The sequence below is a fragment of the Mytilus californianus genome, unplaced genomic scaffold (assembly GCF_021869535.1).
Source record: "Mytilus californianus isolate M0D057914Y unplaced genomic scaffold, xbMytCali1.0.p SCAF_8, whole genome shotgun sequence".
In the NCBI taxonomy this organism is placed as follows: domain Eukaryota; kingdom Metazoa; phylum Mollusca; class Bivalvia; order Mytilida; family Mytilidae; genus Mytilus; species Mytilus californianus.
In genome coordinates, this window is record NW_026262734.1 from 110,685,248 (window position 1) to 110,757,336 (window position 72,089).

A 72,089-nucleotide genomic window follows, 5' to 3' on the forward strand; every position below is an offset into this window, starting at 1 on the left:
TTGACTACCCTCTCCATTACTTTTCCTACACAGCTAATTACGTATATCAATCGAGAACTAGATGATAGGGATTCATCTGCTTTCTTAAATATGGCAATTTTCCATGAAGAAGGGTATCTACCTTGGGGCAGGGATTTATTAAATATAATTTTAAGGGGTTTTGCATTTTTTTTTTTATATTTTAAGCATCATGTGATTGATTCTGTTTGGTCAAGATGCCATTTAGGATCAAGAGTAAGGAGTATATCGACTATTTCACTCTCTGTTATTTTAATATCACTAATTGTACTTTCCGTTCTGTTCTCAAATTGGGGTAGCTCAACATTTTGTGTTAAAGTAGCATTCGGGAAAGTCATAAAAGACGAAAGTATGAATGTGTTCTTAACAAATGGCAGTATAAACATATCTGTTTCTTCTGTGACACAAATTGTCCATTACCTCTGCCGAGTTCTGTGCTTATGGTCATAAAACTTTTGAGTACGATTATTGTACTCAGACTCAGAAATCAACCAATCAAAATACTTGATCTGGTGTTTCGAGCACAAAGTTTGTACTCCCAGTACTGAGTAAAGTTTTTCGACCGAAAGGCCAGATGTCGTCCGTAAGGTATTTATAGAGGTAACCTCATCATCTTGGTTCAGTTGATTCGCTGTTGTCAACAACTCTCTGTCAATGAAATCCTGACATGAAACACAACATCTGGGATTTCCTATTTGCTGGAAAAGAGAGAGTCGAAAGATACCAAAGGGACATTCGAACTCATAAGTCGAAAATAAACAGACAACGCCACGGCTAAAAAGGAAAAAGACTGGTCAACAGACAAACAACAGTACACAAAAACCAACATGGAAAACTAAAGACTAAGCAACACGAACCCTACCAAAAACTGGGTGTGATCTCATGTGCTCCGGAAGGGTAGGCAGATATCCCTCGTAGTTACCGAGCCACAAGAGAATTAGAAAATCAACTCATCATAGATACAAGGATTGAAATTTTGTACACCAGACGCGAGTTTCGTCTACGAAAGACTTATTAGTGACGTTCGATGGCCAAATAAATCACGAGGTTTTAGTGCATTAAATATAAATTTTATACCATGCCGTCACAACCATAGGGTGTTGCAGTTTCAATTTCTAGAATCCATTTGCCTTTGCTTTGTAAACAGGTGGGTATTTTGCAGTGAGAGTTGCTGGTATACTTGTCGATGAAATGAACTCAATTGAAAAAAAAGATACCAGAATGATGAATATGATGATAAACAATAGCATTTTCAAGATTTGTGACAGAACGTGTCCTTGGAATTTCAAATGCAGTATCGAGTTTTAAAAAGTATCTTAAAATACATGTATGTTCATGTTAAATGTAAAGCATTCAAATGTATCCGAAAAGAAGCAATACATATTGGAGAAATTATCAAAATATAGTCAAAGAAATTCAATATAAACACATTGTTTAGTAAAACAATTGATTAAGACAATTTTGATACAATATTTCTTGAAACAACTCAGATTTTACAAGATCAGTTTTGATCCATACTCTCATTATGACAACTATAAATTTGAAATTATGTTCAGCAGTTTTAACAGATTGTTATCTTTACTTCCTGAGCATGCATTAGATTTCAGATTTCTTCGTACACATCCCATGTACCATGATCGTTTAATATTCAAACCGACAAATTTAAATTCAGAGAAAAGTAAAAGGAAAAGTTAATAAAATTTACGCTTGAATAAAAGGAGATGTAGAGTATACTCGCAATTCAGCAGTAACCTAACAAGACAAAAAACAAACAAGACAAAAGACATATGGAGAACGATAAACATTACAAAATTAAGGTTACCAATGAGACAATTATCCACCAAAGTTCAAATGAAGTGGATGTAAGCAATTATAGGCAACCGTTCGGCCTTCAAAAATGAGTAAGATCCATACCGTATAATCGGTTATAAAAGACATGAAAAATATGAAACAATACAATTGAAAAAACTAACGGCCTAATATATTACAAAACAATTTACGAAAAACATATGAAAGACATGAACCATCATCAACCCCTGAACTACAGGCTCCTGACTTATGACAGGCACATATAGGAAATGGCGGGGATAACATGTTTGTAAGCGCCCAACCCTTTCCCTTACGCGGGACAATGGTGTTACAGCACAAAATAAGAACAAACTAAAACATCAATTGAAAAGTGCTTAACTCATCAACTCGATACAAAGCAGAAAAATATCTAACAAAAACATTACCGTAAAAATTGGAATGTGCTATTCCGTTTGAAATAAGTTTTCTACAGATACAGACAAACTAGCAAACTAGCAAACGTCACTACAGACACGGGCATAGCGAACCAGATGGAATATATATAAACACCGTAAAACAATGCCAAAGGAACATCACCGTCCAAAAAAGGAAAATTAACAATAGGGAAAGAAAAATAAAACTGAAATACCTAAATCTAGGAGAGGGCAGTTATTGTTGTTAATACTTGATGTACTTAAAGTAAGTTCCTTTGGGTAAATTTAGGCAGGTTATTCGAGATGTCTTGATTATCTAACAAAAAAGTACCATCAAGATAACGGTAAGTGTTGTTGAATTAAGGCGGGTCTTTACTGAGTGTGGCCATAAACTGTGATTCATAACGGTATAGGAACGATATAAAAGTAAGGAGATGTGGTATGATTGCCAATGAGACAACTATCCACCAAAGCTAAAATGAAGTGGATGTATATATATAAGCAATTATAAGTAGCCGTACGGCCTTCAACAATGAGAAACACCCATGTCGTTTAGTCGGCTATAAAAGGCCCCGACATGAAAAATATGAAACAATTCAATTGAGAAAACCAAAGGTCTAATTTATAATAAAACTATTTACGAAAAAACAAATATGACAGACATGAATCAACGGCAACCACTGAACTACAGGCTCATGACTTGGGACAGGCACATAAAGAATGTGGCGGGGTTAAACATGTTTGTGAGCGCTCAACCCTCCCCTAACCTGGGACAGTGGTGTAATAGTACAACATAAGAACAAACTATCAAAATCAGTTGAAAAAGGCTTAACTCTTCTGATGGATACAAATAGAAATATATCTAACAAAAACACAGAGTGGACATGGACGGGTACTTATACATCTCAAAAACAAAAAAGACACTAAGTACTCGCAATAACTGACCGCTATTTCAAAGCCAATAATAATTTATAAAAAATATCATGTATCTAAGACTAAAATATCAATTAGTTCACATCCAACATCCAATGGATTTAGTGTAAAGACGTCATTAACAGTCAGAGAAAAACATGACCTTGTGTAATGCCAAACTATAGGTATCGACAGATTGTAGTACCGTGAAAGTACATAATTTATGTGTAATATTTAGTATGGTTTTAATTACTGATAACAAAATCAATATTCATACCAATAAAAACAATATTCAAAGATTTGATTACAGTGTTGAATAGGTAACCTATCTAAAGGATCGATAAGTTTACCCGGATCGTATCTAAATTTCCTGGCTCGGTTCACAACATCCCCTTAAAATTTCGGATGTGCTATTCTGTTTGAAATCAGTTTTCTACAGGTACAGTCAAACTTGCAGACCAAATCTTTGTATCTATGAAAGAATTTAGTAAAGGTTTTAAGTAATTTGTGGTAACGAAATCCCTGACTTAATAATTTACTAGTAATACATAGATTACGCTCATTGAAATCCAAAACGTCACTTCAGACACGTGCATAGCGAACGAGTTGGGATATATAAACAATGTAAGATGGTGCCAAAGGAACATCACTGTCCAAAAAGGGAAAATTAACAATAGGGAAAGAAAAATCATCCCTTTTGTCGTACATTTTTGTGTAGAGTTTCTGGTGTAATATTAAAATATCTTAATCTAGGAAAGGATAGTTATTGCTGTTAATATTTGATATATTTAAAGTAAGTTCCCTTGGGTAAATTTCAGCAGTATAGTTATAAAATTCTTGATTATTTAACGAAAAAATATCATCAAGATAACGGGAAGTGTTGTTGAATTTATCAATTAAATGGAATTAAGACGGTTCTTTACTGAGTTTGACCATAAATTGATTCATAACAGTAAAGGAACAAGTCTGCTATTAAAGGGGCACAATTAGTGCCCATAAAAAAATACCTACAACCTGTCGATAAACTTTATTGCAGAAACGTACATAAATGTTGCCAAAGAGAAAATTTAGTGCTTTAATCATCTCATCACATCTCCAGTAAGTATATCTAGCATATTTACCTTTCTCATTAGAGAATCAAAGTACTGAAGAACTGAACATCGGATGACCGCAAGTTCTGGTAGATGGTCTCAGAAAAAAAATCATGTCTCTATACCTGAAAGTTAGGTTAAGGTACATAGATATATTTTTTTCTGAGACAAGTTCCTGTGTGGATGATGAAAAAATGACAAGGAATTTAACTTCATCGTAATATTTATTATATTGTAGACTGAGATATAATCATTTGTTATCAGTATAATCTGGTTTGTTGTTATATATTATATTAATATCTGTATAACAGTTATATATATAGCAGATCATCTCTCGAGATATTAACACAAATTTTCGGTATTCATGATTTGTTACTGATATATATATTTCTCACGACAAAACATTTTCATATCATTTATCTTTGTTCTTAACAAATAAGTTCATGTGTATTCATTGGAGAAATGAATTTATAACAAGCGACAAGGAATGTTATTTTGCACTCGATAATGTCCGCGTATTTATACGAAATAAGTTCGGTTATAACTCAAAAACGCAAGGAAATGTCTGCGGCAACATAAAACCGGTATGACCTCTCAAGGTCACATCCGATGTAAAAATGATACATATGAGTTGCAGCAAATAAATTTGCAACCAGATTTATCAAACGACCATTTAATTAGATAGGAAAACTTTTGTTTGATAAGATTGTGTGGTAATGTAGTATAAAGAGTGGAAAAGTCAAAACTGTCAACCGAATTAAAAGGACCATCAAAAGTACGTAATTTATCTAAAACATCCAAAGATTTTTGTACACTCCAAAAATGGTTAAATCCACTGTTTTCATAAGTTTTATTACAAAACGATTAGTTCTTGGATAGTAGTTAAGGAACTCGTTAAAAGCACTGAAACACTTACTAGAGGCCGAAATGAAACGATATGTTACGGGTTTTTTGTGTAGTATAGGTAACCAATGCATAGTGGGGACCTTCAAATGTTCAGAGGAGGCCTTAAGCTGAGCTGTGGTAGTGACATGATTATTTACTATATGACTCTCTGTGGAGCGTAAGGCCTTGAATGTAGTACCACCAAGTCTGCTATTAAAGGGGGCACAATTAGTTCCAATAAGAATACCTGCAGCCTTCCGATACGGACTTCAACTATATACAGGCGTTAATTCCATTCTGTAAATCTCCAAATTTTCGCTAGCTACATGTATTTATTTTCGCGACATTCTCTAACAGAAAAATAAACAGAACGTATAAAGTTGCGAATGTCTCAATCCTGATGAGTCGCCTCTTTAATAAATACAACAAAATAAGAAAATTGCGAAAATAAATCGTAAATATTCTGTAAATCTCCAAATTTTCGCTAGCTACATGTATTTATTTTCGCGACATTCTCTAACAGAAAAATAAACAGAACGTATAAAGTTGCGAATGTCTCAATCCTGATGAGTCGCCTCTTTAATAAATACAACAAAATAAGAAAATTGCGAAAATAAATCGTTGCAATATGACTAGAAATGTCTAAACCTGAAACAGAATCCGCGAAAATAAGTTTGTTTACAGTATGTAAAGCTCAAACATGTCTAAATATCCAGTGATGTCTTATAGACTATCCTAAAATGTTATAAATATCAAATTACCTCAGATGATAAACAAATCCGTTAATGTGATAAAACACATCAATTTATTGATGAACGTTCCTGGCTTAGGACGTGCACATGGACATTTATATGGACATTTATTGGGACAATCCAATTAAAAAAAGATCTATGATTTCGCAATACTTATAACAGTGTAATCGAGTCACCATACATCTATATTTTGATCAAACTGTTGTCCGGAACCTCATGAACGCAAATTCTAAAACTGAAAAAAAGATTTAGGAGCAGATATGGATACATTGTAAACGTGTGTAATAGTGTACATGCTAAACTTATATATTTTGTGTTCTATCAATTACTAACGTTGTTTATCACATTTCTGTTGTACACTGAAAAACGAGGGACGCTATTATTTCACAATGGACTAAAATATATCAAGGCATGACTTATACCTTCACAGTCTTTTATGAATTAAAAAAATGCGTGATTATTTACCATTAACCACCTTCTCATTTACAGATAGGTGTTTATAATCGAATGTCTGTCACCCGCTCATTTACTAAAAACACGTATGTCTGTGTCACGTGGTATGTATATAATCTGAATGAAATACTATAGGTAATTAATAAAAGAAATAATTCCAAATAAAATAAAATGTGGGTGTAAACATAGATGAGACAATAACCTTAACACAGTCATGTCTAGGCGTTTTGTACAAACATGATTTGCTTTGATGAGAATTGGTGGCTAGTCTCGATCCTAACGCTTCCATCAATGTCATGCTAATTGAAAATGACTAGTCAGTGTGCTTTTCTTAGCAACCATTTGTATCATAATGAACCTGTTTTTCCCGGTATGCTTAAAATATATCACAAAGAACTTTCAACAGTCCAGATATCTTACCTACCTACGCTCGTGTGTTACAAAGCAATATTATCATGCTGCTGACCAAATGTGAAGTTATTCTGATCAGTAGCACTTGAAAATTGTGTGATGATTTTTTTGATGATTTTTTTTATTCATTCAACGTATTAAAAAATTCAAAGTATCGGCAAACAGAAAGTAGGTGTCCGACAGATCCAAAAAATGTGACAAATATTTGTTGGACGAACGGAAAGATGAATTAGATATATCTCCACCCATCCACTTTACACCGAATTTGTAAACTTACAATGAGCAAAACGACTCGTGCCACATGTGCAGCAGGATCTACTTACCCTCCAGGAGCACTCCCGGTTTTTCGGTGGGGTTTATGTTGCTTCATTTGTAAGTCGTTAGTTTTTAATGTTATGTCTCGTAGACAATTGTTGGTCGTTTATTTGCCATAATTTTGTCTTTCTCATCTTATGAGTTTAGAGTCTCCTTTTGGTATCTTCCGCCTCTTGTTAACACGTGACTCGATGGAAAATATGTCAGCCAATCACAGACATTATCAACTCGTTCAATCTTTTCATGGGAAAAGAACAATAAAGTTGTGGACAACTGTAAACAGAACCATGTGCACTGTATGTATGTAAAGTACTTTATACAGTATTTTACAATGTCGTGATCAGCTGTGTGGTGCGATTGAATCTATGTATAACGTTTAAACCTCAATTGTATGCTTCTGTTGTGTGTTATTAGTATACAGAAGGTCTACCGAGTTAATAATCAATAGATATACGGACTGTTGAAACTTCTTAATGCTGAAAATGTTGTTTTTTTCGAACGATAAGATTTTGTTGTAAAAGGTACACCTTTGTTCAAAAAGATTTTCAATCATGTATTTATACTTTTTGTATTTGTTTAAGTTTATAATAATTTTCAAAGATAGTAGTTTTCCTCAATGCTCTTCAACTTCATTACTTTGCCTTTTAAACTGTTTAGATTCGATTGTCACTGATGAGTCTTTTGTATACTAAACGCGTGTCTGGTGTACTAAATTATAAGCCTGGTATACATGTTGAGTTTATTTTGAAGTTATCTGAGAGATAAAAGAAATCATTATGTTGTGTCGGCAACTTGATAAACTCGTACTAATTAAAATGCATGAAGACTATCCATGCCACATCATTAACCAAAACGTCCACCTTATATAGACGTTCAGACAAAAACCGCTTGTTTAAACTTTGGTAATTTAAAACGCATAAATTCTAAAAATTCTCACTTTGAATAATTCTTTTTCCATACCTTATTCAAACTATTCTAAAATTAGTCAGTATTTGTTTTTAGTATAAATCTTGCATTCACCTCAGTTTGAGGGAGAGAAAAACATTCACGACAAAAAAAAAAAATATCTTTGAAAATCCTATCTTTGCTTACCGTATTTTATTTTTAATGCCAGAATATGTATGTCTAACCCTTACACCCAACATGGTCTTTAGGCTCTCTACTTCAAAGACTGGTTGTTGTATAGACATATGGTTAGCTAAAACTCTCAAATACGACTGTAAAACTTGTGCCAAAGTGTGGCGTTCGTTAATTTAATTAAGCATGATGTATAAATACGTTTCTAGTAGGCAAGGTATGTATATATATATACTGGATTTTCTCGCTGTGTTGAAGACTCATTGGTGGCCTTGGGCTGTTTTTCTGCTCTTTGGTTCGGGTTGTTGTCTCTTTGACACATTCCCTGTTTCCATTCTCAATTTTATTAAATCTTCCCGTTTCCTTCAGATCTCATATTTCTGTCTTTCCTTTATAACAAAAACAATTCGGAATTTATTGGTTCGCTTCCTCTTTCCTCTTCAATATTCAGAAATCTAAAATAACACTAAAGATAGATATTGTGTTTTCAGATTTCAAGTGAATTCTGCAAAATGCTAGATTCTTATTTATCATCATGATGATATTTTGTATCGAAAATTCCTTTTACTGATCAGGCCCACATGAAAGTTGCAATTTGTATAAAAACATACATTGGAAATTGAAGTGTTAACATTCTCATGAATCATAAATTACAATTAATTGCTTAACGTTCAGTAACAAATATTTCATGCCTTTCAGGACGAGAGAACTAATATACGATAAATCTAGATGATAGGTTATACGAAGAATGGAGACTACCACGGGAAAGAGGAAATATATGTTGCATAGGAGCGGAAGTTTTGTTTTTTGCAAAAAGTCAGATGTATGAATTCTTCAAGGATATACCCAACGGTGTTTACATTTTCCGCCTGAGAGTGCTTGGGACGTTTCCTAGATGAGGCATCGGATTAAACTTCCTAATTCCAACTGAACGTGTCTGCGTAAAAAAAAAATCCATGCAGCAATGCCAGATTTTTACGTCTGAAATAAGCATAAACATAGCATATTTGGTAATCATTTCGTTGTATAAAAAGCGTTGAAACACAATATAAACCTCATGTTACATCGCGATAGATAGACACTATATCTTTAGAGGAGAATATCTTGTTTCCTTCAATGTCATATAGAATTACTATCAAATATTCATTTAGCTATTTAGCTATTTATATTCACATACAATTAATTAATACAAATTAAACCATATATATCAAAGATCTGTTAATATAGATACTGTCAATCGTTTTCTTACACTCATATATCGCCGACTGTACCGTGGGTTGATTTTCAACATGGACATCATCAACAGTTAAGAAAAATTTGGTCTTAATTGCACAAGGCCAAACATTTTTTTGAAGTTTCACTTTAGATAGAAAGAAAACAAACGTTTGAACTGTTTATAAGTTAACTGATAGAATTTCCAACACATACGAGAAACAGTTATTAAACACAAAAATGATATAACATCATGAATATGACATACTTGAACAAAAAACAAAGGTTTGAAAAAATATTTGTTTATCTTTCGTATGAATAGTAGTCGTCATACAAAGCTGGATGTGAGTTGTTGCATTAAGTTTCCGTTCATACTTTTCAATAAATACCTTTAAATAATGAATTAAGGTATTCACCATTCTCTATTTCGTTCTAATGAAATGTTCGGTACACACAAGTGTCAATCAATGTTTGAAATGTCTGAAATGTCATTGTCCGGATTATAGATCTACATCAATGTGAAATTGAATGATCGCTTTGTCTTCCAGCTTTCGTTGAGCTGATTGAAGTGTATAATTCATATTGACATTTCTTTACGTTGTTCCGGCTATAATAACAGCTTCCATACATTTATTATTGTAATGTTATAGTGCATAATTAATCTCGTATGATGATAAAATTCAATGTATATCGATAAAATATCTTATTGTAGTGTTGATTTATGTTATTATGTTCTTCAACCCAATTGTTATTGTAATTTTATTGTACAAGTTAAATCTCTTAATCCTAAACCCTAGAGACATGATAGTGTGCGTCCTGTGTGATTGAAAATATGTCTGTATTATTTCGCAGTGGTAAAACTGATACTATTTCGTGTTTTTGTTTTCTCAGCTGAGCCGATTTCTTTCATCAGTTTTGAACGTGAAGGCGTTTTATCCATTCTATCTGAATCCTTCGTGTTTTCTTGATAAATGACAGACTGTTGTAAAGAATGATACATTTCTATTTGTTGTTCCTGCTGCTATTATAGTGTCATTTTCTTGTAATCATTAACGTCTCCTAGGAGACGTTCGATGGACAGTCTGCGGGCTGAATGCTTTTTACTATCTGATTGGAAGATATTGCTGACTCTATCCAGGAACATATATACTGTTCCCAGCTCTATATCATAGCTAACTTGTGTTGATTGGTTGGGACAATTCGAAACCTAGTAAATGTCTTTTGATCCCGTAAAATGTCGGAATTGAACTCTCTATTTTAGCAATTAGATTTTGCCTGGTTACCAATCATGCAAATCGGTACACAGGTAATTAACACTTATCTATAAATAGCCGAAACTCCTGAAATATTGTAAACACAGCGTTCTATCCAGTCGCTCACTGTTACGTACATCTTGTACACGAAAGCATACTTCGTGCTTTTTTCTTAGCCTAGATTATAAATATTTATACTTAGTAAGATAATACAAAAGCAATAATCAAAAATTGACTAAAAGGGAGATATGTTCGATTAAATATTACACAAATGTAATTTAAACGGGAATTTTTATCTCGGAAAAGGGGGGGGGGGGGGGTGCGACCTTTGGTAAAAACACATAAATGTCTCAGTCTGGTGAAAGGAAAATACCCTAGAGATCAAATATTTTTTTACAATTAGGGTGTCTACACATAGCTATGATGCATGGTTACGCTATTTCATCATAGGGGATACATTGCTTGACAAATATATAAAGCATTTACGACAGTGATTTTAATTGCATTTGGAAAAAATTATCGACATCTGATTAGTTTCAGATTCAATCTTCAACCTTGACTTGGCTTAAATATCACCTAAATTTCTCTACCTCATCAAATATCATGAAGCTTAAAATAGGCCTATTCTAGTGGCTCATCCCTACCTCTCACTACAAATGATAAGTATGATAAGTGAAGAGGGTCAAGATCAAACTTCTAGTAGTCTTTATAGGTATTTATTTTCATGTGTATTTAATACTTCTGTCTGTCAAGATCGTATATTTTTGTAATCTATACTTAGTATATCATATTAATTAGACATGTACCTACATGTATATGTTGTAAAACATTTGGTTAATAAAGAATTGAATAGTTGTTTTGAGGTTTATTGGCCATTTATACTAAATATATATATATGCTATATGAGAGAAAGAGAAATAAAAGAAAATTATAAATTTCAAATACGAAAATACTGTTGGCATTTTAAAAGAACGGTCTCTCACAAAAGATTATGTCAATCCAGTATGTTAAGCTTTGATGGATTAGTACGATAAGGACCTTATTTGACAATAACATTGAACGGTATACTGCTTCATAACGTGTTTGGTAAAATTTGCTGATTTATATTCAACTCTTTCTATGTTGTGATGTTACACTATAATTGTTTCAGATAAGGGTGAAGGTTTGGTACCATTAAAACATTTAAACCCGCTGCAATTGTTTGCACCTGTCCTAAGTCAGGAATCTGATGTTCAGTAGTTGTCGTTTGTTGATGTGGTTCGTAAGTGTCTCTCGTTTCTCGTTTTTTATATAGATTGGACCGTTGGTTTTCCCGTTTGAATGGTTTAACACTAGTAATTTTTGGGGCCCTTTATAGCTTGCTGTTCGGTGTGAGCCAAGGCTCCGTGTTGAAGACCGTACTTTGACCTATAATGGTTTACTTTTATAAATTTTGACTTGGATGGAGAGTTGTCTCATTGGCACTCATACCACATCTTCTTATATCTAAGGCTATTCTGAATGAATTAATCTACAAAGCGTGAACATTTTACACTTTCAACAGCTAAGAGACGGCTAGCTTTTTTTAGAAAAGGTATTACTTGTAATGTTATTGATATTGATGATAGATCTTTGGTCATCCCTGTTGAATATAAACAGTCATGTCAATGGTTTTAGGCCACAAGAACTACATGTAGCAAAGAAAGGTATAAACAGTCATGTCAATAGTTTTAAGCCACAAGAGCTACATGTAACAAAGAAAGGTTATATCGAGGCGGTATAAAAATGAAATAAATGATATAAATTTAAAGTGAAAAATATAAGAACGAGGTAATACACAAAAGAGAAACGCGTATTCTAGGTACTGACGTTGGTTCCTTTTATTTATTTTTCTAAAATGTATATTTTTAACCTTTAGTGTTAAATACATTTTTGGTATATATTTTTGGCGTGGCTAGGTATTTATACATCCCGCCATTGTGTTATTGTGCTATGGCCATTTTTGTATTCTTGTCTTTCATATTTGCTTATGTACTTTTCTATAGAGTGTCTATATGCCATTTTGTCTTTTCTTTGTTGAAATAGTTAATTTTTTTTATGATTAAAATTATAACACAATGCTGACTGCTGTAACCCTATGTTTGACATTTTTACCTTTTATGTCTGTTTGTTTTGCCTTTTATGTCTGTTTGTTTTGCTCACACATTGTTGTCACTATAATGGATTTCTGTCATAAGAAAATGCCTGTACCAAGTCAGTAATATGACAATTGTTTTCCATTCGTTTCATGTGTTTGAGCTTTTGATTTTGCCATTTGTTAAGGGACTTTCCGTTTTGAATTTTTATTGGAGTTCGGTATATTTTTTGGTTATTTTACTTTTGACTGCCAAGAATTATAAATACTGTAAAATCAGAAATTATTACGAGTTTTTTTTATTATTGCGAATAATGCAACTGGGTAGGAATCGCAATAATAAGAACTCGCATTCTGAATTCTGACACATATATTTCGTCGGGTGAATCTTATAGTGTTATAAGTCCATTTAATTCTGATAAAAATGGAAATAGCTATATATATTGATATTCAAGTGCAATGGTCTATCTCTCTATACTACTATATAATACGAGATTTCTACACTGTACTATATTTTTTGTCAGAACTACATGTACACTCCCATTTGATTACAACACCTTATTCATCTGGTTGATTCATAGAAAAATAGTTTTATAGTGTTGTATCTCCACTATATTTCAAGTATTTTTGCTGTAAAATGAATGTTATCAAAATAATCTTAGTATCACTACATGTATGCTTAAATTGTTTGCATGGTTTGAACTTAATCGTTGAGAAATTCTTAGCAAATCCAGCAAAACAGAATTGGGCATATTACACAGTTGAAAAAACCATGGTATTTCTTCAATAGAAATATAGGGATCAATTTCTAAAGCAACATTGTTTGTAATGAAGTGATCTTTTTTTTCAAAAATGGGGATGCTTAGTTGTTTGTCTACTAAAAAAAACAACAACCGAACAAAGAGTTTTTCTGCATGCACGTACATTCGAATCCCATATAACTTTTTATTTTCTGCTATTGCGCTTTTAAAACTTCATTATTAATTTCCCACCAGTTAAAATAATGGGAAATACATCATTAAAAGATTCACACGATGATTTGTATGCAGCTTTTCTTGTAATCACAATAATTATACTCACATTTTGGTATGTCATGTCAAAATCGCAATAATTTATGAATTTACAGTAAAAATAATTAAATTGTCCGGAACTTTTTTTGTTTTTGTCTCGGTGACGACACAAAAATAAACATACATTTAGTCGTTATTTCTTATTTGCCATGGCATTGTTAGTTTGTTTTCGACTTGTGAGTTTGAATGTCCCTCAGGTATTTTTCGTCTCTCTTTAACAAACGACGTTTAGCCAAAATCGGTTTCGTACAAGGAGCGTAGCATTCCAAATATTGAATTATAGTAAATTGAGTTTATTTTTTCGTTTTTTTCTGTTTTATTGTTTTTTATTTTTAGGGTTTGCACTCTGGTCAATTAATTTTATTGTTAACAATTTATACATTGTGACTTGTATGGAGTTGTCTCATTGGCACTCACATACCACATCATCTTATTTATATTATACTGTCTATAATAATTGTTGGGCATCGTAACTATGTTTAATCCTAGATGTCTTATGGTGTATTGTATCGTTCGGTTTCTATCATTGTCAATGACGAAAACACCACATCTCCTTTTATTTATATTATAAAGAGAAGTTTAATGCAAAATTTACATGCAAAGTATTGCACAAGCTGTTCATTATTCATATATGATGTAATTTGTGACAATACAAAATATAGATTTTTATAGGTCTGCATTTGATGTTGGCAGAAACATGTCGTTATTCAAATTGCGGCATGGATTATGTAATGTATATTACAAAATCATATTTGATCATAAAAAAAAACAATAAAACAATATGTGTTGCATAATTTATATTAAAAATCAAACAGCCAATTTAAGTGAATCGTGTGGGCTTGCTTCACGTTTTAATACACATTCAGAAATCAAGAAATACAATCTTTTAGAAAAAGAGGTGTGAACATTACATCATTGAGACAGCAATCATACAGCACCAAATTCACAATAGACATCAAACGTTTTTAAAAGATCATTACATTTATTTTATTTTTCAATCCCCTTTTTCATTCATTTGTAGATTTAGAATAGAGAGTTTTAGATTGTTATACACACATCTTTTTGTATCTTCTGCCTCTAATTTTTACACCGGTTTAGACAATAGTGTTGAGATAAAGTCTTATACAATGTAAGAGCTCGCCAACGTTGAGATTTTGTAACAGATTACCAAACGTTAATTAAATGATCGACCGTTGGTAAATACAAAGTGAGGAGAACAAGTTAACAATAAATCTTAAAAGTGGGTCACGATAGAAGAATAATGATGTGGGTGTCAATTTCCTATTAGCACTGAAAAAATAATTAAGGTATGTTGAAGGGGGCCAGTAAATTCGCCTTGCAACAGGTCACATACGGACCACCCCATCGTTATTTAACGTTGAGTGAACGTGGCACTCTCACTGTATGAGGTATCCCCATATTTCGTTAGGACGTGGATGCGTATTTATACATCCCTCACAGCTAAACAGAATCGTCTTCTTCGGGACAGGTTTTACTGTGAGATGGAAGAGGTTTAAGGATGAATATATATAATAACTGTGTTGAGTGGAGAAATTATATCGTATTTTGCAAACAATTTTCTTGTGATATGTCAAAGTTGTTATTATACCGGGCGACATGCTCATTAGTATCTTGAATCATATCAGTACAATTACCTTCTGAACAATGGCTGTTGGCAGTTTATGTACAAGGTTATCTTATACGAGTTATTACAATTGTATTTATAATGATAACATATGTTCTAATAGTAATAAGTTTTATTTTTATTTTGTCTTTTTTGTCTAGCACAGTCCTTTCATCTTGACTTACAGTTCTTCGCAGATATTAAATAGCACGTGGCAAGGATTTTACGTTTAACATAGAAAAACCTGAGAAAAAAAACATAATTTACTATTATTCCGCCTATAGTGAATCTATTGTTTGACCTTATGGTTTTATCTATATTGTACTAAAGTTGAAAGTGTCGTTTGATAAATATCTCATTGACGTATATACCTCGTCTCTCCCTTTGTTCATAGTTGATATTTTGTACTTCCGAAACATTATTTGTGAATGAATCATTTTTCCACAAGCTCTTTCCAAGATCTGTTTTAGTAGTCTCGCCGTTACTTCATATCGGTATGTACGAATGACCTGATAGATAGGGAAAGCAGTAGTATGTTTTCCTCCATAGGCGACAACACTAACATTTTCTAAATTTACCACTTTTTTTTATAAAAACGTGAACAAAACAGTTATGTATGGTATAAGTAATTTATTATTTTTTTTAGAAATTGAAGCCAAATGGCGGCATGACCATCTTGACCAGAGCTTGTTTATAGTATCCATGGCCACCGTCATTTTACATAAAATTTATGAAAATATGGAAGCCTTTTCGAATAATTCTCAAGAAAATATTTCAATGTGCTTCAAAACTTAAATTGTAAATATAGACACTGCAGTTATTCATAAATAAATAAAAAAAATAATTATACACTTACATCCAATCACAGCGCTCCAAAGTTAATTTCCTTCACCTACTTTGGTTACACAAAAAGACCAATCTATAGGGCCGGGGAAATGTAATACTACTTTTTCCCTATATAATCACAGTTTAACAAATATGGATTCTTCGATGACTGGTGCAAGTGAATACAATGGCGGGTGACAAATTTTGAAAATTGAGCAAACAAGTGTCATATGTTATTCAATATTCATTTTGAAATATGAATACAATGAGATATGTGGTACATGTACGTCAGTTGCAATTAGATGCGTACGGCAACTCGGCAATAGAGAGGCTCGTGACTGGTGTCTATACTACATGTCAATTTCTAATTTGTCCCCGGTCTAAAAAAAAAGTTAGAATTAATGATCAAATATCAAAGATCTACTTTCGACACCAATTTCTCACATTACGTCACAATAAACACAAGACGTCTGACGAGATTAGCATATGAATATGTGGCGAAATTAATTTTAAATGTGTTGAATCTACTGTTTGGGTTAAATATACTGTTAAAAGATTAGTCTGTAATCATTCTGATTTTCTTAAGGCATTTCATATATGATTACTTATAAAAAACAATCAAGAAGAGTGAATAATTTTACAGACAGAATGTAAATGTGCATCCGCAATGATTTTACATTATATTTAAAAGACGCACGTTACTTTTGACACTATACCAAACTCGTTTGAGAAGCTTGATTGATAGATTGTTGATTGCTTAATGTCCAGTGGCAAATATTTCATGCATGTTAAGGACGGGAACGCATTAACGAAGTTGGGGAAAAGATATGATGTCAATGAGACAACCACCTAGGGATATGATTGAGTGATTACGAGATGCTTAATGCCAAGTGGCAAATCTTTAAAGCATATTCAGGGCGAGCATACGAACAGGTTATAAGGAAGTGAATAAAGATAACGAGCGTACGTCACAAAGTTTTCACATCCAAGCAGTAAATTTATTTCCCGATACGCTGTTAATTAAAAAGAATGGAAATAGTGAGAGAAAAAAATGTTTGCTATTTGTGTACCTATAGCGAGAAATTTTCGGAAAACTCTTTGTGATGAACAAAGTTCTAGTGTTACAGTTACGTTGATTCAAGATGTGTTCTTCATACTACTTCATAAGACTAACCAAATGCCATTTTTCACTAAAAACAGCTGCGTCACCATATGTATTTTGCCGATTTATTCACACCCAAAGATGTTGAAAATTCAAAATTTGGCTTTTTTGTCAACATCTTGTTAATTATGAAAACGCAGAACCTGAACTTTTACTTGTGTGTCTGCAGAGACGATCGCCTTGAATTTAGTGTAAGAATTTCGACTGACACTAAAAACAGACGGTTCATGTAAAATATGGGGATGGAAACATATTCCTTGCAGCAAGCCAACTATATATTGACCCCTCAGGTAGTAGTTGCGCGGGTTCTAACGTTCAGAGAGTGTGGCTCTATCACTACACAAGGCATCTGATTTAACGATCAGAAGGTAAAAGCGAATCTATTTGAGGAATACTGATTTATGTTTAAAATACACACCCAGCTGTTTATTATATACAGAGATGGAAAAAATCATGATTTTGACAATGTTTGAAGATTTGCACACTGACGAATTCTGATATTTTGTTCCAATTTACGTACAACTGAGGAATTACATCAGCAAACGTGTAGAAATAACTGTCAAAGCTTCTTCAATCTGTCTCAATTGCGTATTGCCAAGGAGTAAACGTCATGTTTGTTTTCTAAAAACTTTAAACTTTTATTGAAGAAATAAGGGAACGAGCCTTTGATTTTTTTTGTGTGTGGGGGGGGGGGGGGGGGGGGGGGGGGGGGGGTATGACAAGTCGAATCTTGTAAAATGAAAATGAATAACTTGACTTAACATGGCTTTTTTTTTTTTTTTTTGCTCAGACACCGATGGCATTGGTTAAATGCATGTAATTGCTATGCTTAAGAAATGAAATAACTTCGCACAAGATGCAATGAAAATGAATATGACAACACAAAATGCAGGAAACAAATGTTTCCAAAAGTGAAGAAAAAAAAATTGCGCAGCAGTATGCTTGCCAATAAATGCTGTCCATTAGAGACCATAGGACAATGATGTAAGGAATTCAAACGATAAAAGCCAACGGACTAATCATAACAGACAGCAACACACGTCTAATCAGGCTCCTGACCCGAAACAATCACACAAAAAATAAGGCCATGTTGAACATGAATATTGGCGCGCAACCCTACCATAACCTGGGTAAGTGGTGTAAGAGCCCAACTAAGAAAATGTACAAAAATCAGTTGAAAAGACCTCGACTCATCAAATCGACACGAAGCACAAACGAACGAATCTCACTATTTTTTATAAGAACTTCCCCTATAATAATAAATACATCACATTGTAAAGAAGGAGGTACGATAAGAGCTGTTATTTGGCCCCTGAAATTGTAAAAATAGTGAAATTATTTAAGCCCCTTATAATAATATGGACACTCTAGTGCAAAAAGGTCACCAACAAAGCCGCTTTTACATCATATATTTGAGCTACAATGACAAATTACATTAAGGTTTTATACAACATAGATATGAGCATCAGCCGTACCAAAAAAGATATTTTACATACATTAACACCTGACATTGTGTAAATTACATCTTGTAGCAAACAGTCTTTTTTGTGTTAAGCTGTTTCCCATATCTTAATTTTATTGGCAAGATTTCAAAACGAGGCTGTTTCGTCAGTTTATGCAGTTTGGCACTACATTCAAGAAGTTTAAATCCCTAACACAAATATATAAGACAAGATTCCAAAAATATAAACACTGATGTCGGACAAACTTGTGAACATCTGAACAATGTTTTTGGTAGATTAATGATACTTTTTTGATTTTCGATTTCAAGGGGCCCTGATTCTTTGATGGATCTGAAGTGCTTATCTGGATTTACCTTCATCAGGTACGATAAAGCACGAAAAAATTGAATAAATAAAATTATTTTCCAATGTAGGAAAAACACAAGTGATACTGTTTTCCTCAATTGTCCAATTCAGAAATATTCTTCCCCCTGGAATCTAGTGAGGAGACATTCTTTCGCCCTCAAGTCGAATTATGAAATAATGTACTCTTTGACATTTTTGGATAACGGACATGATCGTCATGATTAAAAATAGAACACAACGGTCAAAAATGTATAATAAAAATACCAAGGTCAGTTCAAAAAAGGGAAAGCCCATAAGTACTGACAAAATCAAGCGCTATCATCCTACCGAATTAGACTTATTACCGGGTCTGTACTAACATGAACAACACGACGGGTGCCACATGTGGAGCAGGATCTGCTTACCCTTCCGGAGCACCTGAGATCACCCCAAGTTTTGGTGGGGTTCGTGTTGCTCAGTCTTTAGTTTTCTATGCTGTGGTTTGTATACTGTTGTTTGTCTGTTTGTCTTATTCTTTTTCAGCCATGGCGCCGCACTTTATTTTCAACTTATGAGTTTGAATGTTCCTTTGGTATCTTTCGACTCTCTTTTATCAACCAACGGAACGAGCGAAAAACAACTGTCATATTCCGGACTTGGTACAGTAACTGGTATTTCCCGAAGAAAATGGTGGGTTAAACCTAGTTTTATAACTACTTACCTTTCCAATTGTATGACAGTTGTTTATAGTTCCGTTAAATTGACAAAATTGGGTGAGTAATCCAAACAAAAATAATAGGTTAATGTGACAATAATTGGGATCCAGCAGGCACAACTGTGTAAACATACACCACTGACCAAAGAAATCAAACAAACATACAAATATATCTAACAAAGACTCCAACCAAAAAAGTTGTAGTTGATTGTAAATTGACAAGGATACTGATAAAAAAAAGTTGTTGTAGTTGATAGTACATACCGTATATAGTATACACTTTCTCGATAAAGTACAAATTAAAATAGATATGAATACAAGGGTAAACAAAATGGAAACAACACTGTAAAAACACCTTGCATCCGAATCGAACCTTATGATCCACCTACACCAGGAACGCCGTAAATCAAAAAACCGTTAGCGGGATGCATGAATACCGAGTCACGTCAAAAGTCAAAACCGTTAGCGGGATGCATGAATACCGAGTCACGTCAAAAGTCAAAAAACCGTTAGCGGGATGCATGAATACCGAGTCACGTCAAAAGTCAAAACCGTTAGCGGGATGCATGAATACCGAGTCACGTCAAAGGTCAAACAACCAAAAGAAACAAAATAGCACAAAGACAAATAAAGGGAATACTGTAAAGTAAATAAAAAGATACACAACTTCAGAATCTATTATAGCTTAAAACCATCTTGTCTTTTTTGTTAAGTAGACACCGAATTATTGTCAATTATGTCTTGGTACTTTCCGATGAACCTTTTGAAGAAAAGGACGAGACGTTCTTCGACAAAACACTGGCCATGGCTTATTTTTTTTTTTTTTTTTTTTTGCTCAGACACCGATGACATTGGTTAAATGCATGTAATTGCTATGCTTTGTTTTAATAAGACAATTGGATCCCTCTGATCCTTTCCCACGTCACGTGTCCTCTAAGATCAACCAGTTACAAACCACTGGGTTAGCCTTTCTACATGCTTTACTGATCTTTGTTCAATAAGACTAGACACAGATCAACTACATGTACAAGGGTCGGATCCAGGAATTTCTAGGCGATTTTACACTAAAATTCTATGTGTATCGTGAAAAACATGAGGTTTTTATATTTTTTAAGCGATCAAAGGGGGTCGGGTCGTACGCCCTCTTCGCCCCTGGATCCGCCATTGTGTACAATCAAATTCGGTATGTTCCGGTTGAGCGTGTTTAGGTACTAAACAGAAAAAGAAAGCCAGGTATTTGGAAGGAGAATTTGACATCATTAGATTGAAATGGCAGTGGAAATGAGTGCACTCGTCCGTAACAACTGCAGAAAATAATATAGAAATTTTCCCTTTTTCAAGTAAATGATCAATCCTATCATATACTAGTAGTTCTTGTTCTGTGTATTTTATTCCATCAGAGTAGAGAAGAGAAATATTCAGAAGTGAAAAGCTTTGTTTTCACAACGTTTTATGTGAAAAATAAAATGTACCTTTAATGTAATGGTGTTTCGACTTAACTAACACCTTATTTATGCGTGATATATCCCTTAGATAAAACATTGTATAAAAGTGGATACACTTCGTGGATTTTGTATGATTTAAATCAAAGATGACATTCCAGAATTATAGTTACAATAGGGGCCAAACGACATTGAGTCGTATGACCTAACAAGCGTGTATCATTTCTTATTTTCCGTTAAAAGATAGAAAAAAAAAAACAATTGTTAAAATTGTGAACCATTGCTATTTTTCATATTGTTAGAAGTACAAAAGTGTAATTCATAATACATATCCTTTTTAATCATTTTGTTAAACTTGTGTTTAAAAAGACCTTTTAAAGAGGGTTTCCGCAGATAACATCTTTTTGATGTTTTGTTTTCTTTGATCATCCAAAAGTACATATTCATTACATGCATTAACAATTAAATGAAAGTCGTTCATTTATAATATAATCTTAATAACAGTATTAAACACTGTAGTCGTGAAGTACACCTTGAATGAAAGGTATTAACATACATGTACATATACATGTACATCCGTGTGTGTAACACTAATTCATGTCTCATTGATTTAAACCAAGGCCGTTATTTAAATGTAATATTGCGACGGATAATTTTCTAACTTGTTTATTACACCAATCTACCTTTTCGGCTTGATTCATCTCATACAGATTTTTCACTGTATATTTCATACTTTTTAAAAATTTTCGTAGGGTCACTTTTGTTTAATTTAAACATGGTACCACTAGAAGCATAACTGCCATAGGTTTTTTTTATAATATTGTTATGAAACGGTTTCATCTGCTGTTATTTTTAACACAAGTATTATTTTTGTCATGAAATTTGGTGTTTACATCAGAAGAAGACAAAAACAATTAAGGAAAAAACGGTGACAAATCTTTGTCTTTGCAAATATCCATAAACGCTTAATATTTTTTTGATCAAATGTGTTATATGAAATATATATAGTTTACAAATGTAGACGTCGAATACTGATGTTCATACAACGTAGGATATTGCATATTTTTAACGCTGGGTCGTAAAACACTTAAAATAGTTGAACACTCGCTAATATAAATAGTCCATTGACTTTCCACACAGTATATGTTAAATGTCTTTATGAACAAAATATATGTTTGAAACAAAGTGAACTTGGGTCATTTGTTCCCTAACATTACGAGATTCATACGTATATATCCGTATTCGGTCCTTTTTTATGCTTATTCATGTGTATATCTCCCTCAAATTATTTTAATTGGATTGGCATAAATCAGCCATTTCGTGAAATAACGTTTTTACACCACTGTCCTTATGTATAGGAATAATTCCGCATTCTTTATTTGCCAGTCCAGAAGCTGCAGTGAAATGGTGGTTGTTGGTTGCCGTCTGTGATACTTGTTTCATAATCTAATTCATTCTGGGTATTATTTTCAATAGCGTACACCAAAAACGTTATGATTGGCTAACAATATCCGCAACAATGGAAATTTCAGCAATGAGGTGACGTTATTTTCATTTTGGTGTACGAACATTGGGATTACCCAGAGTCTTTTCGAATTGTTTCCTGTCTTGGTAAAAGCCTTTTATGGCTTACTATATGGTGTTGGTTTTATATTACTTTGTTGGGGGTCGTACGGCGACAAAGTTGTTTACACAATTGTTCCTTGGTTTTTGGTAGATAGTTGTCTCATTGGCAATCATATCACATCTCCTTTATATATGTTCAACTTACTAAGGCCTTGCCTGTTTTGGATATGTAGGATATACAATAGAAAAACAAAGGATATGGGGTATCCATCAATGAAACGAAATCAGTACACACAAAAAGCAAAGGAACAGCGCTTTTATCGCTGTTCTTCATCTCAAAGTCACAGAGAGGCCTTGAACATGGAGCAAAAAACTCTCACCTCACTGCAAGTTTAAGACAGCTCCTAGCACCGGCTTGAGCGGAATGTATACATACTTTGAATAAATACATAGAGGTAAGATCCGATTAAGATTCATATTGGAACTGAAACTATTATCTTATGAAAGATATGTTGCCCGTGGTCTTCAGTATCTAACCAACATTGTCAATGCAAAATTCGGAACAAGACAGTAAATCCGGGAAAGTGGTCCTCACAAGGTTGTCAATATAAGAATATTTATTTGTCTACTGACTTATTTTTCTTATATACAATGCGCTGAAGTATCTTTTTATTAGCATAATGTTTCCAGGAGGTAAAGTGTAAAGCAGTATAAAAGTATATTTAAAGAGAGTCGAAAGATACCAAAGGGACATTCAAACTCATTAGTCGAAAAAAACTGACAATGGCATGGCAATAAAAAAAGAGAAAAACGACGAAAAGCCAACAACAGTACACAAAACACAACATAGAAACTAAAGACAGAGCAACACGAACCCTACCAAATGTAAACCGAATCAAAATAAAACTTTCATATTCGTATGATGTAATATGCTGGAATACATTCCTCATTCAGAAGGCCATTGCATATTTTTATGGAATTACATATATAACACAAATATGAAAATAAAAAAAAATTAACATATTCATGATGGCTAACTAGTACTTCCACATACCTCTTAGGTTTACTCTCCATTTTATTCAACAAATTAAACTTAACAAATAATTTAACAATAAATATTACATTATATAGTCGATCTCGCAGGACTTTTATTGTAATTAATCGTATATCCTTTCATTGTAAATTCCAATATTGCTTCTAAATAATCTATAACAACTCTATCGGCCCACGAAAGAGCTGCAATGTCATCTAAGAATCCGCCATGACCGCCATATTTGGGCATCAACATGAAAAAGTTAGGATAATATTTGAATAGATCTAATGGAATGTTTTTATTAGAATGAAGAGGGTCGTCTTCACTGGAAATAAATAATAATGGCACAGATATGTCGTCCACATCTCTGAGCGGATTGTTTCTGTCCCAGAATTCCTCTAAATCACTGTACCCGTACATTTTACAAAATACAGCTTCATCGAACTGTTTGTAGGTCCAAGCTTTCAGAGCTTTCGGAACATCAATAATTTTCGTCAAAGCTTTCGCGTGTTTCCAGACAACTCTCTTTAATAATGTTAAAAATAAAAGATCATAAATACCATTTAATTTCGTTGACGTTCTATGAGCAACTTCAAAAGAAGCAGAAACGCTAACTCCCGCGCTGATTTGAGCAGAAGATCCGAATTCTCCTAGATACGAGAGTAAACACTCACTTCCGGTGCCGTAAGAGACACATGTTACAAGTGCTTTAGGATATTTTCCATTTATGTATTTTATTACTTGCCTGAAATCAGAGGGATCACCATAGCTTTGTAGTTTTGGTGTCGTTAAGAACGAATTTCCAAGTCCTCTCCTATTAAATACAACTGGTTGAAATCCTCGTTTTGCTGCGTATTGACATATTTTAGAAAGCCCGCCTGCAGTTCCACACAGTCCTGGAATAACTATTAACACCGTTCTCCTTTTCTTTCGGTGAAGATGTAAATTTACCACCCAATCTAACGCTACCACACCCCTATCTTTTAATTGAAGATATTCTCGCTTAAACTGAACACTGCATTGTGGAATAAAAAAGGGTAAAAATGTCTGAATATGTTTATTTCTCATCCAAAAGGGTGGCGAAAACTGACGAGTTGCCAATCTACATTTTTTAATAAGATGTGATGCTAAAGTCGATTCTTTGAAATATAATCTTGGATAAACCTCGGTTGTTTGTAGTAAGGATTTTATGTAACACAATGCACTCCATAAAATAGTTCCAATTATTGCAACATAAAATGGTAAATATATAATCGTATAGATAGCTAACATAGTAGGAGACTCTGATTTTTCTTTCACTTCTTCACCTTTCTCACTCTCCGGTATCGATAATCCAAACGATAAGTTGTAAATGTTTAATAATGTAATGTCCAGTTTCTGAAAACATCGCCTTACGGGCAGAAAACACTGTTCGTTGATCATTTGAACCGTAATAACGCTGTCATCAGTTATAACTTCAATGTCACGCGTCAATGAACAATATAACTCCGCCTTATTAAAGGGGTCGTTGTTTCTCGGTGCAATGGCAGAGATGTAATATGAAGTGATCCACCGCTTTGTTACGTCTGTAAAAATATTGGAAAAATCATTATATTATTATATTGACTCTCTGCCAATCAGGAAACGGAGACCTACTCCAAATCAGTTTCAATACAATAACAGAAATCCAATTTTGTTATGATAAACAACGATAAGTGTGAATTACTTTCGTTGGATATATCACAACGATCGTGATTGAACAGATTTGATTAACATTCCTCATTGAAATATCTTGTCAGTATTATCTTAAGTATTTCTTATCGATATATAGGTATTTATTTTACAGAATTTTAGATTCTTTCTTGCATGTAAGCTGACTGTACAGTTGATTTATGACGAAGCAGATATTCTCTATCAATCATGACGTCTTACATATCATAAGAACTTAGCTGTTTCTTATAATTAGTTATCAACGGAATTATAGGTACCAACCATTCATCTTCTGTGGGTGTGGGACATGGTTTGTTTTCTCAACAAATGTTTGATTCTATATTATATGAAAAAAGTGCTTCAAAAGAATAGTTTGCATTTTTAAAATTAATAAATAAATACAATAATTAAATACAAAATTGAGTTTAAAAAAAAATCTTTTTCTTCTATATCATTTAAAAAATAGTTAAATTTTGATTTAAAGTAGCTGACCAGGGGTGTCTAAATGTTCGACGATATATTTTTCTTAAACTTCTGTTAAAGACTTCTGGGTCAATGTACTTTCAAATTTCAATAATTTAAATCTATCAAGTATTTAGCCATTTTCAAAATACTTAAAAATATTGAGCAACCATTATGGATTTTTTCCTTGGTTGTATGTTAAAAAATACCCCGTAATAATGTTAAAATCTCATAAGGAACTGCGATAATACCGTGGCGAATATAAAATATTAAGGAAACATTGAACAAAAATTTAAACGGGCTTAGTGTGTAATAAATATAAAGAAGACATTGGGGTATATCTTTCTGTTTCTTTCAATTATTCGAATACAATATGGAATTATCCTTCCAGAAGTCAGCAGCGTTTACCAGAAAGAATAATAATTAAACTATCAGAAAAGTCCTACAAATAGATAAAGGATGTATCCATTTAATGGTCCAGCAGTACTCAAATATACCAATGATTGTATATACTGTTCTATACATGTATGAAATTACATAACCTCGGACTCCTCGTGATTCATTTTAACTTAAATATCTATAGTTAACTTTTGTGTTCAAGCTTTTAAGAGAAACTTTGATGATAAGAGCTAAATAAAGATTTAAAGTCACTGAACCAAGTCTAAATATATATGCCATTTCTGAAGGGTTGGATGGGGTTATAGAAAGGAGGAGAATACGTATAAAAAGTTAACTATAAAGAATAAATACGAATGCAAAACAATAAATAGGGAAAATGGCCTTAATATTAAATAGAACAGGAATAAACCTCCTCCCTTGTGGCCTCCTCGTGAAATTGCTAAAAGGAAGCAGAGTAATCCTAGATACGAGGCATTGGAATTAACTTCGCCATTCCGACCGAAAGTGGCTGCGTATATATCCCGCACAGCCAAATGGAAGCCCATCTTTAGCATGGGTTTTACTGTAGGAGTGGAGATGTCAAGGATGAACACATCGCATTATTCCAGTCAATCCTTGGGTAACTAAGAGTACAATAAACTTATGTCGATTTTAATGTGATAACGACTTTTCAACAATACAGATTGAAATAACTTGTTTGTGTAATCAAAGCATATCTTGTACATGTATAACTTATAGAACATAGAAATCGTGTATTTTGTGTTTTTAGGTATAACATGATTTTTGCTAGCTCATTATAAATGTAGGAAGGCTTAACTTTTTATTAGCGCTCAATCAACTTCTCAAACATGTAAAATATATAAATTGAGTCGTTACAAAATAATCCAGATTACTTTGTTCCATATAGTTTATTGACTTGTCAAAGCTTTTAAATACATCAAATTATCAAACAGTTATATAAGATCTCTGGAGAAAAGATTCTGTGATGATTTATAGTATAGTCCGATTTTAACGTAGATGTATTTTCCAACTGTATATAAATGTGTCGAGTTGAATAACCTTGATAATACATTAGTTAGTTCTTTGCTACTTTATCTTCGGTTTATTTTTTCTGCGTGATCTTCGCAAAACGTTTTTGTCGAACTCGTGATCAGATTATCATTGCCCTTAATTTTGTATCTAAATCAAATGCAAATTAAAGAAACCTCTTCCACATAAAAATACAATATAATCTACAAATTTACTTTGCAATATCTAGCTCTTGAAAAGGAAACAATGCAAAAGAGAGGCGAAGGATACCAAAGGAACATTCAAACTTGTAAGTAGAAAACAAACCGACAACGCCATGGCTAAAAAAAGAAAAAGACAAACAGACAGACAACAGTACACAAAACACAACATAGAAATCCGACTGAGCAACACGAACCCCAACAAACCTGGGGTGATACATGTATCAGGTGCTCCGGAAGGGTAAGCAAATCCTGCTCCCCATGTTGTGTGGGCCATGCAATTGATCGTGGCTGTCCTATAGTCTCTGATGCATATTTAGTACCACTGGTATTCATACCACATTTCCTTATTATTTAAAAACATACTCAATTCAACAGAAATATAATACATAACAGTCAAATACTTTAATATCGTGGAATTCTTGGCGATAACCTACACCTAAATATAAACATATATACACCAACAATCTTGGCGATAACCTACAAATACACATCAACATATATACACCAACAATCTTGGCGACAACCTACACCTAAACATCAACATATATACACCAACAATCTTGGCGATAACCTACAAATAAACATCAACATATATACACCAACAATCTTGGCGACAACCTACACCTAAACATCAACATATATACACCAACAATCTTGGCGATAACCTACAAATAAACATCAACATATATACACCAACAATCTTGGCGACAACCTACACCTAAATATCAACATATATACACCAACAATCTTGGCGATAACCTACAAATAAACATCAACATATATACACCAACAATCTTGGCGACAACCTACACCTAAACATCAACATATATACACCAACAATCTTGGCGATAACCTACACCTAAACAACAACATATATACATCAACAATCTTGGCGATAACCTACACCTAAACATCAACGTATATACACCAACAATCTTGTCGATAACCTACACCTATACATCAACACATATACACCAACAATCTTGGCGATAACCTACACCTTATCAACAACATATATATACCACCATCTTGGCGATAACCTACACCTAAACATCAACATATATACACCACAATCTTGGCGATAACCTACACCTAAACATCAACATATATACACCAACAATCTTGGCGATAACCTACACCTAAACCTCACCATATATACACCACCATCTTGGCGATAACCTACACCTAAACATCAACATATATACACCATCATCTTGGGGATAAACTACACCTAAACATCAACACATGAACACCAACAATATTGGCGATAACCTACACCTAAACATCAACATATATACACCAACAATCTTGGCGATAACCTACACCTAAACATCAACATATATACACCAACAATCTTGGCGATAACCTACACCTAAACCTCACCATATATACACCACCATCTTGGCGATAACCTACACCTAAACATCAACATATATACACCATCATCTTGGCGATAAATTACACCTAAACATCAACACATATACACCAACAATATTGGCGATAACCTACACCTAAACATCAACATATATACACCAACAATTTTGGCGATAACCTACACCTAAACATCAACATCTATACACAACAATCCTGGCGATAACCTACACCTAAACATCAACATATATATACCAACAATCTTGGCGATAACCTACACCTAAATATCAACATATATACACCAACAATCTTGGCGATAACCTACACCTAAACATCAACATATATACACCACCATCTTGGCGATAACCTACATTTAAACATCAGCATATATACACCACAATCTTGGCGATAACCTACACCTAAACATCAACACATATACACCAACAATCTTGGCGATAACCTACACCTAAACATCAACATATATACACCAACAATCTTGGCGATAACTTACATCTAAACATCAACATATATACACCAACAAACTTGGCGATAACCTACACCTAAACATCAACATATATAAACCAACTATATTGGCAATAACCTACACCTAAACATCAACATATATACACCAACAAACTTGGCGATAACCTACACCTAAACATCAACATATATAAACCAACAATATTGGCAATAACCTACACCTAAACATCAACATATATACACCAACAAACTTGGCGATAACCTACACCTAAACATCAACATATATAAACCAACAATCTTGGCGATAACCTACACCTTAACATCAACATATATACACCAACAATCTTGGCGATAACCTACACATTAACATCAACATATATACACCAACAACTTGGCGATAACCTACACTTAAACATCAACATATATACACCAACAATCTTGGCGATAACCTTCACCTTAACATCAACATATATACACCACAATCTTGGCGATAACATACACCTAAACAACAACATATATACACCAACAATCCTCGCGATAACCTACACCTAAACATCAACATATATACACCAACAATCTTGGCGACAACCTACACCTAAACATCAACATATATACACCAACAATCTTGGCGATAACCTACAAATAAACATCAACATATATACACCAACAATCTTGGTGATAACCTACACCTAAACAACAACATATATACACCAACAATCCTCGCGATAACCTACACCTAAACAACAACATATATACACCTACAATCTTGGCGATAACCTACACCTAAACAACAACATATATACACCAACAATCCTCGCGATAACCTTCACCTAAGCAACAACATATATACACCTACAATCTTGGCGATAACCTTCACCTAAACAACAACATATATACAACAACAATCTTGACGATAACCTACACCTAAACATCAACATATATAAACCAACAATATTGGCAATAACCTACACCTAAACTTCAACATATATACACCAACAAACTTGGCGAAAACCTACACCTAAACATCAACATATATACACCAACAATCTTGGCGATAACCTACTCCTAAACAACAACATATATACACCAACAATCTTGACGATAACCTACACCTAAACATCAACATATATACACCAACAATCTTGGCGATAACCTACACCTAAACATCAACATATATAAACCAACAATATTGGCAATAACCTACACCTAAACATCAACATATATACACCAACAAACTTGGCGATAACCTACACCTAAACATCAACATATATAAACCAACAATATTGGCAATAACCTACACCTAAACATCAACATATATACACCAACAAACTTGGCGATAACCTACACCTAAACATCAACATATATAAACCAACAATCTTGGCGATAACCTACACCTTAACATCAACATATATACACCAACAATCTTGGCGATAACCTACACATAAACATCAACAATATACACCAACAATCTTGGCGATAACCTACACTTAAACATCAACATATATACACCAACAATCTTGGCGATAACCTTCACCTTAACATCAACATATATACACCACAATCTTGGCGATAACATACACCTAAACAACACCATATATACACCAACAATCCTCGCGATAACCTACACCTAAACATCAACATATATACACCAACAATCTTGGCGATAACCTACTCCTAAACAACAACATATATACACCAACAATCTTGGCGATAACCTACTCCTAAACAACAACATATATACACCAACAATCTTGGCGATAACCTACACCTAAACAACAACATATATACACCACCATCTTGGCGATAACCTACTCCTAAACAACAACATATATACACCAACAATCTTGGCGATAACCTACACCTAAACATCAACATATATAAACCAACAATCTTGGCGATAACCTACACCTTAACATCAACATATATACATCAACAATCTTGGCGATAACCTACACATAAACATCAACATATATACACCAACAATCTTGGCGATAACCTACACTTAAACATCAACATATATACACCAACAATCTTGGCGATAACCTTCACCTTAACATCAACATATATACACCACAATCTTGGCGATAACATACACCTAAACAACAACATATATACACCAACAATCCTCGCGATAACCTACACCTAAACATCAACATATATACACCAACAATCTTGGCGATAACCTACTCCTAAACAACAACATATATACACCAACAATCTTGGCGATAACCTACTCCTAAACAACAACATATATACACCAACAATCTTGGCGATAACCTACACCTAAACAACAACATATATACACCACCATCTTGGCGATAACCTACTCCTAAACAACAACATATATACACCAACAATCTTGGCGATAACCTACACCTAAACATCAACATATATAAACCAACAATCTTGGCGATAACCTACACCTTAACATCAACATATATACACCAACAAACTTGGCGATAACCTACACATAAACATCAACATATATACACCAACAATCTTGGCGATAACCTACACTTAAACATCAACATATATACACCAACAATCTTGGCGATAACCTTCACCTTAACATCAACATATATACACCACAATCTTGGCGATAACATACACCTAAACAACAACATATATACACCAACAATCCTCGCGATAACCTACACCTAAACATCAACATATATACACCAACAATCTTGGCGATAACCTACTCCTAAACAACAACATATATACACCAACAATCTAGGCGATAACCTACTCCTAAACAACAACATATATACACCAACAATCTTGGCGATAACCTACACCTAAACAACAACATATATACACCACCATCTTGGCGATAACCTACTCCTAAACAACAACATATATACACCAACAATCTTGGCGATAACCTACACCTAAACATCAACATATATAAACCAACAATCTTGGCGATAACCTACACCTTAACATCAACATATATACACCAACAATCTTGGCGATAACCTACACATAAACATCAACATATATACACCAACAATCTTGGCGATAACCTACACTTAAACATCAACATATATACACCAACAATCTTGGCGATAACCTTCACCTTAACATCAACATATATACACCACAATCTTGGCGATAACATACACCTAAACAACAACATATATACACCAACAATCCTCGCGATAACCTACACCTAAACATCAACATATATACACCAACAATCTTGGCGACAACCTACACCTAAACATCAACATATATACACCAACAATCTTGGCGATAACCTACAAATAAACATCAACATATATACACCAACAATCTTGGCGATAACCTACACCTAAACAACAACATATATACACCAACAATCCTCGCGATAACCTACACCTAAACAACAACATATATACACCTACAATCTTGGCGATAACCTACACCTAAACAACAACATATATACACCAACAATCCTCGCGATAACCTTCACCTAAGCAACAACATATATACACCTACAATCTTGGCGATAACCTTCACCTAAACAACAACATATATACAACAACAATCTTGACGATAACCTACACCTAAACATCAACATATATAAACCAACAATATTGGCAATAACCTACACCTAAACATCAACATATATACACCAACAAACTTGGCGATAACCTACACCTGAACATCAACATATATACACCAACAATCTTGGCGATAACCTACTCCTAAACAACAACATATATACACCAACAATCTTGACGATAACCTACACCTAAACATCAACATATATACACCAACAATCTTGGCGATAACCTACACCTAAACATCAACATATATAAACCAACAATATTGGCAATAACCTACACCTAAACATCAACATATATACACCAACAAACTTGGCGATAACCTACACCTAAACATCAACATATATAAACCAACAATATTGGCAATAACCTACACCTAAACATCAACATATATACACCAACAAACTTGGCGATAACCTACACCTAAACATCAACATATATAAACCAACAATCTTGGCGATAACCTACACCTTAACATCAACATATATACACCAACAATCTTGGCGATAACCTACACATAAAAATCAACATATATACACCAACAATCTTGGCGATAACCTACACTTAAACATCAACATATATACACCAATAATCTTAACGATAACCTTCACCTTAACATCAACATATATACACCACAATCTTGGCGACAACATACACCTAAACAACAACATATATACACCAACAATCCTCGCGATAACCTACACCTAAACATCAACATATATACACCAACAATCTTGGCGATAACCTACTCCTAAACAACAACATATATACACCAACAATCTTGGCGATAACCTACTCCTAAACAACAACATATATACACCAACAATCTTGGCGATAACCTACACCTAAACAACAACATATATACACCACCATCTTGGCGATAACCTACTCCTAAACAACAACATATATACACCACAATCTTGGCGATAACTTACATCTAAACATCAACATATATACACCAACAAACTTGGCGATAACCTACACCTAAACATCAACATATATAAACCAACAATATTGGCAATAACCTAGACTTAAACATCAACATATATACACCAACAAACTTGGCGAAAACCTACACCTAAACATCAACATATATAAACCAACAATATTGGCAATAACCTACACCTAAACATCAACATATATACACCAACAAACTTGGCGATAACCTACACCTTAACATCAACATATATACACCAACAATCTTGGCGATAACCTACACCTTAACATCAACATATATACACCAACAATCTTGGCGATAACCTACACATAAACATCAACATATATACACCAACAATCTTGGCGATAACCTACACTTAAACATCAACATATATACACCAACAATCTTGGCGATAACCTTCACCTTAAGATCAACATATATACACCACAATCTTGGCGATAACATACACCTAAACAACAACATATATACACCAACAATCCTCGCGATAAACTACACCAAAACATCAACATATATACACCAACAATCTTGGCGATAACCTACTTCTAAATAACAACATATATACACCAACAATCTTGGCGATAACCTACTCCTAAACAACAACATATATACACCAACAATCTTGGCGATAACCTACTCCTAAACAACAACATCTATACACCAACAATCTTGGCGATAACCTACACCTAAACAACAACATATATACACCACCATCTTGGCGATAACCTACTCCTAAACAACAACATATATACACCAACAATCCTCGCGATAACCTACACCTAAACATCAACATATATACACCACAATCTTGGCGATAACTTACATCTAAACATCAACATATATACACCAACAAACTTGGCGATAACCTACACCTAAACATCAACATATATAAACTAACAATATTGGCAATAACCTACACTTAAACATCAACATATATACGCCAACAAACTTGGCGATAACCTACACCTAAACATCAACATATATAAACCAACAATATTGGCAATAACCTACACCTTAACATCAACATATATACACCAACAAACTTGGCGATAACCTACACCTAAACATCAACATATATAAACCAACAATCTTGGCGATAACCTACACCTTAACATCAACATATATACACCAACAATCTTGGCGATAACCTACACATAAAAATCAACATATATACACCAACAATCTTGGCGATAACCTACACTTAAACATCAACATATATACACCAACAATCTTGGCGATAACCTTCACCTTAACATCAACATATATACACCACAATCTTGGCGATAACATACACCTAAACAACAACATATATACACCAACAATCCTCGCGATAACCTACACCTAAACATCAACATATATACACCAACAATCTTGGCGATAACCTACTCCTAAACAACAACATATATACACCAACAATCTTGGCGATAACCTACTCCTAAACAACAACATATATACACCAACAATCTTGGCGATAACCTACTCCTAAACAACAACATATATACACCTACAATCTTGGCGATAACCTACACCTAAACAACAACATATATACAACAACAATATTGGCAATAACCTACACCTAAACAACAACATATATACACCAACAATCTTGGCGATAACCTACACCTAAGCAACAACATATATACACCTACAATCTTGGCGATAACTTACACCTAAACATCAACATATATACACCTACAATCTTGGCGATAACCTACACCTAAACAACAACATATATAAACCAACAATCTTGGCGATAACCTACACCTGAACAACAACATATATACACCAACAATCCTCGCGATAACCTACACCTAAACAACAACATATATACACCAACAATCCTCGCGATAACCTACACCTAAACATCAACATATATACAACAACAATCTTGGCGATAACCTACACCTAAACAACAACATATATACACCAACAATCCTCGCGATAACCTACACCTAAACAACAACATATATACACCTACAATCTTGGCGATAACCTACACCTAAACAACAACATATATACACCAACAATCCTCGCGATAACCTACACCTAAACATCAACATATATACACCAACAATCCTCGCGATAACCTACACCTAAACAACAACATATATACACCACAATCTTGGCGATAACCTACACCTAAACAACAACATATATACACCAACAATCCTCGCGATAACCTTCACCTAAGCAACAACATATATACACCAACAATCTTGGCGATAACCTACACCTAAACAACAACATATATACACCAACAATCTTGGGTATAACCTACACCTAAACAACAACATATATACACCAACAATCTTGGCGATAACCTACACTTAAACATCAACATATATACACCAACAATCTTGGCGATAACCTACACCTTAACATCAACATATATACACCACAATCTTGGCGATAATCTACACCTAAACAACAACATATATACACCAACAATCCTCGCGATAACCTACACCTAAACATCAACATATATACACCAACAATCTTGGCGATAACCTACTCCTAAACAACAACATATATACACCAATAATCTTGGCGATAACCTGCACCTAAACAACAACATATATACACCAACAATCTTGGCGATAACCTACACCTAAACAACAACATATATACACCAACAATCTTAAATTAAACAACAACATAGTATATACATTTTACACCAACAATCTTAAATAAAACAAGCTATCAATACTTAAAAAGGAATAAAAAAAAAGAAAGTTATACCCAAGCTAAAATAAAGAAAATAAGATAGAAAATTTCGTTGAACTTTGAATTTAATGCAATTATATATCTTTAAGGTACATGTAGACCTGAGGGCGATATATCAGGTCAGTGCACTGAAATGTAACCTAGATACTTGTCGCAGTTGTCCTTGCAGTAATATTTTTTTTAATGAAATACAATTGTTTATGTACATAACGCTTATAAAACATTTGATCTCGAACATGATAATTTAACCGGTGTATATAGAATAAAGATATATGATTATTTAACCGGTGTATATATAATAAAGATATATGATTATTTCCTAATTGTATACCTTTTATAATTTATGTATATAAAAAGAAGATGTGGTATGATTACCAATGAGACAACTCTCCACAAGAGACCAAATGACAAAGAATTTAACAACTATAGGCCACCGTACGGCCTTCAACAATGAGTAAAACCCATATCGCATAGTCAGCTATGTATTTATATATTTATTTATTTATTCATCTATTCAATTATTTAATTAATTAATTTGTTCATGCTTTCCAGACTTTCCAGACGTTCGATCACGAGGATGATAATTCTATTTATTTATTACTTATTCTTCGACAAAAATGTCCTTACAATATGTTATATCGTGCATATGCCAATTATTTTTTATTAGGTATTCGATTGCGGATTTTATGGAAAGTTCACGCGCATTTCAATTTTACCGTAAGATTCTGATAAACATTTAGGTCTGTATTTAGTTGTATACGTGTAACACATTTCTGTTGTCCCGTTCTCTTGTCTAATTTGAAGTTTTTAAGGGGTTTCGATTTTAATATATATTTTCATGCATGATTTGAATTTTAAAATTCCCGTATGTATATATAAGCGCACTTAAATCTTTCCTTCTTCAGATTGATAACGAGACTTTTATTTTGATTATCGAGGCGATCCCGACTATAATGAAATGTAAATTCGAATGGAGTGGGTACATTATTAAGATAATATAGTCAATTATACTAAGTGAAACTAGATTTATACTCAATTTCATGTATAGTTGAACGGCTACTGACTTTAAATAAATATGATTAAATCGACTTCAGACGACATTACAAAGTTTAGAAATAACATTGAAAGTTCATAGTCATTATATTATTTGATTATGGATAAAAAAGTACGAAATGTAATTTTGGCAATCTGTTCTCAAGAGAAACATGTACACGATTTAACAGAGGTTCAGTATGAACTGAAACTCGCTACATGTGTATAATATCTGTTATGAGAAAAAAATAAGAACACAGTAAAAGCTAACTTGCTCAATAAAATAAGTAATTTAAAAGTTTCCTTATAGCTTAAGGCATCCATATTCATTTGGTGTCTCATTGGTAATCATACCACATCTTATTTTTATCAGATTAAGATATCAGAAAATGAGTTTTAACCCCGCCACATGTTCGTGTTTCTGTCCCAAGCCAGGATGAATGATGATGAATGGTTGTTTAATGTCCAGTGGCAAGTTACATGTATATTCAGGACGAGAACTTGTTAATGCAATATGAATAATAACCCAGCTTTGTACTAGACCAACATGCTGAGTCGAATTTTTAACGTGCTAATTTACAAGTTAACAGGCCACAGGAAGACATATCACCCTACACTGACACATTATTCTGACTCCAAGCGACCAGTCTTTGCTCTTTGCTGCGTGCTTATCAGGGAAGTAGCAAATATCATTTAAAGCCCATGACCTCCCGCCCTCGAGGCAAACACCCGATTACAAGATGACTGAGGCAGTTCTCTACCATGGAGGAATCATGTCAGTGGTTGTATTTGATTACACATGTAGTTGTATTTGATTACACATGTAGTTGTATTTAATTACACATGTAGTTGTATTTGATTACACATGTAGTTGTATTTGATTACAGATGTAGTTGTATTTGATTACACATGTAGTTGTTAAACATGTATTTATTTCATTTAAGAATTTAACGGTTGATGGGAGATCTATAAATCTTTGAAAGTCTTTGTTACATTTATTGACTCAGGCGAATAAGAGATTGACTTATACTATAGACACATAACTAATGTTGACCTCTTAAATCTGTATTTTGTCATTGTTTGGTATATTTAAAATGTTAATTCAATATGAAAATTTACATTTTGTCATTTAAAACATATATACATATATATATATATCTATATACACAAGTCTAAATTGAAAACAACGTTCAAACCTATGATAATATATATATATATATTTATATATATCATATTGATTGAAAATATAAGTACATGTAGTCCTGAGGGTGGAATGACACCTACCCATAACAGCTGTGGACAAACACATGTCATTTTATTAATTTAATAAACTCCAAACGTTCCTGTATTTCGTTTTCCAGACTTTCTGCCCAGAGCTGTTTTATCTAACATATATTTAGATCATTTTTATCCTGGTAAATGTACCGTTTCACACTATAAAAACATTTTGATATATTATCTATTTCCTATTCTTCTTTAATTCGGTTAATGATTTTTTTCTATTTTACATGGCGTAGAAAATGCCTGTACTAGCATAGACTACATTTCCGGTATACTCGGAACTAACTTTTTGAAATATAAATTAATAAAGCGTTTAAAAGGATACGTTGTATGAAAAGAGAAAGCTTAATTGTAATATACACGTTCATGGTCATAAACAAGTATTAACTTTAAAATGTTCTTATTTTCCCTCCCAGATACTGAATTAATTTACTATTTCAAATTAAAAAAAAAAAACAAAAAAAAAAACAATTGAGATATTCAAGTAGTTATATATGTATACTTTTTTTATATACCTTCAATAGAAAACGATCCAAACTAGAGGCTCTCAAGAGCCTGTGTCGCTCACCTGTATCTACTGTGGTTTTGGAGATCATGTAAAATAATGTTAATATCATAATAAATAGTATTAGATACCCTAATAATGATTGAGGCCATGTTTGGTTTAATCCGGCCCAGCAGTTAAATTTAAAGCAGGTCATCCCATTGTAGTCTTACAGTAGTTACTGAAGACCCCTTATCATTATTTAAATTAGTTTTCAAGTTGTGACCATTTGAAATTTTTTTTTACAATTTTCCCATAGACTTCTATAGTAAACCCTTATGTTCTATTTTTAGCCATGGCGGCCATGTTGGTTGGATGACAGGGTCATCGGATACATTTTTCAATCAAGATACCCTATTGTAAATTGTGGCTTAGTTTTATTCTATTTGGCCCAGTAGATTAAGTGGAGATTTAAGAAAGATTATGAAAAATTGACTTTAAAGGGCAATAACTCCTGAAAGGGTCAATTGACAATTTTGATCATGTTGACTTATTTGTAGATCTTACTTTGCTGAACAATTTTGCTGTTTACAGTTTATCTCTTACTATCTATTATCCACGATAATAACCAAAAACTGCAAAATTTCCTTAACCCAACAACGGGTTGTCTGATGCGTCTGAAAATTTCCGGATAGACAGATCTTGACCTGATGAACATTTTTACCCCATGTCAGATTTGCTCTAAATGCTCTAGTTTCAGATATATAAGCCAAAAACTGCATTTTACCCCCATGTTCTATTTTTTAACCATTTTAACCCTTTTGGGCTAGGTGAGCTCAAAAAGGAAAAAAGGACACAATATTTTGAGTTGTAAACACCAATATTCAACATCTTTAATACAAAAAAATGCTTGTACATATTTGTCATGCTACACAATGTTTGCTGCCTCTCTTTCACAAAATTGAAACATGACCGTTCACTCATTAAAAAAGAACGAACAACAGATGAAATACCATAACATTAGTAGGCGTGCCGTACAAATGTATATCAATACGACATTAAAAAAATAAATGATTTGTTCGACTTTTAAAAATCAGGGTGAGGCCAAAATATGACACGATTTAAAATTTAGTGTAGTTGCCTCTTCATCAAATAGATTATTTTATTCTTGTGCAGATGCAATAAGTCGCATGTGAGCTGCATGTATATTCTGCGATCATTGTTTTTCGAATTCAAAGACAAATATATTAATAAAACTAAAAGGTTAAAGAAACGAAAACAAGCTGAGGTGGTCTGTTGATCAATATAAAAGCAACTAAAATTGAGAATGGAAATGGGGAATATGTCAAAGAGACAATAACCCGACCAAAGAGCAGACAACAGCCGAAGGCCACCAATAGGTCTCCAATGCAGCGAGAAAATCCCGCGCCGGAGGTGGTCCTCAGCCGGCCCCTAACTAAAATTGTGTGCTAGTTCAGTGAAAATGGACGTCACACTAAACTCCAAAACATATAAATGAACTTACACAACTACGACTAAGAATGTCTTTAAGGTGTCATTTATTCTAAACGATTATAGAAAAGTACAATCGGGAATCATTTTTTTTCTCTCGAAGTATTTCCTAGAGGATCTAAATTATATAATGTAAATTCTGGTCAACAAACTACAATTGTAAGTTTTGAACACAGCCATTTTCACATATTGGATCTGGTATGTGAAATCACAGAAGATTTATTACTAGGCCGTAAAATGTTAGAATACCATGATACCGCAAATGGAGAAGAAGAAGAGTATTTATTACATGGACTGGTACATTTTGTACATTTTTACTTGTGAATAGCAATATTAAAAAATCAACAATCAGATCGATATAACGCAAGATGTCGACATATTCATGTAAAATTAAACATAGTTTGATCACACCCTATATCATGCAATGTTTCTGGTAAAAATAAAATAAGAATAACAAGGACCATAACTCTGCACAAAATTATCAGACCGAACAAAATTTGAACTTGATCTGTAACTAATCATGATTAAATAATATACCAAATATCAAATCAATATCTTCAAGCACGAAGAAAACAAGTGTGGAAAACTGATTTGCCGGACTGACGGATGGACAGACAGACAGACAGACAGACAGACAGACAGACAGACGGACTAATAACCTCCCTTAATACAGAGCTACATATATGGTTTAGGTAAAGCCATAGACTTTTAAAAAGTCCAACTCTATAACGTTGCCTAGTTGGTGCACCCACTCCGCTTCCCCTTTTTCTCAAAATCCTGGATCCGCCCCGTCAACTCATAATGGGCTTCGAATATATATTTGCCATCTATTAGAAATATAATTGTCTTTCATCAGATTTGATATATAGTTCGGAAATATACATACATGTAAATTGCTGTTGAAATCTGTTTTGCAAGCTTTTTGGAATACGTATACTGCTTGTAAAATAATAAATTCATTTGTTTGAGGTGACCTCTCTGCGGATTAAATACGTATACTGCTTGTAAAATAATAAATTCATTTGTTTTAGGTGTCCTCTCTGCGGATTAAAAAACAATCGATTTTAGTTAGCGTTGATAGATACATTTTTATAATTATACAAGTTTTATAAATAATTGAGTATACACCAGATAGAAAATCTCAAATAATGCATGAACTTAACAACAGAATTTCTTAAGATCTTAAAAAATCGTCAAAACAAAAATTAAACTTACCATAAGTAATCTATTTCCCTGTAAATTTGTATGTTACTTGATATTTAATTTGAGGCACATTGGATGCATATCTATGCTAGAAATCTTTTTTAAATCGACACTGTAAACAAATTATGTCTGCAAGGTCAATGTTATTATATGATTAGCATTATAGATTTAAACGATTTGTCTACACGTTTCAAATTAATCTTGCGGCACGAGTTACATGTACCTTATTACGGAAGTCGGTTATTGCTCAATGTATATAGATTAAGGAGATAACTGTATTGTATTTTAAGCTCCGATCAGATCACCAATTGATGCCGTCGGAGCTTAAAATACAATATTGTTATCTCCATTCTTATGAAACTGACAGAAAACAACGTCAAATCATACATTTAAAATCTGTAATACGTCGTCTGCGCTTGCACGTACATTTTCATAGCATCAATTGTGAATTGATGCCATGAAAATTGGTGACGTTACCCAATCAAAATGAACGTTACAAACGATGTTACATTAGAATGTTTTATTCGAGAAGCATAATTACTAAAAAAGTAAATGTATGTTCTTTTAAAGACCGCAAAGTAGCTGAATTTTTTTTTTATGAATGGATGGATTTATTGGCGTGAACCGTCCAGTGGCAGATGTTTTAATCATTTTAGGGTGACATCATGTTAATCTGATATGACCATGAACTCTGCTTTGAATTTTAAAACCGACATCCCGAGCCGAATTTAAACGATACTACTTGACGAGGTATAACCGTCTGCATAAAGATTATGCCACCAACCCAGACACAGTCAACTAGTCTATGGTCTGATATAAAGACTGCGTGATTAATGAAGCAGTAAACAACAACTTTTAACACACGGCTACAACTCCCGCTCTCACGGCAATCATGCTAGATCACTTATAGATAATTACTCTTTTTATTAATCCTAATCAACGAACCTAAGCGAAATGCGGTATGTGTTTTGCCTTTTGTTGAAGGACGTACGGTGACCTATAGTCGATAACCTTCTACGCCATTTGGTCTGTGATGGAGGATTTTTTGTTGAAGGCCGTACAGTGACCTATATAGTCGATAACCTTCTACGCCATTTGGTCTGTGGTGGTGGATTTTTTGTTGAAGGACGTACGGTGACCTATAGTCGATAACCTTCTACGCCATTTGGTCTGTGGTGAAGGATTTTCTGTTGAAGGACGTACGGTGACCTATATAGTCGATAACCTTCTACGCCATTTGGTCTATGGTGGAGGATTTTTTGTTGAAGCACATACGGTGACCTATATTGTCGATAACCTTCTACGTCATTTGGTCTGTGATTGAGGATTTTTTGTTGAAGGACGTACGGTGACCTATATAGTCGATAACCTTCTACGCCATTTGGTCTGTGGTGGAGGATTTTTTGTTGGAGGTCGTACGGTGACCTAAATAGTTGATAACCTTCTACGCCATTTGGTCTGTGGTGGAGGATTTTTTGTTGAAGGACGTACGGTGACCTATAGTCGATAACCTTCTACGCCATGTGGTCTGTGGTGGAAGATTTTTTGTTGAAGGCCGTACGGTGACCTATAGTTGATAACCTTTTACGCCATTTGGTCTGTGGTGGGGGATTTTTTGTTGAAGGCCGTACGGTGACCTATAGTTGATAACCTTCTACGCCATTTGGTCTGTGGTGTAGGATTTTCTCAATGGCAATCATACCACATCTTCTTATTTTTAGATTTTTATTTAGGAATCGAATACTTTTGAAATACAAAGGGACATCGATCAACTTTTATAATATGCCAACATAACAATGAAAAATATTTGTGGTTTCTCCGTCTATATTTTTATGGCCCAAAATGTCTACCGTACTCTAAAGTTTTATTGAAATGTACGGTTATGTAGTGAATGGCGATACAATTGTAGGTCTGTCTATATTTACTCAGTGTAATACATTGTAGCAAAATAAAAGAATTCCAATTTGCCCTTACCTGATTTATTTCTCTAGGAGGGAACCAGAACCACTCATACTAATTAGTTTGACCATAAACCATTAATTGAAACTTCAAAATGCAATTAATACCCTTTGGGTGCCATTTAAACAATGACACTGTTCTGCATGCTACATGTTTCTATTTATGTATTAATAATACACTATAAAACACTCAATATTTACAATGAAAGCTATCACGAATTTGCTCGTTTTGTGCCTATGTTAGTTGGTCGGCTCCACAAACCGACACGCTATTGAAACAGTACTGTCTAGAAATTGAAATAATCAAGTTTAACATTTCCAATTCACCCACTGGGTTGTAAATTAAGGATATAAGACGAAGTTTCTGGATGGACAGACGACGGATCTAATTTACAGCTTATACTGGCAATAAAGGCCAAAAAGGTCGAAAATGTATATCATTGCGGTATACAAATAGCAAAGCTAAAAAGTAAATAAACACTAAACATCACAAAAGGAAATTTGCGAAGATATAAATATTTTAATATGCATCTGTGCAAAATTGGAATGCGATGACGGAAAATTGATTTTAAACGATAAATCACGAAAAAATTCATTCATAAAACTGTGAAGAACTTTACATACATAAGTATACAATTGCTGGGATTTAAAAGTTTGTATTTATTTACATTTGGAAAATTAGAAGTTTTAATATGTTGAAACCAAATTCTTCACGAGATACATTACACTAACACCCCAATGACCTTGACTATAAAGAAATTACCTTATGACCTTGACTATAAAGAAATTGCGTTATGACCTTGACTAAAGAGAAATCAACTTCATACTTATTGCTAGATCTATCAGATATTTCAAACCAAATTACCATGATTACTTACAAAAATGTGAAATTGATGAATGATAGTAAAATCATGTACAAAAACCGAATTCAATATTTTTGAGGAGTAAAAATATATACTGGGAATTGTCGTTATCTCATTTAAGGCATCGCACTATATGTTTTTGGTTTATAGAAAAAAATGAATATACAATTTTTTAAGCTTAATTTCTTTGATCACTTTGTTTTATCATCGATTTATCATACAGAAATAATATTATCTGAAGTGTCATCGTTAAACGTTTTTCTTATATACATATTACGTAATAAACTTTCTTTGGGGATTCAGAGAGTACAAAATAATTCATTCTTTATTATTACTGCAGTAAACGTTTTGATTGAAAAACACTTGATGAGGTAATTGGATGAAAAGTGTTATTACTAAACTTGTTGGAATTTATTGAGTGATAGAAATAGAGAGGAAACGTTTCATGCTTTATATCTACATTTAAGTGAAATCACTAGTTGATAATTATTCTTACCACCTGGGAGCCACTAGAATTCTATTGACTCTCACAGATGTTTACGTTTAAGCCTGATATCTGTGAAGAGTTGGTTTGTGAAAAGCCTACAAACCATATCAAAAAGCTATCATGTATAACCGTAACTTGTATTCCTATTGACAACCGAAAGCCTTGATTCACGACTCTTGGCAAAATTTGAACAAACGAGTATTCTTTTTTCACATTAAGATTCGAACCTGAAATTTCATGAAACGTACAAAAAGAACAAAAGATTTGTAACCTAAACATTTATATATTGTAGAAAGGTGAAATTTCTATATCAGCAAGTTACATGTAAGTACGTTCGACTATAGATTTCAGAAACTGTGCGCATTCATATATACGATGATATTTAGTATAATTATTTTTAAGGTAAAAGTGTGTTAATATGTGTTTACAATATTTGTTTTACTGAGTTTTTGGTATGTTTTCTGTATTGTTTTTAGGTATCTACTTGTATGAACTTTTGATTATTCAAAAAATCACAAAATTTAAAATAGATCTGCTCTAAACCGTGGACGTGGTCATTCGCCAATGGAAATAAAAGCGTCATTTGCTTGTTGAAGTATCCGAGTCAGTGGCGAATTTAGAAGGGCTCGGGATTGGGACACACTCCTTGTACAGAGGATGATCTAATACAAACAAAACAAATCTGTATATCAATTTGTTAAAACTTCGTAAAGAACTGTGTCCAGTTGTCTTATGTTTATTCAAATATATTATTTGTTCAAGGGCAACAACTCCAATTATTTCTTTTCGTTAATTCAACATTTTTCATAAACATCCGACAAGAAATGTAGGCATGAAAGTGCTTGCAATGCAATTTACAATGTAATGTCTATTTTCAAGGGGCAAAAACTTCCGTTAAAATAGTTCATCATCGCTGATTATTGAACTCGTCCGAAAATTTGCTAAGATATTTATTAAAAGTACAGTCTTTGTTATAATTATTTTAAGACTTTGGCATGAAAGTCCTTAAAGTGCAATTTTACTTATAAATTTAATTTCCAAGGGTAATGACTAATGTAAAATTGACTGATCAGTGCTAAGTTTTTGATTTTGTTGTAAACATTGCTGATATATATCTTTTGAAGAAAATCTCATTAAAATCCGACAAGAAATTTAGGCGTTAGAGTGCTTACAATGCAATTTTCATATGAGTTTTTGCAAGGAACTTACATGTACAAAGTATATTTTAACTCCCGTTAATAAATTTGGTCGGTGCTGAATTTCAAACCGTACCAGAAATTGATATCACAAACCTCTGGTATTAATTTAACAATATTTCTCTTCAATTTGTATTTCCAAAGGGCAGAACTTAAAAAAGTTGATAGGCACTGATTTTCGATTTTCCGGGATATTGTGATAAAAACCTTTATAATTAAATTGCATACAAAATTGACAAAAATTAATCATATAGCTGTTGGAACGCCGAAAAAAATGAACGACGACCGGCACGTTTATATAATAAATATGCCCTGGTCCATTTTGCGGCAAGAGTTAGAAAACTGACCATTCATCTTTTTTAAAACCCTGGTTTCGTCAACACGATATATAGCGAGCTTGTCTTAAAAAAATACCACGCGTAGATAACTATGTGTCGAGTACAATTTCTTGCCTATATACAACACGCTAGTGATGACAAATAGACACGACAGCGTGGTAAACCATAGGGGTATAGATATTTAATAGAGAGGATTGCCAATACTCAGATATAACTGGAAGAAGAAGGAGGTGAATAAAATGGGCGTTTATTTAAAATTTATTGAGACTGGAATTTTTTCTACGGTGCTCTCACAACAAGGCTTACGTCATTAATACGAATATAAACCTGTTTCGTCAGCTGACAGGCAATACAACTGTCTTACATAAATTCAATCAGTAAATATTTAAACTGTGAAAAACTTCTACACAGTATGTTTAATATTTGATTACATTCAATAAGAAAATAGCAACGTTTGTTAATTTAAAGTTTAAAATACGTGTCGATGCAATCCGTTAATATCTGCGTATCTGTATCTGCATAATAATTAGTTTTGATTGATTTCCCATTAACTAAACAATGAACGTATGTTTTGATATTTGATTACATACAATAAGAAAATAGCGACGTTTGTTAATCTAAGTTTAATATACGTATCGATACCATCCGTTGATATCTACGTGTATACATACATAATAATGAGTTTTGATTGATTTCCTATTAACTAAGCAATGAACGTAAATACATGTAGAAAGGAAAGTTTACATGGCATTCGCACTTACAATGTCGGATAATTCTACTTCGAATCGCAACTTTTTTTAGAGTAAACAAATGTGTCACCGGAATGTAGTTTAAAATATACAAATATGTAGAAACTTTTTTCCTTTTGAAATTATGTCGTTGAGTATCCAAAATACTCATGGTTTTTCGTTGTCTCTTATAGGTTAACTTTTCACTTTCTCTATCAAACATGTTACAGTAAGTATGGGACAATCAGAAAACTATTGAATCTAATTGCAATTCCGAAGTGAGACCTGCTTCGATAAAAAAATGTCCATGAAATGATAACTTGAAACATACTATAAAAGTATTTGAATGCAATATTGTATTTGAAGCAAGAAACCAGTACATATATGATATGTCTGGGCTTATAAGTTCCGCAAAAGCATCTTTAACCTAAAAAGGGAACAAACTTGCTTAACACCCAACCCGAGAGATACTATTTAACTTAACACCCAACCCGAGAGATACTATTTAACTTAACACCCAACCCGAGAGATACTATTTAACTTAACAACCATTCCGAGAAATACTATTTGACTTAACTCCCAACCCGAGAGATACTATTTAACTTAACACCCAACCCGAGAGAAACTATTTAACGGTACCATGCATACAATAGCAAATGTAGACTGGATCTCTCTCTGCTACATACGGGTATCTTGGGCGGGGAGAGGGGGTAATCCACTACTATCTCATTTCGCAAAGAGAAATAAAAAAACGAAGTAGCGTCTGCTTATGCAGAACAGAAACAACGTGAGACTCATCAAGTTAGTACGCACAAAATTTTGAAGATGCGCTAGTTGTAAGTTGTGACGTTTTGGCGGCAGTGTTTGAAACTGAGTTATTTCTTTAATTGGTAATTAATTGATTTTTGTAAAGTACTTAATGTTATATACGATGAGCATCATGCCAATACTGCATGGAGAAAATCGTATTTATTTTTGAGAATTTTTCAAATTCCGCATATTTAACATTAATCTAAACGGGAGACCTATTCAGTGGTGAGCCTCTTTAAGTCATCCTTGTTTCCAGGGACTGCCTCCTTAAGTCATCCTTGTTTCCAGGGACAAACAGATAAAAGGACAGGAATCAGTCAATGTATTAGTTAGATATGGTAGACGGTATTCCCTCTTCCATTTCCTTTCATTTTTTGACGTTTTTCACAGCGGGCAGATTGGTCTATAGGCCGAGCTGTCTTATCTAAATCTTTTTTATTATCATTATTAGTATCACATGTCAAGAAAAAAACATTGATTGTATGGAAAATAAAAACTCTACGACATTCATTTGATTGATCGATTGATGAACTTGATCGAATTATTACACAAGATGAAATTCTGAAGTGTATTTCTTACCTTAAACATGGTAAAAGTCTTGGTACTGATGGTACATTTAACGAGTTATTTATTGAATTCAAGGATATTCTGCTATCGTTCCTAGAGGAAATATTCAATAGGATATTAGCATCAGGACATTTTCCGAAATCTTGGGCACTCGCAGTGTTAATTCATGTTTTTAAAAAAGGCGACTCGTCCGATCCAGCGAACTATCGTGGAATCAGTTTGGTTTACATCTATTATAAATTCAAGACTAATTAAATGGTCTGAGAATAATGATATTATTACAGATGCGCAATTTGGATATCGCCCTGGTAGCAGCACTGTTGATGCAATTTATTGTTTGTTGACACTCGTCCAGAAAGCACTTTTCAAGAAAAAAACGTTTCTATTGCTGTTTCGTTGACTACAATCGGCATTTGACTCCGTAACTAGACTTTCTCGTTTGAATGGTTTTACACTAGTAATTTTTGGGACCCTTTATAGCTTGCTGTTCGGTGTGAGCCAATGCTCCGTGTTGAAGGCCGTACCTTGACCTATAATGGTTTACTTTTATAAATTGTTACTTGGATGGAGAGTTGTCTCATTGGCACTCATACCACATCTTCCTATATCTATTAACTTATGGTTGAAACTATCAAGAGTTGGTATAACAGGCAAATTGCTGTCTGTTTTAAAATCAATGTATTCTACAGTAAAAGTATGTGTGAAAATTGATGGTTTTTATTCTGAGCAGTTTACAAGTTCAGTTGGTCTTATGCAAGGGGAAATTCTTTCTCCTATACTTTTTTCGTTATATGTCAATGACTTTGAAATGGAATTCCTATGTAATAGTAATATACCATATGAAGTACAAGACTTATCATTATTTTTACTTATGTACGCTGATGACATGATTTTATTTTCTGATTGAGTTATTGGCTTGCAAGATATGTTAGACACATTATTATTATATACTAGTAAATGGGGTTTGACTGTAAATATTGCCAGAACAAAAATTATGGTATTTAGAAACGGAGGTTTTGTGAAAGACGAAGAAATTTGGTATTATGATGGCAATGCTATTGGCATAGTGAATGAATTTTGTTACCTTGGTGTACTGTTAAATTTTAACGGTAAATTTGCTAAAGCTCAAAAACATTTAGCTGAGCAAAGTAGAAAAGCTGTATTTGGTTTAAAGTCGAAGGTTTCATCATTGTATTTGAATGTTTTTACATATTTGAATTTGTTTGATACTTACATTAGTAGTATTCTATGTTATGGTTGTGAAATATGGGGCTTCCATAAAGCTCCAAATATTGAAAAAATACAACTTGATTTTTGCAAAAATATATTAGGTGTCAAACAGTGTACAACAAATGTTATGGTTTATTTTGAATTGGGTAGATATCCTTTGATATATGTTAGAATGTACAAAATAGTGAAGTACTGGTTAAAATTATTATCCACAAGCAACTGTATTCTCAAAAACTGCTACAGGGAACAACTGTATAATTTCTGTAATATTAGAAGCAGTTGGATTTATCAACTACAACAATTATTATTTAACTTAGGTTTAAATGAGATTTGGTATAACCAAGACAATTTGATATTTGATACAAATTTATTATTATTTGTAAAAATAAGGACATATGATCAAGCAAAACAGACTTTAAATGATCAAATGAACATTTCATCTATTAAGTATTATTCATATACATATATTGTCAATAATGTATGTTTACAGAATTATCTAACTAAACATATGAATTTTAGAGTGTATTTAACTCGGCTTAGATTGTCTTCACATAATTTGTTTGTTGAAGTAGGCCGTTATCATGGAGTAAGTAGGTTAGATAGAAAGTGTACTCTTTGTACTTTGAATACCACTGAAGATGAATTCCATTTTGTTTTACAATGTGAATGATATAGAGACTTAAGGAGACAGTGTATTAAACCTTATTATTATAGACGTCCATCGTCGTTCAAATTAGTGCAACTTCTCAGTACTGAAAATATCAAAGATTTGCGTAATTTGTGTAAATTCTTGTTTAATGCACTTTATCATAGTACCGAACTGTTAGTGGTCAATACTTGATATTTATTTGCTTCTCTGATGTATTATGTCATGTTGTGTTATAAAAGATGTATTTGTATTTATTGCACTGATAAGCATAATGTGCTTAAAGTAATCAAGAATTGATTGTTGATCGGTATTTACCTTCGAGTGGCAATTTATTTTTTGTATATAAAGGAAGTCCACTACAATCATATATCCAGCTTATAATCATCTTTCTTTAGTGAAATAATCAATTCATTATACCTGATTATATTATGATTTGATCCGAATTTATTTCCTTTAAAGGAAACTCATAGTAGGCTAGCTTGGCAAATTATCCAAGATATGAAATACTGTTAATTCGCTCCTGTCAGGGGTCTTTATCCGGAAACCATTTGTTCCGTTATTGTGTAGCAACTTTGACGCGGTTCCGTTAAAATACATAAATCCTAGCTAATCATGTTTGACATATATACGCGGTTATACATGAAATTAATTCGTAAGTAGGTGTTAAACAATAGTTCTTTGGCGATAAGGAGAAGAGATGCGAAAGATACCAAAGGGATATTCAAATTCATAAGTCGAAAACAAACTAGCTAACAATGCCATAACAGAAAAAAAAAACGAAAAGATTGTTTGATTGATTGATTGGTGTTTAACGCCACTTTCAACAATATTGTGCTATTTCGTGGCGGTCAGTTTTTATTGGTAGAGGATGCCGGGGTGCCCGGAGAGAACAACCAACCTTCGGTATGAAAACTAACAATCGTAGTCAATTAAGATTTGAGTCGAGTGCACCTGCCACGTGCGGGATTCGAACTCACAACCTCAGAGTTGACAGGCTAGTGATACAGAAGTTCGACTGCTTAGACCACTCGACCACCGAGGCCCTCACGACGAAAAGAAAAACAACATTACACAAAACACAACATCGAAAACTAAAACCGAGGAAAACAAACCCCACCAAAAACCGGGGGTGATCTCATGTGCTCCGGAAGGGTAAGCGATCCTGCTCCACATGCGACAGCCGTCGTGTTACGAAGATATGTTATATCAAGTGATTTCGCAATAGCGAATTGTTATTTGACTCTTATTTAACCCTTAGATATCTGAGACCAAACTAATAAACCATCGGTTAAGTAAATGTACTAACCCTGAAACTTGACTGTGAAAATTGAAAAAGAAATACGTTTTTCATGACAAAGGATAGACGAGACTGTTACTGGTATAAACAACACAGATATTGAAAAATAAAAAAAAGCACCAGGAACAACACTTGAAACTAAACCAAGAGCAACACGAACCACGTTTAAACAAAACTAGGGGTGATCGGAATTTTGATACACGGTGATTTACCATTAGCGAGAGCGTAAGGGACCGAGCATTTATCTTTTTCGGGGGCAAGTGCATGTTTTATTTCTCGGAATAAACATTTTTTTAACTTTAATTAAAAACAATTCGTTTCTATTAAAATCATACATGATCAAGATTTATGTTTCTTTTACATTTTTTTAAAGATTCTATTTAATAGAATGACTGTTTTCACTTCCTTTTTGATTATATATTTTTCTTGAAAATTTAGAACCAAACTTTTTATAAAATAAATACTATGTCCCCTCCAAAAGAAATATGATTGGTCTAACTGACAACTTACACCTCTTACACTTGTGATTTTCACTACATATCATTTGTACAATTGAACGTATTACTTATCAGGTGTGTTCATACAATAGTTGAAAAAAGAAAATTTGACTGAATTGACGAAGTCATAGTTTGAGTCGAACACAGCAATGAAGCAACTGTCTATATCAATCTCTGTCCGCCATAAATCAACAAAAAAATCGCGGGAAAGAAATTCAATGAAAATTCTTCTACATTTAGTTAATCGATACTTAAAACCAATACTATACTAATAAATTATTGGCTGCATGTAGGCGCAAATCAATTCGCGGAGTTTCTTTATATTGTGGTATGTAAACAAATATATAATTTTCTAGATATGTATTTGTATGTCCCGCCTCTACATGTCACAAAGTTTGTTTCACATGTCCTTCATTCTGTCTTTGACCCTTCGATCCTTCATAATCATGTTGAAATCAAACTCTTGTTCGGACATTTTCCTTCAAGCCTTCAGAAGTTGGTCTGATTTTTGGTACATAAGTGTAAATAAGATCGAGTTTGTGTTTCGTTTAGATTGATCGACTTGTGATATACATGCTGATTAGAATCTTATTTTTTTCACAATGTTCAAATAACACTTTTGCATATTGCTGAATATGTCATCAGATTAAAATTTGCTGAACATGTCATCAGATTAAAATTGCTGAACATGTCATCCAATTAAAATAGCTGAACATGTTATCAGATCAAAAATGCTGAACATGTCATCCGATTCAAATACTGAACATGTCATCCGATTAAAATTGCTGAACATGTCATCCGATTCAAATTACCGAACATGTCACCAGATCAAAATTGCTGAACATGTCCTCAGATCAAAATTACTGAACATATCACAGATCAAAAATTGCTGAACATGTCACCAGATCAAACATGTCATCAGATCAAAATTGCTGAACATGTCATACGTATTATCGATTTGATTTAAACTAATTGATGTTGATTCGTGATTTTTTTTCTTTTAAACTTTACAAAAACCTAAATTTGCATTTACGCAAAATATGAATGATTGCAATGCTTACAACTTAAGATGATTGTCACACAATTGTTCATACATGTAATCTACATACATATCAGTGCCATTTGCAGTCACAGTGTAGTTGAAAATTTTGAAGCAATTTGAAGCAATTGAGGCGCAGATGTTATAAATTGTTATGATTAATATAAAAGAATATGAAATACTCACATTTTATTCCGTGCGACTGTTACAAATGAAAAGTTAATGAGTATCGTCACAGGTGAAATCAGATTAAACATGATCATTTTACAGGAAGTCATTAACATTACTTAGTGTGTTTGTTTAATAATACCTTTCTACGTACATCTGTGACGTGGGTCTACAGATCTAATCAATTTTATTTTATACAAAATACGACTGATTTACTATTAAATAATTAAACAAACATATACAACAATGAGGACTGAATTTTAAATTGACATAAACTAACACACTTTCAATGTAGAAAATGGATCACGTAATTTAAGAGACGTGGCGTGATCGCTGTTCTGATCTGATATTTTATTAATGAAAGTTTTACATCGTGTACTACGTGACAGCGTACATGTGTAAATATTGTATTACAGACTTTTTTGGTCTAACATAACTTTGTTTTTTCAAGTAGGTATTTTTTCGAGGTTTTCAAAAATAAAAAAAAATTGAAACTCTTCCGATATCCCATCTGAAATATAAACTCGTTCCTTTTGTAGCCTGTAGGATTTCAGTCCATCTCCCAGTGTCTCATTTAAGAATTGAATGCTTCTTTTTATAAATTTATTGGGGTGTAAAAGCGTTGACCGCAGTACATTTTGTATGAAGCGCTTCATTCTAAAAATAATGTGCGCAATGCTTTTACAACCCTATAAAATAACTAAAAGAAGCATTCAATACTTACAATTACATTTTTTTGCTAGGATCATGAAAACACGGTTTCTATCAAGTTTTTCTTTTATTTACCTGTGCACTTTATTGTGGAAGCTCGTGTCATCATGAATGTTACATTTCATTTTGAAATGAAGGTCAATTTCAGAATGACGCGAGATTGCTGTTATCCAATCAAAATAACGTATCATAATGAAACATAAATGTAATGTAATTATACATGTATGATGACAATTTTAGGTTAACACGTGCGTTTTTAATTAAATGAAAATTTCATAATGCTTGAAATTTCTCACAACACGGAAACGAGAGTAGTATATTTTAAGTATTAACTTTTTTTTTCGCTCACTGTCTACTTCTAAATTTGTTGATAATCATTATCTTTTTTATGTCCTGATCTTTTTACTACCATAGCAAAAATGTTTACTTACTACTTTTTTTCTTCTTTTATTTTTGTACTTTGTATCATTCGAGCGCTATGATATTTATAAATCATTCTTTCAACTGATAATTTTGACATCCATTTTAAAGAAATTACTGATATCATATCGAATCTTTCTCAACAGTCATTTATAACTGAACATTTTTATTCTTTTTAAACATATTTCAAAATAAAAACATCAAAAGTAAAAAAAAAGTTGTCAAGGTATGTTATAATATATTTATGAAAATTGTGTAATTCTGACGGGTAATTTTAATGCTATACACGACAACCTGAGCATATGATGAGCCTCCTCATGGGGTTTTTGATTATGTAATTACTTGGCCGCTTTTATAGTGATTATTTGATTACCAGACCAAATATTTCATGATTATTTGATAATCTAGGACTGTATTTTTGATTATTTGATTATCTTGTTTAAAAAAATAATTGATGATTTTGTGATTATATTGGCAAAAAAAGTGTGATTATTTGATGACTTGGACACCCCCATGAGGGGCCTCCATAATGATATTTTCGTGTTAAACATATGTTTTTAAAATGGCATTCTATATTTAAAGCATAAAATTCTGTTGAATGAAATTAATTCGCTATCATATTCATTCAAAGTTTGGATTTTAAAATTAAAACAAGAGATCATAGGAGCTAATAATTTTCAGTAAAGCTATGCAATAACAGTGAAAACATGTATATATATTTTAGTTTATTTAAAATAGCAGTGTATGTTTTTACATTATAAATTTAGTTATATACGACGAGCATCATACCAATACTGCATGGGGAAAATCGTATTTATTTTTGAGAATTTTTCAAATTCCGCAAATAACATTACACTAAACGGGAGGCCTGTACAGTGGTGAGCCTCTTTAAGTCATCCTTGTTTCCAGGGACTGCCTACTTAAGTCATCCTTGTTTCCAGGGACAAACAGATAAAAGGACAGGAATCAGTCAATGTATTAGTTAGATATGGTTGACGATATTCCCTCTTCCATTTCCTTTCATTTTTTGACGTTTTTCACAGCGGACAGATTGGCCTATAGCCCAGCTGTCTTATCTAAATCTTTTTTTATTAAAAATCCAGACCCTCAACTATCGAATTTATAGTGGACTTATCTTCCTTTATATACAAAAAAAAAAAATTGGCTCTCGACGGTAAATACCGATCAACAGTCTATATTGGGAAGTCAGACCAAGGATTGTAAAGACGATAGAAATACAGCTGAAAATTAACTAATATTATAATCGTTTTCATTTAGATAATCAGTTATCGTCACGGGACAACAATTCCTCAACAGATGTGTTTGACTAGATTGATACGGCAATAAATTATCCGGCTTAGTTTAAACACTATTTATTCAGATAAATCATCACATAACGATATTATAAAATTGAAACAAATATTTACGATTCAGAAACAAGCAAATTTGCTTTTACAAATCTGTCTCCTATTACACAAATAATACACTTATTGAACAATACATAAAAATATTTAAATATTGAAAGGTGAAAAATACAATAGAGAAAAAAGAATAATCATGAATATTTGTAATGTTTACAGTGAGAAATGCTTTGGTTCCTATTGAATGATGAAGCAGTAACATCAAGGGTTAAAACGTTTGCTTTTGATAATGTATTTCTGCACCAAACTAACAAAAATTACTATTTTGCTCATCTGAGAGTACCGTTGATCCGAAAAGCAAAATTTTTGTGTCAACTTGGACAGGAAGAACTGAAACAGAAGCTAATAGTTCATGTCATTAATCGGTGTATATAAGGCAAGATAACAAGAAGTGAGAGTTCGTTTCTACATCACCACAACGACAGTTTGGGGAGTCTACTAAAAAATTACGATGGAATAGGTGAGAATTCAATGAACTTGGATCCATTCTGAAGCGAGCATGAAGAATTTGACCAAGACGACATCCTTCATAGTAATACAGTGGGACCTTACTATTTTGGGTACGAATTTGTTTTTTGAATGATTGTAGAGATTCACATTTTCTTATATTTAAGTTATTAATTTAAATTATTAATACTGGTAAGTTAAGTATCCCCCAATTAAAAACATTAAAAATAATAAAACATCTCGATATTTCATCTTATCGATGTATCTAAAGATTACAAAATACATTTGTATCCCATAGGCAAAATACTTGCATTTTCGGAAGACAGACTTTGCCTGAGAAGTTTTTTTTTTTAATTAAATTTTGTAAGAAATAATACCTCATTATTCGCAAAAAAAAAAGATGCTCGTTGCTTTTTTACGCAATTTTAGTTATCTCTCTTGCATATCAATTTTCGTATCGACCAAAGTATATTTATTTCCCTTTGTGTATTAAAATTAAAACATGGAGTGTCTAGTTTTATCAGGTGGTTACAACGACCAATCAAGATACTTACATTTGGTGTTTTTTAAATATATGATCACGATGTAGTTAAAGATAGACCAATGAACTTTATATAGGGCCATCTTAAGACAACTAGTTTAGTGTCCTAAAGTTAGGAGAAAAAATGCGACATATCCTAAGTTAGGAGAGATTCAAGAACACGACTTAGGACAAAGATGTGACCTCGGATAGTCTTAGGATAAGTCTTTGTCCTAAGATACATTCGATAACACCACCCCAAGTCTTTTTTCAAAGCTGCGACCATTTTGCATAAACTTTTTCTGTATCCTATACATGACACTATTAGGGAAAGTAGCTCTTGAAAAATAGAAATGTGTAATTCTCTAATGTATCAAGAGTGTTTATAGACGATATTTACACAATTTGATAAACATTCTTGAAAAAAAAACGAGACAGTAAAATTAAAACTCTGTATTTCAGTTATGGTGTCATTTTAACATCAGAACTGAATATGTTTAGTTTTTTCTAACGACGAGTATTGTCTATAAATGTATTCATCAATTGACAAAACAAATGATGACAAAAAACCAGATCTGGTAATCCTAATGAAAATTAAGATTTCGGGATAATGTACAAGAATGTCAAATAATTTCATGGAAGAATATTCATACTACTTGGCAAAGAACTGTAAAATCGTCATTTTCTAAACAATTCATTAAAATTATTGACACCTGTACCCATTTTTTAGGACAAAGACTTATACGTCACCAAGCGCCACAGAAACAGATCAAGTGTCACGGACATGATTAATGAATTGGGTTGGAAAAGTCTCCAAGAACGACACAGAGAGGCCAGGCTCGCAATGATGTACAAGATCGTCAACGACAAAGTAGCCATCAACAAAGACATGTACCTCCAGAGACCAACCAGAGTATCCAGACATACACAACAGCATGGATACATGGTACAAACAGCAACCAAAGACTGCAGGAAATGGTCCTTCTTTGTGAACACCACCAAAGACTGGAACAAACTTCCCCCGGAGATCGCCACAGCACAGTCATTTGAGACATTCAAATCTCAAATGACCAACCTTACAAAATAAGATGAACATTTGTTTTTATCCCGTTTTTAACCATGCAGAACCAATTTTGCCAGTATATTCAGAAAGTTGAATGTGGGCAGTATATGGAAGAAGAAGAGAAGATGATTAATAAGCGTGTCACATGCTATGCAGCAGATGTAATTGATTTGGAAAAATGCAAGGAAATTAATGAGCGTCAATGACATGATGATACAAGTGTGTAATTGAAGAGTGACGAATTACATGAAACAGCAAAAATTTATATACAATGCTACACAACTAACATGTTGTCGTTTATGAATTTACGACACATAGAGAAATGTGCTTTATAACGTTATGGCATGACAAAAGTTGTCATTGGATCAACATTTCTTCTTTAATACCCTGGTACAGGATTGGGGAAATGTTCGCCAACCCGCCAACCTTGTCGCCAACGTGGCCAACATCCTGAACAGGACCCCTGTTTGCCAACGTCGCCAACATTCTGAACAGTACCCCTGTTCGCCAACGTCGCTAACATTCTAAACAGTACCCCTGTTCGCCAACGTCGCCAACATTCTGAACAGTACCCCTGTTCGCCAACGTCGCCAACATTCTGAACAGTACCCCTGTTCGCCAACGTCGCCAACATTCTAAACAGTACCCTTGTTCGCCAACGTCGCCAACATTCTGAACAGTACCCCTGTTCGCCAACGTCGCCAACATTCTGAACAGTACCCCTGTTCGCCAACGTCGCCAACGTCACCAACATTCTGAACAGTACCCCTGTTCGACAACGTCGCCAACGTCGCCAACATTCTGAACAGTACCCCTGTTCGCCAACGTCGCCAACATTCTAAACAGTACCCCTGTTCGCCAACGTCGCCAACATTCTGAACAGTACCCCTGTTCGCCAACACTGCCAACGACGCCCACGTCCTGAACAGTACCCATGATCGCCAACATTCTTAAGGTAACAGTGCCCATGTTCACAAAATTCTTAAAACATTCTTAATAGTACCCCTGTTATTCAAATTCTTCAACTTTGGAAGCATTCTAAACAGTACCACTGTTCGCTTACTTTCTAAACATAACGCATGTTCGCCAACTTCAAATTATTTGATGTTGTTTACATATAGCAACTTCTTTGTTTCGCTTGTGTTTGTAACAATGCATTTGATTTTAACGAAAGAAATTTCTGTATTACTGAAAAAATAATTACATCAGGGTTTTCATTATCACAAACTAGTCAAAACATTGACTAAATTTTATCATTGATACAAAGACATAATTCATAAATATAAATCAACATGCAGACATCTTATATGTCATGTTCAGGTACATGAGGTATTTCACATCCAATCTTTTATGTTAATAATCTATTCAAAACACAACAATAGTGCACACACTGAAATCTCTCGCCTTCTATACTGACCATTGATTTTATGTTGATAGTTGATAGTACTACATATAAAGTTTTACTACAAATATCACATTAACATTTATGATCCAAGAAAATGAGGTCAAGGTCAGATAAACCAAGCCAGAAATACATGTACACCTTTAATACTATCCCACACAGAATATAGATGGCCTATTGCTTATAGTATAAAAGAAACAGACCAAACCTTGGAAATTCTATACTGACCAATGAACCATGAAAAAAAGTCAAGGTCATATGAACCCTGCCAGACAGACATGTACACCTTAAAATCATTCCATGCATCAAATATAGTTGACCTATTGCTTAAGGTATCTAAGAAAAAAAGTTAACCAGGAAAACTGAACATTGACCAATCAACCATGAGAATGAGGTTAAGGTCAGATGATACCTGCCAGACAGACATATACACCTTACAATCATTCCATACACCAAATATAGTTGACCTATTGCTTAAAGTTTAAGAAAAACAGACCAAAACACAAAAACTTAACATAAGCAATGAACCATGAAAATGAGGTCAAGGTCAAACAAAACCTGCCAGACTAACATGAACTTCATTAAATATTTCCATACACAAAATATAGTCGACCTACTGCATACAGTATTCATGGTATTAGAAAAACAGAACAAAACAAAAAAACTTAACATTTAGCAATGAACCGTGAAAATGAGGTCAAGGTCAAATAAAACATGCCAGACTGACATGTACATCGTTAAAAATATTTCCATACACCAAATATAGTTGACCTACTGCAATCAGTATAAGAAAAACAGACTAAATCACAAAAACTAAACTATGACCACTGAACCCTGAAAATGAGGTCAAGGTCAGATGACACCTGCCAGTTGAACATGTACACCTTACAATCATTACATACACCAAAACTAGTAGACCTATTGCTTATAGTATCTCAGATATGGACTTGACCACGAAAACTTAACCTTGTTCACTGATCCATGAAATGAGGTCGAGGTCAAGTGAAAACTGTCTGACAGGCATGATGACCTTGCAAGGTACGCACATACCAAATATAGTTATCCTATTACTCATACTGTGGATTCATTTATTTTTGTGGATTGAGGAACACTTGCATTTTCGTGGATATTTGATTTCGTGGTTTTGCCAATCTCTGCATAGAAAGCCAAATTAACATTTGTAATTCGTTGAACATTTATATTCGTGGTTAACCTGTACCCACGAAACCCACGAAAATTGGTATCCAACGAATAATAATGAATCCACAGTTATAAGAGAGATATTAACATTACAAAAAATCTTAACTTTTTTTTAAAGTAGTCATTGAACCATGAAAATGAGGTCAAGGACAATGGACATATGACAGATGGACACTTCGTATCATAAGGCATCTATATACAAAGTATGAAGCATCCAGGTCTTCTACCTTCTGAAATATTAAGCTTTTAAGAAGTTAGTTAACGCCGCCGCTGGATCACTACCCTATGTTGAGTTTTCTGCGACAAAAGTCACAGGCTCAACAAAAATGTTGTCATTCACCTCAAAGCTAACCAAACCTTTAAACAAACTTACTCAGAAGGGATATATAGTTATAATCCCATAAACCAGTTCGCCAACTTCCACAATTTCTGAATGATTTTAACAAGTACCCCTGTTCTACAGTTTCCGAATCTTTCAAACAAGTACCACCTATTTGCCTAAATCGCAAACTAATAAAAATAAGAATAAATAAAAAACAAATAATGACAATCAAAACTTAGAATTAAGGGATATACTTGCACATCAGGATCTTTTGTTGAATAAAAAATTCATGCAAATCTAATACCATCTCTTAAAAGTAATTGCTAAATCCAGTTGAAAAATTGCAACCTATCCAGAAACTAAATAGTGCTACATTTTGATAATTAAATATCTATAGCCCATAAATAGTTTCCAAAAAGGAATAAAAAAATCTTCAAAAAAGACTTAACAGCCTACTAACAGCCGTTTCAAACATCATTATAAAATGTAACAAGTGCTTTTAAAATAAAAAGAATATAAACATAAACATAACACAAATATGACATGTTCACATTGCAATCCTGCAATTCACCAAATATAGTAATCCTATTGCTTGTAGCAAATGATACATAAACCTAATTAAAACAGCCAAACATTAACCAATAAACCATAATAATGAGTCCAAAATCAGATAAACCCTGCTGGCCAACATGTACAGCTTTCAATCATTACTTACACTTAATCAATGAAAAACCTAACAAAAAAAACTCTCAAAAAAATTCTTAGCAGTAACTCAACAGTGAAAATCAGGTAATAAAGGACATGTACATATATGACAGACAAAACTTCGTAACATTATGTATCTGCATAGCAATAGAATGTAAAAAGCATCCATTTCTTTAACTCCTAAAAAACTATAGGCTCTAAAGAGCCTGTGTGGTTGACCTTGATTTAAGTACATATTCTACAGGGGACACTCTCCAACATTGCTCTTGTCAGATTTTCTCAATTCATAACAGTTTTCGAAATAATGGACAAAATTTGCATTTTACCCTGTGTTCTATTTTTGGCCATGTCAGCCATCTTCGTTGGTAGGCGGTGTAAGAGGACATATTGTACAAAAAAATAGATACTATAATGATGATTGTAGCCAAGTCTGGTAAAATTTTACCTACAAGTTTCAGATTAGATTTTTGTAAAAGTAAACCATGTAAACAGACAATTTTAAATCGACATTAAAGGACAATAACTCCATTCCATTGTTATCAAAGATCTCGTCTTGCCCATCATTTTTGCTTATCTAAGTTTCTATCTTAATATATATTAAACTTGGCTAAAATCGTTATTGGAGTATATAGTTTAACATGTTTAAGAAATGTATCTGATAACCCCACCTGCCAACCAGGATGGCCAACTTGGCTAAAAATAGAACATAGGGGTAAATAATCTTATGATAATGAAGATCTAAGGCAAAACAAAAAAATTACTTAAAATAGTCATTAAAAGGCAATAATTTACTCTAATAAGGAATTGACCAATGATTTCTATCTTTAGACTTATTTGTAGAACTTGTCTTCCTGATCATTCTGGTTCTTTAATGTTTTTCTCTATCTATTATACACGTTATAGTTTTCAAGATAATAAGCAATATTGAGAAAAAAAAGGTAATTTTTTTCATTTAAGGGCAATAACTCCCATAAGTCATATAACGGTTTTGACATATAGAACAAATAGTAGAGCTCGGCATACTAAACATTTTTGTTCTGTCAGATTTTCTCTATTTATAGTGGTTTTCAAGATCAAAGACAAATCTTAAAATTTACCCCTATGTTCTATTTTTAGCCAAGTTGGCCATCTTGGTTGGCAGGTGGGGTTATCAGATACATTTCTTAAACTATATACTCCAATAATGATTTCAGCCAAGTTTAGTTAAATTTGGCCTAGCAGTTTCAGGAGAAGATTTTTGTAAAAGATAACAATGACAGACGATGACAACGACAGACGCCAAGTGATGATCTAAAAATGCTTTATACAGTTTAACATGTTTATGTCATTGCTGCCCCCAGATTGAAATATCTATGTATCATACAGTAACAGTATGTAATTCTGCTACTTTAAAAAAACAAGCATTCTGTGAGTATTGCATGGCAATACATAGTCCCCTACCGGTTAAAAATTCATTGTATTGGAACAAAGTTCTAACTTGATCTATAACTTGTCAATGTATTCAAACATGACAAAAAAAAGTGTTGAAAACTGATAATTTTAGTGAATTTTCTAAGCCCAAGAACCATAACTCTGCACAAAATTATCAGACCAGAAAAAAATTCAAACTTGAACTGTAACTTGTCATGATAAAACTATATACCAATTATCAAATCCATATCTTCAAGAATCAATGACAAAAAAGTGAGGAAAACTGATTATTTTAGTGAATTTTCAAAGTCAAAGGACCATAACTCTGCACAAAATCATTAGACCGGAACAAAATTTGAACTTGATTTGTAACTTATCATGATAAAATAAAACACCAAATATCAAATCATTATCTTCAAGAATGACAAAAAAAGTGTGGAAAAGTGATTTGCAGAACTGATGGAGGGACAGACAGACAGACGGAGTGCAAACCTAAAGTCCCTCCCACTTCGAGGGTAGGGGACTGATTAGGGGCTCTTAACAGCCTGTGTCACACACCAAGATACATAAATTTGCACCTTCAACAATGGCAAATGAATGTCCAGTCACCAAAATTCATTACATAGTATAAATCTAAAATGTAATTCATGACTAAACAAGAATGTGTCCAAAGTACACGGATGCCCCACTCTCATGACTCTCACTATAATTTTCTATGTTCAGTGGACTGTGAAATTGGGGTCAAAACTCTTATTTGGCATTAAAATTAGAAAGATCATATCAAAGGGAACATGTGTACTAAGTTTAAGTTTCAATTTGATTGGACCTTGACCAAAAACTTTAACCTGAAGCAGGACAGACGGACAGACAAACTAATGAAACTTTCAAAGGACGAACGGATGCACAGACCAGAAAACATAAAGCCCAAAAATGGGGCATAAAAATTATTTTTAATTGTCTTGCTGATAATTTTTGCTGTTTACCCAAACAGGAAGTTGTCTAAGTTACTCTAAGTAACTGTTTTTCCGGATTGGACCAAATAGCGATAAGGTGTATTGAGAGCAGTAAAATTAGATTTTTTAGAAACGATTTCGTCCATTATTAGTCCCCCAAGGACGTTGAATAGATATAAGAAGATGTGGTATGAGTGCCAATGAGACAACTCTCCATCCAGAATACATGTATTCGTTTCCCTTTGTTTTATTATATAATTTAAGTTTACCTTTTTAATTCAATTTCTCTATTGCCTTTATGGATTGTTTTAAAATTTTTAGGACAAAACCATTAATATATATTGAACCAGTTTACTGTCAAGCGGAGTGGGGGTTTCCTGGGGGGGGGGGGGGGGGGGGGGGGTTGCAACAGTTTTTGTTTTAACAAACAATGCATTTGAATGGGGACGTATAGTTGGACCCTCCCCCATTTTATCCTGGGAACCCCCGTTTTAAAATGGGTAAATCTGCCCCTGAGTGGTCTGATAGTGGTAAAAAGTAATATGTCTCACATTCTTTTAAGTTGATACATTTGAATTAAAAATACATGTGATCACTCTTGCACTGAAATTCATTTTGGTCGGTATTTAGTGTTTGGGACTTACAAAAATAAGGGATATACTGTATACCATTTAGTCACAGCATTATAATGTTCTATAATCTCAGCACCAAGTAGGACTCAGTAAAAGGTTAGCGGTCAATTTCCAGGGAGAGTTTGAAAACGGATGTTGACAACTTGTGAATTTCCGGAGACAAGAGCGGATACAATGTACATGAGGCCGAAATCCGAATTTAATTTTTCACCACCGGGAATGATGAGGGGCCCGATGGGTTATTTTGGGTCTCACTAATTAGCGACAAGAAGCGTCAAGAAGCGACAAGAAGCGTCAAGAAGCGACAAGAAGAATAATTTTAGCGACAAGAAGACTATTTAGCGACAAGAAAACATTTTTTTTTATTAAGATTACTTATTCCAAATAAATATTCAAAAATATGCATTTGATTTTTTTTAATATATGGGCAGGAATAAATTGATATTTTTTTTATTATATTGATAGATGAAGAAATTAAACATTTGTGAGGAAGAAAGGGATTGTGTAGCTTTTTTATTATATTGATAGATGAAGAAATTAAATATTTGTGAGGAAGAAAGGGATTGTGTAGTCCCAGATATACGCTTTGTTATATTGTAAGCGTGTTTACATTCAACACAATCGTTATACACTATGTACATGGGGGTTTGCCAATTTTTTAAGATGCTTTATTTGTAGAACTCTAAGCCACGCTTTTCCATATTTATTATTTAAGCGTATTTAATTTACTTTATACAAAACATAAAAGTTGAATGGCTTCAGTCAGCTTGTTAGAGCAAAGGAAATGCACACGCAAAAACATGAAATATTATTTCCTTTCTAACAGTACAATTCATTGTTCTTGATAATATAGAAAATAGTAAATAGTGAACACCTGTTGAAAACTCAAGATTGTCATTAATTTCCTTTAATCTTCAATCAACATTAAACTATTCATAAAGTTAACATGATAAATATCGTTAAATGAGGCAATACACAAAATAAAATGATGAAAAACATTCACATTTATATTTTCCTCTTGTTTGATTTCAGTTCTTTGTATTTCACAATTTGTGTCTGTATTTTCTGAACAATGATGCACAAATAATGCATTTTGCAAGTTTATTATATAGTGCTATTGTTCTAAAACACAAGTAAAATTAATATCATAATACGACAGGGTAAACGTAATACTTGCTGTTATACATAATAAATAATAAAATATCACAAATAAATGTAGCAATTAGATCTATCAGAGACATATAATACAATAAATTATGTCTCTGGATCTATGTTTCAATTTTTTTTTCTATCTATTTATTGATAGAATATTAACTTTCTTGTCGCGAAAATTGTTTTCTTTTGCATATTCTCTTAATATTTATTTGGAATAAGAAATTTTAATTAAAAAATGTTTTCTTGTCGCTAATTAGTCTTCTTGTCGCTTCTTGTCGCTAAAATTATTCTTCTTGTCGCTTCTTGTCGCTTCTTGACGCTTCTTGTCACTAAAATTCTTCTTGTCGCTAATTAGTGAGACCGGTTATTTTCGTTCTTCGTGATCGGCGCATTTTCGCTATCGTGATCCGTTTTTCTACAGATTTTTTTTTTTATATTTTCGTGATCCGTGATCATGGAAATTTATTTTCTGTGAATCGTGATTGACAAAAAAATCAACTCGTGAATCGTGATGAGACCCCCCCCCCCCCCCCCCCCCCCCCCATCAGGCCCCTCAATGATGATGTTTAAAAAAATGTTACACTTTATTTTTGCCTTTTAAAGTACTTCTTTGAAAGCACACTTATTTAAATTAATGTTAGCTATCTTTTGTGTTTTGTAGCTACAAAATAATTAATGTTGACGAAGTTGGCCTAGAACATAAAAAAAATAAATGTTGGCGAACTTGGCTAAGTTTGTGAACATTACATATAAAATAATGTTGGTGAATTTGGTGAACAATAATGATTTTGTAAAGTTTGGCGAACCGTGCAATATTTATCAGACAGGTGGGACCAGTGCAAATTCTGGTTATGACAAAACAAAGTTAATCATGAATGTCATATACTGATTTGAGCCGTAAAAACTCAATGTCCTATGACATTCATGCAGAAAAAAGTATGTGTACTATTACTTTACAAACTGCTCAGAGTCTGATAGACCATATTTTGACTGGTCGAGCACAGATTTGCCATGACTCGACTGAACTCAAACTTGGTCTCAACTTTACTAAATAAGTCTGATTGAGCACTTGATAATCTATGTATGATCTGAATATGGTCTTAACAAAATGCTGGACCCGTCTTGACTCAGTCTTGACCAGTCTCAACCTGTCTTGACCTTTTAATTTAGTGTAGGCTGGTCTGAATCAGCTTATCTATCTCAATTATATATTGATTTTTCAAAATTCCAGGTTATTTAGTAGTTTGGTTCATTGCTGTCAAATCTAAGCATTAAATGTATAGGTAAAAAAAGCTCAAATTTTCAGTTCGGACAAATTCAGATAGTCACCTATAAAAATTTCTATAAATTTTTTCAATCAACATGGATTGTAATATAACTCTACAGCTATCTCAATTATATATTGATCTTACATAATGCCAGGTTGTTTGGTAGTTTGGTTTGTTGCTGTCAAATTTATGGATGTAATTAATAGGTAAAAAAGTGCTAGAATTATCAGTTAAGGGTAAATTCCGATAGTTGCCTTTAAAAATTTGTATAACTTTTCCAATTAAACTTGGATTTTCATAAAACTGTACAGCAATATCAATTATATATTGATCTTACAGAATGCCAGGTTGTTCAGAAGATTGTTTTCTTGCTGTGAAATAATGGATTTAATTAATAGGTAAAAAAAAAGCTAGAATTTTCAGTATAGGCTAAATTCAAATCAACTTCGATTTTCATATAACTCTACAGCTATTTAAATTATATATTGATCTTACAGAATGCCAGGTTGTTTGGTAGTTTGGTTTGTTCGTGTCAAATTTATGGATTTAATATATAGGTAAAAAAGCTACAATTTTCAGTTTAGGATAAATTCAGATAGTCACACCTTTAAAAATTTGTATAACTTTTCCAAATCAACTTGGATTTTCATATAACTCTACAGCTATCTCAATTATATATTGATCTTACAGAATGCCAGGTTGTTTGGTAGTTTGGTTTGTTAGTGTCAAATTTATGGATTTAATTAATAGGTAAGAAAAAGCTACACTCTTCAGTTTAGGTTAAATTCAGATAGTCAACTTTAAAAAAATTGTATAACTTTTCTAAATCAACTTGGATTTTCATAAAACTCTACAGCTATCTCAATTATATATTGATCTTACAAAATGCCAGGTTATTTGGTAGGTTGGTTTATTTCTGTCAAATTTAAGGATTTAATTAATAGGTAAGAAAAAGCTACACTCTTCAGTTTAGGTTAAATTCAGATAGTCAACTTTAAAGATTTGTATAACTTTTCTAAATCAACTTGGATTTTCATAAAACTCTACAGCTATCTCAATTATATATTGATCTTACAAAATGCCAGGTTATTTGGTAGTTTGGTTTATTTCTGTCAAATTTAGGGATTTAATTAATAGGTAAGAAAAAGCAACAATTTTTAGTTTAAATAAATCTTCATGTCCTATGGTCACCAAAGGTGAAAAAAGTGGAGATCCTATGCCTGAAGTGGATGAAAAATATGTTTGTCCAACTATGGTTAGCACTGGTTCTATCTGCCTGATAAATATTGCACGATCCCTAATAATTCGTAAAGGTTGGCGACGTTGGCGAACAGTAATGATTTCATAAATGTTGGCGACGTTGGCGAACAGTAATGATTTCGTAAAGGTTGGCGACGTTGGCGAACAGTATTGTTTTCATAAAGGTTGGCGACGTTGGCGACGTTGGCGAACAGTAATGATTTCGTAAATGTTGGTGACGTTGGCGACGTTGGCGAACAGTAATGATTTCGTAAAGGTTGGCAACGTTGGCGACGTTAGCAAACAGTATTGTTTTCATAAAGGTTGGCGACGTTGGCGACGTTAGCGAACAGTAATGATTTCGTAAATGTTGGCGACGTTGGCGACGTTGGCGAACAGTAATGATTTTGTAAAGGTTGGTGACGTTGGCGACATTGGCGAACAGTATTGATTTCATAAAGGTTGGCGACGTTGGCGAACAGTAATGATTTCGTAAATGTTGGCGACGTTGGCGACGTTGGCGAATAGTAATGATTTCGTAAATGTTGGCGACGTTGGCGACGGTGGCGAACAGTAATGATTTCGTAAATGTTGGCGACATTGGCGACGCTGGCAAACATTCACACAATCCTGTACCAGAATGAAAGGTTTGGGGGAGTTCTGCAAAGTCATAACGAAACGTTCTGAAAGTGACTGTTGGTCAAGCTTTATAGCTTTAGGAATCTAGATAACTGTAATATCCACAATACACCAATCAATGAATAAATCACACCTCACAGCATTGTCTGATAAGATTTTTTTTCAGAACAATGTAACTATCGAGGCACATTTCGGTGGAACATAATGGCAGTTTACACTAGTGTTTGTAGATGGATGCACAACTTAGAGAAAGTAATGAAAAATATAGGAATTTGTTGCTAATATATACGTCATTTAGTTTCTGGTGGATAGTTGTTTCATTAGGAACCATACCACATATCCTTATTTTACATGACAAGTGCAAAATTGTAAAAACTGTAGTTTTCAATTTCACGAATGTCGTTCACAACCTTATTTACGACTCTCTATAGAGACAAAAAATGCGCCACAAAACTAAGAAAAGTAACGGATAGACAAGTGGAGTGATTGTAAAGTGTTGATTTAAATGCGGTCACACCATATATAACTTAAAACAGGGGTTATTACGTTAAAGGAAATTTCACTTCACGTACTGTTATGCCATAAGTGTGGATTTTTCTATGACAATACAATTGTACACATTTTAATACAATGCTGGAGCGTATCGCCAATAAGAGACTTATTTTGGATAGATCTAGGGCCATGCAAATGAAAGTATCCTAGGATATGTCCTAACTACAATTGTCATATGATCACTCTAACACATTTATTTTCAATTACTAAAAATATGTAGAGAATTAAATGCAATATATTTTAATGTATTTCAATCTATATGTAAATCGAGAGGTTGCATCTTCTATGAAAACAAAATTAAAGCAAAATAAAGTTGTATCGTAATATACTATTACTATAAGATACATTATAGATATACTTTTAGAAATGATAAATAAATTTCATGCAACCACTAAACTGAATTGTCACAAAACTTTGTTAGAGGCTATTATAATGCTGCAATTTAAGCTGTATAAACTATTCCACTCGATTTCATTACATGTATTGAATTAGCCTTAGTAAGACTATTTGATCAGGTGCAAAAAATGTTGCTAAAGTTGATAGAATTTTTAAGCACTAAAAAAAGACAGCACGTATTATTTTAAAATGAGGGTAATACTATGACATCGTCAAACATACTTTTTGGAGAGCTGCGATGGAAGCTCATTTCAGATTATTTTATATATAGAAATCAATTTCAGTTCTTGATTTACTTCACTAAATGACTCCCGAAATATCTCAGTTTATCAAGATATGTGCATCAGGTTAGTTCTAGAACAACCAGACAAAGTACTTGTGTTATCAATAAGCACATTCATGGCTCTACAACATGTTGATACCTGTATCTTGGCATTGCACAAGGTCGTGTTTTTCTGACTGTAAATGACGTCTTTACACTAAATCCATTGGATTTTGGATGTGTACTGATTGATATTTTAGTCTGTGATGCAAGATGTATAAATCTACGTGAGGAATTATATGACCTAATGAACCTATGATTTCTTTATTATTTGTTATTGGCTTTGAACTAGCTGTCAGTCACTGCGAGTACTCTCAGATCTGTACTAAGTGTCTTTTTTTGTTGTGAGGATGTATAAATACCCTGCCCCGTCCAGTCTGTGGTTTTGTTAGATGTTTTTCGGCTTTGTATCGATCTGATGAGTTGAGCCCTCTTCAACTGATTTTTACAGTTTGATTTTATGTTGTATTGTTACATCACTGTACCAGGTTATGAGAGGGTTGGCGCCAACAAACTTGTTTAACCCCGCCCAATTCTGTATGTGCCTGTTCCAAGTCAGGAGCCAGTAATTCAGTGGTTGTCGTTTGTTGCTGTATATCATATTTTTTTTCGTTCATTATTTTGTACATAAATTAGGCTGTTTTCGTTTGAATTGTTTTACATTTTGTCATTTCGGGGCCTTTTATAGCTAATTATACGGTCACCTGTAGTTTTAAACTTCTAGGTTATTTGGTCTCTGGTGGAGAGTTGTCTCATTGGCAATCATACCTCGTCTTTTTATTTTTATAAAGGGTGATTTTATTCAGCAAGCTATCAAGTGTGGCGACGAATAATATTAGGGAGAAGACATTGGATAGTATCTAAATAAAGGTAAATTCTTCAAATACTAACTGAAGGCCATTTTTGTTGTTTTTATTTCGACTTATGACCTCGTAACTTTTAAGAATATCATAAGACCACCCTAAGACACCTATTAATTTATCCTTAACTTTAGGACCAAATTTAGGACATATCTTAACTTAGAAAAAAGTTAAATCACAAAAATACTGAACTCCGAGGAAAATTAAATCGGAAAGTCCCTAATGACATGGCAAAATCAAATGACAAATCACATCAACGAATGGACAACAACTGTCATATTCCTGACTTGGTACAGGCATTTTCAAATGTAGAAA

At 33.3% G+C, this 72,089-nt stretch overlaps 1 protein-coding gene across 3 annotated transcripts; it reads right to left on the reverse strand.

Moving 5' to 3' along the window:
* Positions 1-23,962: 23,962 nt before the first annotated feature.
* On the reverse strand, positions 23,963-54,255 carry LOC127710980 (protein ABHD15-like). 3 transcript variants are annotated; one of them, XM_052216926.1, is made up of 2 exons: positions 54,156-54,255; positions 23,963-25,503 (listed from the first exon to the last, which is right to left on the reverse strand). In XM_052216926.1, exon 2 carries the CDS (start codon positions 25,358-25,360, stop codon positions 24,029-24,031), a length of 1,332 nt encoding a protein of 443 aa, XP_052072886.1. In that variant the 5' UTR covers positions 25,361-25,503; positions 54,156-54,255; the 3' UTR covers positions 23,963-24,028. The 3 variants fall into 3 exon arrangements, with proteins under 3 accessions (XP_052072886.1, XP_052072887.1, XP_052072888.1); XM_052216927.1 differs by lacking the exon at positions 54,156-54,255 and adding an exon at positions 42,323-42,445; XM_052216928.1 differs by lacking the exon at positions 54,156-54,255 and adding an exon at positions 41,994-42,157.
* Positions 54,256-72,089: the final 17,834 nt, after the last annotated feature.

Coding starts and splice junctions, on each gene's coding strand:
- LOC127710980 (XM_052216926.1), bottom strand. CDS start 25,360: ATGATCAACGAACAGTGTTTTCTGCCCGTAAGGCGATGTTTTCAGAAA.